Source organism: Hibiscus syriacus, unplaced genomic scaffold, assembly GCF_006381635.1.
Source record: "Hibiscus syriacus cultivar Baekdansim isolate YM2019G1 unplaced genomic scaffold, ASM638163v2 tig00112289_pilon, whole genome shotgun sequence".
Taxonomy (NCBI): Eukaryota; Viridiplantae; Streptophyta; class Magnoliopsida; order Malvales; family Malvaceae; genus Hibiscus; species Hibiscus syriacus.
In genome coordinates, this window is record NW_024063295.1 from 962,750 (window position 1) to 1,034,838 (window position 72,089).

Sequence of the window (72,089 nt, forward strand, 5' to 3'; positions counted from 1 at the left end):
ATTTTCTTTAATTTCCTTATAATCAGAAGACGTGACACCCATGCATCAATATGTTGTTTTACAAAAAAAATACATATATTAATGAATTTACTAAATTTTAAAAAAAATCAATATCAATATAAGAAGAATATAAGACTTACCCCCCATTCAAAATAGCATTCTCTTCAACCCCTAATGAAACACCCCACCAAGACCGCTCAATAAACAAATGCATATCGTCGATTAGGCATATGTCAGCATAGCACCCCTGGCTCCGCTCATGTAGATAAAAATCAATTGCGGTCTTAGCCCAAAGGGTATTATCCATAATTGTGTCCGGTAGTATTCTCCTCTCCTGTTGAGGAATGGTACTGGCCTGTAACTCATACAAAAGCCAACTCTCATCCATCATGTCGGGCACGTGAGGGGGTTTATCAATATGTCGACATAGTATGCCATGAGAATTGGGCTCTTGAACGGTGGGAGAGACCTCTTGAACGATGACAGGGGCCTCTTGAACAGTGGGATGGGCCTCTTGAATGATGAGAGAGGCCTCTTGAACGATAGGAGGGGCCTCTTGAACGATGACATGTGAATCGAGATTTTCTTACGTAGTCTTGGCACTATTGGGGAGAACGGAGACGTAATGGCATGTGTACGACGTCTGATGGATGAACCCAGTCGTGCAAGAAAAACCCGACGTAAAGCATCTACCTTATCGGCCCGCTAAAAATAAATTAATACATAAATAAATAAATAAATAAATAAATAATGCCAAAAAAGGTTATTTGCACTTTTAGTATAGTATTAAACAAACTTACCTCATTGCGTAGAGTATGAATCTCATTCTGCAACGATGAAACTATCTCACGTAGAGCGGCTACCTCATCACGTAAAGTAGATACCTCTCCACATAAATCACCATTGTCATCGCGTAAAACATTTACCACACCACGTAAATACCGTACCTCATCACGCCATGCACCATTGTCGTGATGTAAAGTACCGACCTCATCACGCAAAGCACTGACCTCATCACGTAACTCCCCTAACTCATCCCGTGGAGGTGGAGAACAGGGAGATAAATGTCGTGGCATCTTTTTTGGTCGCCTATCATGAGGTGATGGTGGAGAAGAGGCTTGATGATGTGATGGAATAGGTGATGGCTCTCGTTGTGGAGGTATATAATCGGCTCAATCAGGTGATGGCTCTGGGTGAGGTGATGGCTCTCGAAGTGGGGGGTGCTCATCATCCGTCCTATAAAAAACGTTTACTAGCTTGCCACCAATCAGTGGCAAACTCAGCCTCTGTGGGTTCAGCCTCTGTAATGGATAGTTGGCCTCCTAACAATATAAAAGCTCAAACAAAGTTAAACGTTTACTAGTAATAACTTGTTTATATATAGTAGTATTTGTGTTAACTTACATCATTCATCGTCGTATATGGTAGTAAATCTTCCCAATCCAACAGCCGGATCCTCCTCCAGGTAATAGCCCTAGGAATATCATTTGAATTTTTTTCTTGCATATGTCTGCATGCTTGGAAAAGCCTCAAATATCCAAATCTACAAACAATATACTACACAAACATTAGTAATTGTTAAATAATTAATTATAATTTTGGAAACATTATATAGAAATTCTTACCTTAAAATCCCAAATAAAGCCTACCAAGTGTATTTGGAACCATCCACCACGCAAACTACGACAGTCCTCAAAGGCAGACGACAACTAATTTTGGAAACATTATATAGAAATTCTTACCTTAAAATCCCAAATAAAGCCTACCAAAGTGTATTTGGAACCATCACCACGCAAACTACGACAGTCCTCAAAGGCAGACGACAACTTTTTCCATGTAGTTTTCCATAGATATGAACCCCACGGAAACACGTTCCATGCATTTAGGTCCTCTACCAATAATATTAGGTCCTCAGAAATAGGTTGTCTGACCTCTTTTCCTAAAAAGCTGACATTCAAAAGTAATAAAAGGCATACTCGGACAATATCAAGGTCATCCATCCGAGTAAAAGCATCTTTAAGAAGTAATCTTTTCAAGTCGTCGACTTGTAAACTGGGCTTCGCCTTTGCCAGCACAGGAAAAACCCGAGATAACCATGATGGGCGGGCGATATGACTAGTGTACCAACCTACTTCATCATGTCCGAAATGTAGACCAGTGATTAAGCAAAACTCCTTCCACCCAAAACAAATATACGCCGGTGGAAAATGAAACCATATCTCTTCATCACCACGTTGTATCCTCTCAGGTAGATCGTTAGTCATGGTCTGAAGAAACAAATGGGTCAACATAGCATCTCCACCTGGATGTTGTACTTTCAGCCATAGCCCGAAGCAATATCCTCAAACAATTTTCTTTGTACAGGTGTAAGTGTCGACGCTATTGTAATGGCTAGGCTTAATTTATTCCTTAGAGTCAATGAAGCCGAAAACATTTCTAACAAAAAACATTAAACATACCAAGTTAGATATACCAAAAACTACAAATTATACACTATAAACATACATGTTATTAAATAGTGAAAACAAAGCCAAATATGTTTCAAACTAGCACGATACTCACCCAAGTCATTATTCTATCATAGTTTTTTGGTTGAAGTAATGCAAATCATTCAAGTTTAAATTTGCAGAAGAAGAGTAGTTTCTGAAACTTAAATTCGCAACACGAAAATGAAAATCGCAACGCGAAAATGAAAATCGCAACGCGAAACTAAAATCGCGTTGCGATTTTCGTGTTGCGAATTTCATTTTCGTGTTGCGAATTTAAGTTTCAAATACTATTCTTCTGCAAATTGAAACTTGAATGAATTGCATTACTTGACAAAGACAAATACTAACTTCACATGATTAAAGACTAAACATTTAGCAGTATTGGCAGCAACCGAATGAATTTACTAAGCAATCTAAGTGAAATGGTTAATCTATATATTGAAATTACTAGTAAATTTATCATTAATTTAAATATGAAAAATTTAATAATAATACAAAAATTTCAAAATAAAAATAATTAAAAAAGCTAACATTTAGTGGTTGATTTTCCATTTGTGGTCGTGAATGGTTGTCAGGGTGGCTCTGAGAGATGGAGATAGACGGATTTCGTCGGAGATGGGGACGGATTTCGTCGGAGATGGGGACAGATGTTGCCGTAGAGAGTGAGAGATGGAGATGAGACTGAGTTGTGATTTTGGGTTTTAGGTTATGAGTTGCGATTATACTGTTTAGATTTGTATTGCGAAATTAATATTGTGTTTCGATTTCGAAAATAAAATTCGCGTTGCGAAAATAAACGCGCTTTGTGAATTTGACTTCTGTGTTGCGAATTTGGAAATAGTTTCGCGAAATTGGAGTTCGCGTTGCAAATTTGTTGGTCATTTTCGTAAATCCAAAAAAAATTGATTAAAATCGTATATTAAAAGGTATTTTCGGTCATTGAAGTTATTTTCTCTTTTATTTATGTTAAATTACCGCTTTTGGAATTGTCAGGGGGCTACCAGTCCCACGTATCACAATTATTTTAAGCAGTTGATACCTGATCATTATTCCAGCATTGTGGCCCATGTGGAGGCTACAGTTAGTGGATCTAAGGCTGACGTGGTGGTTGCTAAGTTTGGCTTTTTTAATTCTTTCCAAGCTGAGGTGAAAGATTTCTATGGCACTATTTGGCTTCTTTGATGTGTCAGTTTGAGTATTATTGAATATGATTTAATTTAAAAAGTTTAAAGTTGAATTTAATTTAAAAGTTTACAAGCTTAAAATTTTTAAGTTTGATTCTAATTCGGAATAAAAAATTGAAGCTCAATTTGAAAGTTTGGAAGTTTAAAAATTTCAACCTCAATTCAAAATAAGAAATTAAAGTTCTACCCCAGTTCGAAAAGACTTGAATTCAAAATATTCTCAAACTTAGTTCGATTGAAGCTCAAACTCAAACTAAGTTCAAACTTAAAATCAAACTCAAACTCAAATTCAAATTCAATTCAAATTCAAACATGAACTTTAGGTACATGAATGCCTTATATTACATTTAAAAAAGAGAAAATACCTCAGTGACCGAAAATGCCTTATAATATACGATTTTAACCAACTTTTTTTGGATTTGTGAAAATGACCAACAAATTCGCAACGCGAACTCCAATTTCACAACCCAGTTTCCAAATTCGTAACGCGAATATGTATATTGCAACACAGAAGTCAAATTCGTTTCACATAAGTTAAATTCGCAACACTTTAGTAAAATTCGCAACACAAAAGTCAAATTCGCAACGCGAATTTGTAAATCGCAACACAGAAGTCAAATTCGCAACACAGAAGTCAAATTCGCAATGCGATAGTCAAATTCGCAACACTGAATTTCAAATTCGCAAAGCGCATTTATTTTCGCAACGTGAATTTTATTTTATTTTTGAATTCGAAACACAATATTAATTTCGCAACACAAATGTAAACATATTATCGCAAATCATAACCTAAAACCCTAAATCACAACTCAGTCCCATCTCTATCTCTCACTCTCTACGACGACATCCGTCCCCATCTCTGACGAAATTCATCTATCTCTATCTCTTAGAGCAACCCTCACAACCTTTCACGGTCAGAAATAGAAAATCAACCACCGAGGGTTAGTTTTTTTAATATGTTATTTTTATTTTGAAAATTTTGTATTATTATTAGATTTTTCTTATATTGATGATAAATTTACTGGTAATTTCAATATATATAGATTAACCATTTCACTGAGATTGATTAGTAAATTCATTCGGTTGCTGTCAATACTGTTAAACTGTTTAGTCTTTAACCCTGTGAAGTTAGTATTTGTCTTTGTTTTGTCTTTTTGTTGAAGAAATGCAATTCATTCAAGTTTCAATTTGCAGAAGAATAGTTTTTGAAACTTAAATTCGCAACACGAAAAATGAAAATCGCAACCCCAAAATCGCAACACAAAAATCGCAACGCGTTTTAGTTTCACGTTGCGATTTTCTCGTTGCGATTTTCATTTTCGCGTTGCGAATTTAACTTTCAGAAACTACTCTTATTCTGTAAATTGAAACTTGAATAAATTGCATGACTTCAACCAAAAAATAAAGACAAATACTAACTTCACAGTGTTGCTAATTTAAGTTTCAAGAATAAACTACTACTCTTTATGTTGTCCTTGAACATGCACTAAACCTATATTGTCCTTTTAAATGTAATATAAGTGCTTACTTCTGGAATTTTATCTGATGCATTTTGTGAATTATGATGGAATAATGACTTGGGTGAAACCGTGCTAGTTTGAAACATATTTGGCTTTGTTTTTCCTGTTTAATATCATGTCTGTTTATAGTGTATAATTTGTAGTTTTTGGTATATCTAACTTGGTATGTTTATTGTTTTTGTAGATTTGTTTTTGCTCAATTGACCTTAAGGAATAAATTAAGCCTAGCCACTAAAATTGCGTCGACGCTTACACCTCTACAAAGAAAATTGTTTGAGGATACTTACTTCGGGCCATGGCTGAAAGTACAACATCTGAGTGGAGATGCTATGTTGACACATTTGTTTCTTCAGACCATGACTAACGATATACCCAAGAGGATACAACGTGGTGATGAAGAGATATGGTTTCTGTAACATCCTCCATGTTTGGTTAGTGATTAAATTGTAAATTTTTAGCATTTGGTGATTTAAAGTAGAATGATGGAAAAGTTCAATGGCTTATTTGAGTTATTTTGTGTAGGATTGAATTATAAAGAAGGAGGATTAGAAGGAAAAATGGTCTTTTTTACAGCAATATAATTATTTGGGGTTAGTATTATATTAACTACGTAGAAGTATAGGAAATCAAACCAGCTTCCAGAGTCCTCTTCTTCTTTCTTCTCCTTCATACGTGAGACCCAAGTTAAGGTAAGATCTCTTGTTAGTGAATTTCTTGATGAAGTTATGGTTGATTCATGACCATTAGGCAATAGTTAAGCTTAAAGGAAGTTCAAATTATTTTAAAACCTCAAGATGAGAAGTATATGAAGAATTAAAGAAATGAAGTAGAAAAGTGAAATCTTAGATTAGAGTTCATAATGAGAATTGGAAGTGAGATTTGACTTGTCATCAAGTTAATTAAGGGATAGGAAGTGTTAGAATAGGAATTTGAAATGTTGCAAAACTAGTATAAGTTTTGCAATTATATAGGAAGGACTAGATTTGGAGTTTAAAGAAGTGATTATAGAGTAGAAATGAGTTTAAGTATGTGTATTAAAGTTAAGAATATTAAAGGGAGTAAAAGAGGAAGGTTTGAGCTGAAATAAGGTGATTTTCGAGCTCAAAATGGGATTTCTGGGCTAGGGGAATCGCTACCCATTCAAGGGGAATCGATCCCCCCTCAAACGAATATGAATTTCCAGAATGCTAGAGGGGAATCGATACCCCCAAGGGGGAACTGATTCCCCCATAAAAAAAAAAGAAAAGAAAAAAGAGAGACTAACTATCAATCCCTTAAATTGTTAGGCTATTAGAGGTTAATTTCAAGACTTAGGCATCTGATAATCATCTTGAAAATTTTGCTTATGTAGATAATGAGCCTAATCGAGTTCCTGAACCATCGAAAAGTAGGATCAATCGAGGGAAAGACAAAGAAATCTAGGTGAGTGCATATGCATAGCATGAATATGTATTTTATTCAGTTCTAGACTTATGATAAGTCTAGATTCAATATTTTGATACATGATCGTAGTTCATATTATGATATATGACATGAATCCATACCATATGCATTATGTGACATGAATATGCAAGAAAAAGTTATATGAGTTATATGATAAAGGTATGAAAATAATATGTCTACGTGATACAAATTAGATAAATTGTGAAAGCCCATGTTATATAAATGAGAACTATAGGTATAGTTGGCATGCCAAGGGTAGAGGGTTTGTGTGGTCTTTCGGGACATATATGTATTCTTTGGAACATGTGTGAGGTCTGGTGAGACACATACTTGATCCTTGGCATATGTATATGATTCTTAAGGAATGATATGTGGTCCTTCGGGACATATATGTATTCTTTGGAATATGTGTGAGGTCTGGTGAGACACATACTTGATCCTTGGCATATGTATATGATTCTTAAGGAATGATATGTGGTCCTTATGGACATTATTATATGGCTACGGTGCAATTCTACGCGGAACTCCGGTGTAATTCTACGTGACACTTAGGTGCAATTATATGAGCTGTGGTGACAGCATAGTGCATAACCTCACAATACTCACATACCTTAGGTTCTCTGTATGGTACCATGGGCTAATAAACTTACTAAGGTGAACTTATGAATGTGAATTTGATAAGTATATGTGTAAGAAACATGGTTCTGGTTATTGCATTGTTTACATACATCTTATCATTGCAACCCATCTCATTTTGGCAATTATTTTATATTTATTGATATTATTATTATATTGCCTCACTAAGTCGATAACTTAGCGTGTGAGTGTTTCACACGTAGGATCCGATAAAGTAGACGATCGAGGTTAAGCAACTGGACAACATTACTCCTGTAACTATCAGATCAGAAGCAACTTAATCAGTAGGTCATTTTGTTATGAAAATGGATGTTGGCATGTAACTAAAGAGTTAAGTTGTGTATGCTCTGAATATTTTGATAAACTTATATCACCATATGTATATTATTGTATTTCTCGTAATATAAGTTCAAGTATTTTGATATTATTTATAATGAGTTGTGTTTTAAAAGTCAATGTAATATCTCTGACTCGTATCCAGGTTGGATACGGATTGGGGGTGTTAGGATCCGATAAAGTAGACGATCGAGGTTAAGCAGCTGGACAACATTACTCCTGCAACTATCAGATCAGAAGCAACTTAATCAGTAGGTCATTTTGTTATGAAAATGGATGTTGGCATGTAACTAAAGAGTTAAGTTGTGTATGCTCTGAATATTTTGATAAACTTATATCACCATATGTATATTATTGTATTTTTCGTAATATAAGTTCAAGTATTTTGCTATTATTTGTAATGAGTTGTGTTTTAAAAGTCAATGTAATATCTCTGACTCGTATTGGGCTGGATACGGGTTGGGGGTGTTACATTTAATGGTATCAGAGCTATGGTTTAGCCGATTCTAGGCATAAACCAGAGTCTATAGAGTCTTTAAATGAAATACATGCCAACAAATAGTGAGAACTTCTGATATGGTATAGTATGAGTATGCTATTTTGCTAATAGAACAATGTGTTTATTCTTATTAGATGTCCGGACATAATAGCTCCCGAAGTGAAGCGGGAGAAGATAGGCCTGCTGAAAGCAGTAATTCACCTGCCCTGGCCAGGCAAGGTGAAGATCAGACATCTCAAGGAGTGCCTGTGCAAGATCAAGATATGTTCTTCAGAACGTTAGACGCTATTCTAACGCGTCTTTAACCTCCTGCTCCACCAACTCAAAGTATGAATGTAGCAAAAGAGTTGAGAAGTTTAAGAGCTCCCGAATTTAAGGGAGAAACCAAAGAAGGTCCAGTTGCGGCAGATCTTTGGTTAAATGATTTAAAAATCATGTTGGATGGTCTCCACTGTTCTGAAGTGGAGAAGTTAGATGGAGCTGTCTCGTTGTTGAGGGGTCAGGCGAGAATATGGTGGACGAACGTCACCATGAGGATCCCAGTGACCAATTGACTTGGTCTTTATTCTTAGATGAATTTAAAAACAAGTACATTGGAGATCAATTTATTCGACAGATGAAGCAGGAGTTTTTGAATTTGAAACAGATGAACCGCTCTGTATATATGAGTATGAATGTGAGTTCAACAAGTTGAGTAGGTTTGCATCTGAGCTTGTGCCTACTGAAAAAGAGGCTTGTGAATGGTTTGTGGAGGGTTTACGCCCTATATTGAAAGAGATGCTGATAGTATTGAATTTGTCCTCGTTCCAAGAGGTGATCAATCGTGCCAAGGCTCTTGAAAGAGCTCAGAATGAGAGATTCGGGGATTTTAGAGTTCAGAAATCAATGAGAACGAGTGCTTCTTCTAGCTCAGCACCATCAAAAAGGGGAAGAGACACAGGATTTCGATCACAAGCTAGATCAGAATCAGTTGCATCGTTTGTTAGGGGAGCAAGTCAGGCAAGACCTAGACAGACACAGTCATTGGGATATGGTGTTAGGAGATCTACTCCGAGTCAAGCGAGACAGTGTCAACACTGTGGCAAAAATCATTCTGGGGCTTGTCGGATGGCTGCTGGGACTTGTTTTCGATGCTGAGATGCCGGACATTTTATCCGGGATTGTCCATTGATGGTTGGTGAGCCTGCACCATCTGAAAGAGTTGGTTCTTCCTCACAAAGAGGACGAGGCAGAGGAAGGAACCCGTCTGAATTCTCTGCTCAACCTGAAGTTCGATCAACCGCACGGGTGAACAATCTAAAGACAAGTGAAGATCGTGATGACCCTGATATTATAGCAGGTACTTTTCAGCTGTACGATAAATTAGTATTGGTACTGATTGATCCGGGTTCTAATTATTCTTATATTACAAGTAAGTTAGTAAAGAAATTGAGGATTCCCTTAGAACCTACGAGTAATCAGATTATAGTAACAACTCTTTTAGGCCATAGTGCTCGGGTGAATAAAGTCTGTAAGGGGTGTCCCATAAAGGTTCAGGGAATTGAATTCCCTGCTAATCTGATGGAATTACCTTTTGATGAGTTTGAAGTGATTCTGGGAATGGATTGGTTGTTCTGTTACTATGGAGATGTTAATTGCAGATTGAAAAAGGTAACCCTAAAAAGTTCAGGAAGAACAGAGATAAGTGTGAGCAGTGAAAAGTTTAATCCCTTAGCAAATGTAATGTCAGCTAAGAAGCTATTGCTACAAGGATGTCAAGGATTTCTTGCAAATGTGATAGATTTAAGAGCTATAGAGAAAGGGCTAGAGGAGATTCCAATAGTTCAAGAATTCCCTGAAGTTTTCCCGGCTGAGTTGCCAGAATTACCTCCAGATAGAGAGGTAGAATTTCAAATTGAAGTAATGGCAGGAACCGCTCCAATTGCAATGGCACCTTATCGGATGGCTCCGAAAGAATTACAAGAGTTAAAGAATCAATTGCAAGAGTTGTTAGGAAAGGGATTTATTCGACCAAGTGTGTCACCTTGGGGAGCTCCAGTGTTATTTGTTAAGAAGAAGGATGAATCAATGCGTCTCTGTATTGATTATCAATAGCTTAATAAGGTGACCATCAAGAACAAGTATCCCCTTTCGCGCATTGATGACTTGTTTGATCAACTAAAAGGAGCTTCGGTATTTTCGAAGATCGATCTACATTCGGGTTATCATCAATTGAAGATTCAGGAGAAAGATATTCTGAAGACGGCTTTCAGAACGAGATATGGTCATTATGAATTCATTGTAATGCCATTCGGAGTAACGAATGCACCAGCTGCTTTCATGGATCTCATGAACAGGATTTTTCAGCCCTATTTGGACCAGTTTTTTGTTGTCTTTATTGATGACATACTGGTTTACTCGAAATCCATTGAAGAGCACTGCGCACATCTAAGGCTAGTTTTGCAAATTCTCAGGGATAAAAATCTCTATGCGAAATTGTCCAAATGTGAATTCTGGCTAAACGATGTAATTTTCTTGGGGCATGTGATCTCGGCAGTTGGGATTAGAGTGGACCCTCAGAAGGTTAAAGCTATAATGGACTGGGAAGTTCCAAAGAATGTATCTGAAGTTCGGAGTTTCCTTGGACTTGCCGGTTATTATCGAAGATTCGTTAAGAATTTTTCGATGATAGTGCTGCCTTTAACAAAGATGATGAGAAAGAATGTACCATTTGTTTGGACTTCTGAATGTCAAGAAAGTTTTGAAGCTTTAAAGAGAATTCTGACGGAAACTCCGATATTGGTTCAACCGGAATCTGGCAAGAATTTTGTAGTATACAGTGACGCATCCCATAACGGGTTGGGGTGTGTATTAATGCAAGAAGGGAAGCTGGTAGCGTATGCATCGAGACAGTTGAAACCACATGAAAAAAATTACTCCATTCATGATTTAGAAATGGCTGTTGTAGTATTCGCTCTCAAGATTTGGCGTCATTATCTTTATGGGGAGCGTTGTTACTTATATACGGATCATAAGAGCCTGAAGTACCTGATGACTCTAAAAAAGTTGAATTTGAGGCAACGTAGATGGGTAGAGTTCTTAAAAGATTATGATGTGATAATTGACTATCATCCCGGAAAGGCTAACGTGGTAGCAGATGCTTTGAGTAGAAAGACGTTTGCAGCTTTACGAGCTATGGATGCAAGATTGTCTTTAACGGGAGATGGTGGTCTTTGTGCAGAGTTAACACTTAAAACAGCATGGTTGGAACGAATAGGAGAATTGCAAAGTAAAGATGAAACGTGTTTGAAAAGAATTAAGCAAGTAAAGAGCAAAGAGATTAAAGACTTTGAGGTTAAGTCAGATGGAAATCTATATTGTAAAGGAAGAATTGTAATACCGGACAATGACGACTTGAAGAAGAAAATATTAACAGAGGCTCATTGCAGTCCGTTAACGATGCACCCGGGTGGAACCAAGATGTATATGGATTTGAAGGATCGATTTTGGTGGTCAGGGATGAAACGAAGCATCACCGAATTTGTTTCGAGGTTACCCTTGACTCCGAACAAAAGAGAATCAATCTGGGTAATTGTTGATCGATTAACTAAGTCAGCACATTTTCTTCCAGTTAGAACGGATTTCTCTATGGAAAAGTATGCAAAGCTGTATATTAGAGAAGTTATTAGATTGCATGGAGTGCTTGTTTCTATAGTCTCTGATCGAGACCTTCGATTCACTTCTAGATTCTGGAAATCTTTGCATGGAGCGTTGGGGACTCGTTTAAACTTTAGTACGGCTTTTCATCCTCAGACTGACGGGCAATCAGAGAGAACTATTCAGATATTGGAAGATATGTTGAGAGCATATGTAATGGAATTCAAAGGATCATGGGAAAAGTATTTACCGCTGGCAGAGTTCGCTTACAACAATAGTTATCAGTCTAGTATAAAGATGGCCCCATATGAGGCATTATATGGGAGGAAATGTCGTACTCCACTAAATTGGTATGAACTCAAAGATCGAAGTGTTCTTGGTCCGGATTTAATTCAAGATGTAGAAAAGAAAGTTCGAGAAATTCAACATAACCTTAAAGTGGCCTCTGATCGGCAAAATTCCTATTCTGATCTTAAAAGAAAAGAGATTGAGTTCGAGGTTGGAGATAAAGTTTTCCTTAAAGTATCTCTCTGGAAAAAAGTATTACGTTTTGGTGGAAAGGAAAGTTAAGTCCTAGATTCATTGGGCCATATGAAGTTATTAAGAGAATAGGACCCATGGCATATCAATTATCCTTACCATCGGAAATGGAGAAGATCCATAACGTCTTCCATGTGTCCATGTTACGAAGATATAGGTCCGATCCCTCGCACATCGTTGCACCAGAACAAGTAGAAGTCCAATCGGATCTGACATATTAAGAAGAACCAGTGAGAATATTGGCTTATGAAGTCAAACAATTAAGGAGTAAGACAGTTCCGTTAGTCAAGGTTCTTTGGAGAAATCAAAAAGTAGAGGAAGCAACATGGGAGCGTGAGGAGGATATGAGGAATCAGTATCCCCATCTCTTTTCTTATTGAAAATTCAAGGACGAATTTTCTTAAGGGAGGGAGATTTGTAACATCCTCCATGCCGGGTTAGTGATTAAATTGTAAGGTTTCAGCATTTGGTGATTTAAAGTAGAATGATGGAAAAGTTCAATGACTTATTTGAGTTATTTTGTGTATGATTGAATTATAAAAAAGGAGGATTAGAAGGACAAAATGGTTTTTTTTATAGCAATATAATTATTTGGAGTTAGTATTATATTAACCACGTGGAAGTATAGGAAATCAAACCAGCTTCCAGAGTCCTCTTCTTCTTTCTTCTCCTTCATACGTGAGACCCAAGTTAAGGTAAGATCTCTTGTTAGTGAATTTCTTGATGAAGTTATGGTTGATTCATGACCATTAGGCAATAGTTAAGCTTAAAGGAAGTTCAAATTATTTTAAAACCTCAAGATGAGAAGTATATGAAGAATTAAAGAAATGAAGTAGAAAAGTGAAATCTTAGATTAGAGTTCATAATGAGAATTGGAAGTGAGATTTGACTTGTCATCAAGTTAATTAAGGGATAGGAAGTGTTAGAATAGGAATTTGAACATGTTGCAAAACTAGTATAATTTTTGCAATTATATAGGAAGGACTATATTTGGAGTTTAAAGAAGTGATTATGGAGTAGAAATGAGTTTCAGTATGTGTATTAAAGTTAGGAACATTAAAGGGAGTAAAAGAGGAAGGTTTGAGCTGAAATAAGGTGATTTTCGAGCTCAAAATGGGATTTCTGGGCTAGGGGAATCGGTAACCATTCAAGGGGAATCGATCCCCCCTCAAACGAATATGAATTTCCAGAATGCTAGAGGGGAATCGATACCCCAAGGGGAACCGATTCCCCCATAAAAAAAAGAGAAAAGAAATAAGAGAGACTAACTATCAATCCCTTAAATTGTTAGGCTATTAGAGATTAATTTCAAGACTTAGGCATCTGATAATCATCTTGAAAATTTTGCTTATGTAGATATTGAGCCTAATCGAGTTCCTGAACCATCGACAAGTAGGATCAATCGAGGGAAAGACAAAGAAATCTAGGTGAGTGCATATGCATAGCATGAATATGTATTTTATTCAGTTATAGACTTGTGATAAGTCTAGATTCAATATTTTGATACATGATCGTAGTTCATATTATGATATATGACATGAATCCATACCATATGCATTATGGGACATGAATATGCAAGAAAAAGTTATATGAGTTATATGATAAAGGTATGAAAATAATATGTCTACGTGATACAAATTAGATAAATTGTGAAAGCCCATGTTATGTAAATGAGAACTATAGGTATAGTTGGCATGCCAAGGGTAGAGGGTCTATGTGGTCCTTTGGGACATATATGTATTCTTTGGAACATGTGTGAGGTCTGGTGAGACACATACTTGATCCTTGGCATATGTATATGATTCTTAAGGAATGATATATGGTCCTTCGAGACATATATGTATTCTTTGGAACATGTGTGAGGTCTGGTGAGACACATACTTGATCCTTGGCATATGTATATGATTCTTAAGGAATGATATGTGGTCCTTATGGACATTATTATATGGCACTACGGTGCAATTCTACGCGGCACTCCGGTGCAATTCTACGTGGCACTTAGGTTCAATTATATGAGCTATGGTGACACATAGTTCACAACCTCACAATACTCACATACCTTAGGTTCTCTGTATGGTACCATGGGCTAATGAACTTACTAAGGTGAACTTATGAATGTGAATTTGATAAGTATATGTGTAAGAAACATGGTTCTGGTTATTGCATTGTTTACATACATCTTATCATTGCAACCCATCTCATTTTGGCAATTATTTTATATTTTATTGATATTATTATTATATTGCCTCACTAAGTCGATGACTTAGCGTGTGAGTTTTTCACACGTAGGATCCGATAAAGTAGACGATCGAGGTTAAGCAGCTGGACAACATTACTCCTGTAACTATCAGATCAGAAGCAACTTAATCAGTAGGTCATTTTGTTATGAAAATGGATGTTGGCATGTAACTAAAGAGTTAAGTTGTGTATGCTCTGAATATTTTGATTAACTTATATCACCATATGTATATTATTGTATTTTTCGTAATATAAATTCAAGTATTTTGCTATTATTTGTAATGAGTTGTGTTTTAAAAGTCAATGTAATATCTCTGACTCGTATCCGGGTTGGATACGGGTTGGGTGTGTTACAGTTTCATTTTCCTCCGACGTATACTTGTTTTGGGCGGGAGGAGTTTTGCTTAATCACTGGTCTACTCTTCGGACACGATGAAGTAACCCGGTACACTAGTCATATCTCCTGCCTATCATGGTTATCTCGGGTTTTTCCTAAGCTGGCAAATCGAAGCCGAGTTTACACGTCGATGACTTGAAGAGATTATTTGTTAAAGATGGTTTTACTCGGATGGATGACCTTGATGTTGTCCGAGTATGCAATTTATTACTTTTGCATGCCGGCTTTTTAGGCAAAGAGGGCAGACAACCTATTTCTGAGGACCTAATATTATTGGTAGAGGACCTAAATGCATGGAACCTGTTTCCGTGGGGTTCATATCTATGGAAAGCTACCTGGAAGAAGTTGTCTTCTGCCTTTGAGAACCGAAAAAGTTTGTGGGGCGATGGTTCTAAATACACTTTGGCAGGCTTTATTTGGGCCTTTAAGGTTAGAATTTCTATATAATATTTCTATCTAAATTTATAATTAATTATTTAAAAATTACTGATGTTTGTGTATTATATTGTTTGTAGATTTGGATATTTGAGGCTTTTCCCAGCATGCAGACATATGCAATAAAAAAATTCAAATGATATTCCTAGGGCTATTACCTGGAAGAGGATCCGCATGTTAGATTGGGAAGAGTTACTACCATATACGACGATGAATGATGTAAGTTAACACACAAATACTACCATATAGTTAAACAAGTTATTACTAATATACGTTTAACTTTGTTTGAGCTTTTATATTGTTAGGAGGCCAACTATCCATTACAGAGGCTGAGCTTGCCACTAATTGGTGGCAAGCTAGTAAGCATTTTTTGATGGGACGGATGATGAGCACCCCCCATTTCGAGAGCCATCACCTGATCGGGCCGATTCTACAGCTCGACACTCGGAGCCATCACCTGATCGAGCCTCTTCTCCACCTCCACCATCACCTATTCCATCACATCATCGAGCCTCTTCTCCACCATCACCTCCTGATAGGCGACCGACAAAGAGGCCACGGCATTTATCTCCCTGTTCTCCACCTCCACGGGATGAGTTAGGGGAGTTACGTGATGAGGTCGGTGCTTTACGTCACGAGGTCGGTACTTTACGTGAAGACAATGGTGCATGGCATGATGAGGTACGGTCTTTATGTGGTGAGGTGGATATTTTACGCGTTGACAATGGTGCGGTACGTGATGAGGTATCTACTTTACGTGATGAGGTAGCCGCTCTACTTGAGATTATTTCATCGTTGTAAAATGAGGTTCATAATCTACGCAATGAGGTAAATTTGTTTAATACTATACTAAAAATGCAAATAACATTTTTTCGGCATTATTTATTTATTTATTTACTGATTTATGTATTAATTTATTTTCAGTGGCCCGATAAGGTAGATGCTTTACGTTGGGTTTTTCTTACACGATGGGGTTCATGCATCAGACGTTGTGCACGTGCCATTATGTCTCCTTTCACCCCACTAGTGCCAAGACTCCGTAAGAAGAAGCCCGATTCACCTGTCATCGTTCAAGAGGCGCATCCTATCGTTCAATAGGCCTCTCCCACCATTCAAGAGGCCCCTGTCATCGTTCAATGGGTCTCTCCCACTATTCAAGAGCCCGATTCACAACACGTCATTTGTCGACATATTGATAAACCCCTCCTGTTCCCAATATGATGGATGCATGTTGGCTTTCGTATGAGTTACCAGCCAGTACCATTCCTCAACAGGAGAGGGAAACACTACCAGACACATTGGGCTAAGACCGCAGTTGATTTTTATCTACATGAGCGGAGCCAGAGGTGTTATTCTGACATATACAAACTCGACGATGTTATGCATTTGTTTCTTGATCGGTCTTGGTAGGGTATTTTATTAGGGGTTGAAGATAATGGACTATTTCGAAGGGGGGTAAGTCTTATATTCTTCTTATATTACATTTTGATTAATTTTTTTTAAATTTATTAATAAATTCACTAATATATGTATCTTTTTTATAAAACAACATATTGATGCATGGGTGTCACGTCTTCTAGTAATAAGGAAATTTAAGAAAATAAAAAAATACTCGATGGACTATTATGCCGACGTCTTTTCACGTAGCTCACTTAAAGGATCTGAGATATTCTTCATATACGTTGGGTAATGGAAAAGCTAAACTTTATTCTGCGTGGTGGGAGGTCGATAAGGTTAGTATTTCTTTTTTGAATATTTTAAAGGTGTTTATAATTTTTATTTGATGTGCGCAATTATTTATGATTGCATGTGTTTATCCTTGTTTTAGAACGTCGTCATTGGCTTCTCGTCGAGCTTCAGCTCCCATCCCTGAAGACAATGGTATATGATAGTATGTTGAATTACATACCATTGTCTGATTTAAGAGATATTATTACAAAGGGATGGAGCGCTCATTTGGCTAAATACTTGGCTGCGATTGATTATTGGACTAATTCTAGAAACAACAAGCCAAAGAAGTTCAAAGTTACAATGATCAGAGACGATACTGCGCCACAACAAACGTAGGGAGCCAGAGGGGATTTGGTCCTCTCGTATGCATGTGCTTGGAACGTTTGACGACAGGAAGTAAACAGTTTCTACCTCCCACAGATAGAGATAGAGGTGAAGTAGGCTTGTGGTTTTAGCATTTTATGGCTAAAGCAATATATGCGAGACGCTGCCTACCTGCATCCGCGTGCTGAAAGTGTGCATAAACAATTGGTAAGTTTGAGCAAGTGTTGTTAACAAATATACTCTTTAATTAGTTTGAAAATATTTGGTTAAGTACCTAGAATTCAGTAATTTGATGTTTGTTAGTTTTAGATGTGTAGAAAGTGTTATTTGAGCAAATGTTTGGTTTCTGCAGGTTAATCCTGAAGTGAGCTGCGTGAAATTGATTTTTTGTGCATAAACAACAGTCTGGGTACACTTTTTTTGCTTGTTTAATTGAATTTTACATTGAAAGTGATTTGTTTAATGAGGAAATAAGAATTATTTTTTGCTTGTTTAATTGATTTGTAAAAGTTGATTTGTTTAATTTGATGTGTAAATAAGAATTATTTTTTTTCTTGTTTAATTGATTTGTAAAAGTTGATTTGTTGTTTTAAATACAATTTGCATTATGTTGAAGGCAAAAAAGACTTGTTGAAGGTACAAATTCGCAACGCGAAAGTCAAATTCTCGTTGCGATTTTATTGTTGCGATAGTCAAATTCACAACGCGAAAGTCAAATTCACAATGCGAAATAAGCGTTGCGATAGTCAAATTCGCGTTGCGATTTTCGGTTTGCGATTTTGCGTTGCGAAATTGACTTTCGCATTGCGAATTCAAGGAAAACACCTTCAAAAAGATAACAGACAACAATCTGATAAGTGATAACAATTGAACAGATCATAGCAATATTCAAACTCAAGTTACTAATGAATGTCTAACTGAAAATGTATGCATTCACACATAAAATACACATAATACAACGTTTGCATTTAAAAATCACCTAAGTTAATAAGTCTCAAAAGGTGAAGCCAGTTGTGATTGGGATTTTGATTTTGATTGCGATTTTGATTTCCTTTTGCTTGACACCATATGAGCTTTGTATTTTGATGAGGATCCATATTTTGGTAGAGGAAAAGATGATTGTGATGGCACTGGTGATCCACAGGTCAACTTTGTATAACCAATTTCCTTGCACCGACTACATGTCGATATCCTCTTCTCTTCACCCTTAGATGGTATACGATCATGATTTTTTGGTCAGCCAGGTAGCCTGCTGTCCATGACTGGTGGCAAAACTATTTGTAAGTCATCTGGTATGTCCCACTCAGAAAGATGTTGAATAGGGTAGACAATCTCGGCATAAGCCTGTCGATATACTTCTGTAGTGTAGCAATCCATAGTATATGCGCTTGAATCATCTTGGTTTAGATGAAGAGCAACTTTTATAACATGGCCACACGGATAACCAGATGTTTTCCATTTCTTACAACTACACGTCTTTGCATTTAGATCGACAAGCCCATTTAAGTTATTATCCAATACTTCAAACAAAGTGTTTGAACATGGTTCAACTCTCCATGACGTTGACTTCACAACACGTTTCGTTATCTTTTTTTCAGTTCATGGTGTAACATGACGTTCCAATGTTCCTGTAAATTTAAATAAATAATATTTAGAAAAATATATGATAAGTTACGAATTTAAAGAAATAATATCTGCATGGTTTCTTTTCTTGTAGTACCACTGTTGAATAGAGGCTCGAAAAAACTCCATTAACATAGTAATGGGTAATTTCCGGGAATGACGACTTAGAGCGTTGATTGATTCTACACTATTAGATGTCATGAAACCATATCTTTCTCTAAGTTGATGTACTCTTGATCATCTTTCAAACCCGACATCTTCTAGTGTTTGAGCACATTAAGGCAAAACTCGTCTTAAACAATTTATATGCTTATTAAAATCCACTTCTCGATAAGCTTTTACAGCCTTCTAGTATGTCCATTTGTGATTTTTTATACCAGCAGACCTTGATTTTAGATTTTTGTACAAATGAACACCACAAAGTCCATGAAAAGAATATGGGAAACACCTTCTAATAACGTTGTCAATTGAGTTTACCATATCGGATATGATTGTCAGATTACTAATAGGACCTATGTAATCCCTAAGATGCCCATAAACCATGTCCATAAATCAGAGGTTTCAAATTTGCCAACCCCGTAAGCTATTGGCAGTATCCCATTATTAGCATCCATGGCTACTGCTAATAAGTTTACTCCAAGGTATCGACCTTTCAAATGTGTTTCGTCAACTATAATAACTGGGCACATGCAAGTAATAAACGAACGAATCTACAAAATCATATACACAAGAAATATAATCATATAAATGTGAAATGCATGCAACTAACAAAAATGAGTCAACAAAATTATAATGATTTACTAACCGCAGCACCAATGGCGATAAACAGCAACTCAAAGCGTCCATCTCTATCTGTTTTGATATGAGTTACCGACCCAGGATTTTTCAGCTTTAAATTGTGACAATAAGCCGACAGTTGGGCAAATGATGCTTCTGGCGACCCCCTCAACAATTCCAAGGCATAACATTTGGCTCTCCAAGCTTGAGAATATGAGATACTAATCTTGAATCGAGCATTCATGTTAGTCATAATTTCATGTCCCCAATATACCATTCCATTCAAAAACATTAACTCAGCCAGAAAACCACCCAACACCTTTTTGTTTGCCTGTCTATGGTGAGGAAAAACTTGGGTCCTTGAACATGTATGTTTATCAATAAAAGTCCTAACTTGAAAAATTTTGCAATCTTTTATTCTCTTCGCAATCATACGCCACGTACAGTTTTTGTCAATCATACACTTTGTTTCGAAATGATCTTTGCTTGATTTGTTAACTTTTAGTTGATAGCCATCTTCCACACATTTCGTATACAAATCTATCTTCAAGTCTTCCTTTGTATCAAACCAATCATCTTTCTTGATACGAATAACTTTTGTGTAACAATCAACTGATATCTTTACCAACTCTTCTTTCGGTATCTGAAGTAATTCTGGCATATTCCAGTTATACTCTCGTAGCATTTTCTTATTTTTCTTTTCTTCGGGGACTTTTTTTTCTTTTTTTTCAGGTTATATAATTATAGAATGGAGGTTCAATATGTTCATTAATAGTCGTAACTTCCTCTCATTATCATCAACATCTTCCTCGGCAGCGGCTGTTCATCATCAAAATTCGGGTATTGACCAATATCAAAATCATTACATGCAGGGTCTGTTTCTTATTCTGAAACATCATCAAAATCCGAGTATTGATCAAGATCAAAGTTCGAGTATTGACCAAGATCAAATTTCGAATACTGACTAGTACTCACAATTTTTTCTGTTAGCTCATAATCGTCTAGCTGGTCAATACGAAAATCAGAATTTGGTGCTGAAAGTTGATTGGGATTTGGATTAGGAAAAGGTTGTGGGTTTTGAGATTATGTTTGATATTGTGTTTGGTATTGGAAATGTTGTGAAACAAAAGTTTCTTGGTGATAAAATTATGGTGGAACCATTAAATTTTGAGGTTGATAACAACATTGTACATTGTAAGCACCATAAACTGGGTTGAAGAACTTAGTTGATTACTACCGCTACTGACCCAACTTCACTACTTCTAGGTTCAACAACATACAATGTAACATCATTTCTTGCAAAACTAATGTAAGCAATGAATCGTTCAACATCTTCTTTGTCGGTTAACAAATAAACTTTACATTTTCTCTGATAAGATAGCCTAAATCCACTTAGAGGCTCTAAATTCAATTTCTTTTAAACACGTAACATTAGAGTTTCATAAGTTAACTTTTTTAATGACAGTTTTAGTTGAAGATTCATGGGTAAAGGCACATATTGTAAAACACCATGAACATTCTCCCATGACCCTCCAAAACACAAATCTATCCAAACTTGATCAACATTATATGATTTCATTCTACAAATTGTAAATTAATTTACTAAACAAATGAGCTATAAACTACATATCATCACTAACTTAGAGAAAAACATACCTTTATTAAGTTGATAGTTGATAATTTGGGAGAGAAATCATTGAAAAATTATATAGAAATAAAATTATGTAAAAAAAATTAGAGATGAGGAAGGATGTTGTTGGATATAGGAACATATGTCGCCGGAGAGAGTGATAGATGGAGATGGAATGAGTTGTGATTTAGAGATTTAGGTTATGAGTTGCTGCTGCTGCGTAGTTATATACCCAAAACATTTGTGTTGCGAAACTAAAACCTGTTGCGAAATTAAATTCGTGTTGCAAATTAAAAAATCGAGTTGCGAATTGAAATTCAGTTGCGAATTTGAAATTCAGTTACGAATTTGAAATTCAGCGTTGCGAATTCGACTATCGCGTGCGAATTTGACTTATGTGTTGCGAATTTAACTTCTGTGTTGCGATTGGTCACTGAGGTTATTTTCTCTTTAAAAAATAATATATAAATATTAATATTACGATAAAGTACATAAATAGTTATTGAACTTTTAGGGCATTTGTATTTTGGCCACCTAACTTTTAAAACTTGCAATACAATCATCAAACTTTTAGTTCTTTTTCTGTAAGGTTCCTGACGTTACCTTCAATTAGTTTTATCTGACTTGACATTTACCTTCCGTTAACCCCATTCTTCCTCCTCCTTCTCCTCCTCCTCTCCTTCTAACAATATCACAAACATAATCCTACGATATCTTTGTTGTCATTTTTTCATGGAGGGAGAAGTATTTGTGAGGGAAAGAAAGCGTATGGCGCTAAATTTGACCGAGATTTTAGTCATAATTTTCACATGCTTTTTCTTTGTTAATCTCTTTTTGCTTTGACCCTGCATATTTTTACAAGGTGCTTGAAACACACTACTAAATGATCTCAATGGGTTTCTTTGCTCATCTTCATTTATTGTTACCTTGTTTCAATTTTGGTTGATTTTTACTATCATTTTTTGTTTGAGTTTTATTTGGTTGTATTGTTGTTGTTTTGGTTTGGGCTGAAATGAGGTTGAACTTGAATTAGCTAAGTGTTTATCTTCTTTTTGAGATTTTTTGGTATGATATTTATGTTTTTTGTTATTATATTATTGGTAGGAAAAAATAGGTTATAGTGATGAAGGTGATATTAATGTTATTATATTAATGAATCATCTTGAAATACCTCAGTTGAATCTCAGTTGGGTGACCAAAATGCAAGTATCCTAAAAGTTTGGAGACTATTTGTATACTTTACCCTTAATATTATTAATAATTTAATTATAAAAAAGAAAACTCACTCCTGCGTAAAACTGGATCCATTTTCTTTGCATGACCCACGAATACGAAAAGATGTCATTGAGGAGATTTAACACTTTGAATACAGGAATGACTATTTTAGATGCGTTGATCGAACAACACCAATCTAAGAATGCCACTACATCTACATCATCACCTGAGACGACGTCGATCTCCGCCGCATCATCTAATGTCAACAGTGGAGGTGTCGCCTCCGATGGATTCGAAATGGCGAGCGAACGTGGCATCAGCGACAACGAAGAAGACGCTCTCGCCCAAGATCAACAAACTTCCGAATAGAAAGATCTCGCTTCTTATCAGGATACGTTGAAAGACGAGCTGAAAGACGTTCTCTCTTCTTCCCGCCTTTTTTATCCCTCTCTCTGAATCAGCTACTAAGGTTAAATAAAATATACATTTTATAAAAGAAAATTGTTTCCAGAAAGCTTTTGCACAAGCAAATAATGCGAAATAGAAGGAAATAAGTTGTTTGTGAACACGCAATGCGACGACACTGTAGATACTTTTTTTATTCGGGTATTTTTTATTTTAAAGAAAATAACTTTAGTGACAAAAAATGCCTTATAATATACGATTTTAACCAATTTTTTTTGGATTTCCCAAAATGACCAACAAAATCGCAATGCGAAATAAAAATCGCAACGCGATCTCCAGAATCGCAAATCAGTTCCCAGAATCGCAACGCGATTATGAAGAATCGCAATGCGATAGTACAAATTCGCATTGCGATTTTTCATAATCGCAACGCGAATATGAAAATTGCAACGCGAACATATAAATCGCAACGCAATTCTGACTATCGCAACGAGTATCCGTAAAATCGCAACGCGTATCCGTAAATCGTAACGACAATACGTAAAATCGCAACGCGTATCTGTAAATCGCAACGAGAATACGTAAATCGCAACGCTTATCTGTAAATCGCAACGAGAATACGTAAATCGCAATGCGTATCCGTAAATCGCAATGCGAATACGTAAATCGCAACGCGAAAACGTAAATCGCAATGCGAATCTGTAAATCGCAACGAGATTCTGACTATCGCAATACTGAATTTCAAATTCGCAACTCGTTTCTGAATTCGCAACAGGTTTTAATTTTGCAACACAAATGTTTTGGGTATATAACTACGCAGCAGCAGCAACTGATAACCTAAATCCCTAAATCGCAACTCATTCCATCTCCATCTATCACTCTCTCCGGCGACATCCGTTCCTATATCCAACGACATCCTTCCCCATCCGGCAACAGGTTTTAGTTTCGCATCTCGTTTGTTTAGTAAATTAATTTACAATAATGAAATCATCTAATGTTGATCATGTTTGGATAGATTTGTGTTTTGGAGGGTCATGAGAGAATGTTCATGGTGTTTTACAATATATGCCTTTACCCATGAATCTTCAACTAAAACTGTCATTAAAAAAGTTAACTTATGAAACTCTAATGTTACGTGTTGCAAATAAATTGAATTTAGAGCCCCTAAGTGGATTTAGGCTATCTTATCAGAGAAATGATAAAGTTTATTTGTTAACCGACAATGAAGATATTGAACGATTCATTGCTTACATTAGTGTTTCAAGTGATGATGTTACATTGTATGTTATTGAACCTAGAAGTAGTGAAGTTAAGTCAGTAGCGGGTAGTAATCAACTAAGTTTTTCAACCCCTAGTTTATGGTGCTCAAATTTAATGGTTCCACCACAATTTCATCACCAAGCAAATATTGTTTCACCACATTTCCAATACCAAACACAATCTCAAAACCCACAACCTTTCCCTAATCCAAATCCCAATCAACTTTCAACACCAAATTTCGGTTTTCGTATTGACCAGTTAGACGATGATGAGCCAACAGAAAAAATTGTGAGTACTAGTCAGTATTCGAAATTTGATCTTGGTCAATACCAGAACTTTGATCTTGGTCAATACTCGGATTTTGATGATTTTTTAGAAGAAGAAACAGACCCTGCGTGTAATGATTTTGATATTGGTCAATACCCAATTTGATGATGAAACAGCCATTGCCGAGGAAGATGTTGTTGATGATAATGAGGAGGAGTTACGACTGTAAATGACAAGTTGAACATCCATTCTGTATTCATATAACACTGAAGAAGAAAAAGAAGAAGAAGAAATCCCCAAAGAAAGTCCCCGAAGAAAATGCCACGAGAGTATAACTGGAATATGCCAGAATTACTTCAGATACCGGAAGAAGAGTTGGTAAAGATAGTTGATTGTTACACAAAAATTATTCGTATCAAGAAAGATGATTGTTTTGATACAAAGGAAGACTTGAAGATAGCTTTGTATACGAAATGTGTGGAAGATGGCTATCAACTAAAAGTTAACAAATCAAGCAAAGATCGTTTCGAAACAAGGTGTATGATTGACAAAAACTGTATGTGGCGTATGATTGCAAAAGGATAAAAGATTGCGAAATGTTTCAAGTTAGGACTTTTATTGATAAACATACATGTTCAAGAACCCAAGTTTTTCCTCACCATAGACAGCAAACAAAAAGGTGTTGGGTGGTTTTCTGGCTGAGTTAATGTTTTTGAATGGTAGGGTATATCAGGGACTTGAAATTATGACTGACATGAATGCTCGGTTCAAGATTAGTATCTCATATTATCAAGCTTGGAGAGCCAAATGTTATGCCTTGGAATTGTTTAGGGGTCGCCAGAAGCATCGTTTCCAAGTTTTTCCTCACCATAGACAACAAACAAAAAGGTGTTGGGTGGTTTTCTGGCTGAGTTAATGTTTTTGAATGGTAGGGTATATCGGGGACTTGAAATTATGACTGACATGAATGCTCGGTTCAAGATTAGTATCTCATATTCTCAAGCTTGGAGAGCCAAATGTTATGCCTTGGAATTGTTAAGGGGGTCGCCAGAAGCATCGTTTGCCCAACTGCCGGCTTATTGTCACAATTTAAAGCTAAAAAATCTTGGGTCGGTAACTCATATCAAAACAGATAGAGATGGACACTTTGAGTTGCTATTTATCGCCATTGGTGCTGCAGTTAATAAATCAATATAATTTTGTTAGTTACATGCATTTCACGTTTAAATGATTATATTTATTGTGTATATGATTTTGTAGATTCATTCGTTTATTAATTGCATGCGCCCAGTTATTGTAGTTGACGGAGGACATTTAAAAGGTCGATACCTTGGAGTAAACTTATTAGCAGTAGCCATGGATGCTAACAATGGGATACTGCCAATAGCTTACAGGGTTGGCAAATCTGAAACCTCTGATTCATGGACATGGTTTATGGGGCATCTTAGGGATTGCATAGGTCCTATTAGCAATCTGACAATCATATCCGATAGGGTAAACTCAATTGACAACGCTGTTAGAAGGTGTTTCCCATATGCTTTTCATGGACTTTGTGGTCTTTATTTGTATAGAAATCTAAAATCAAGGTCTGCTGGTATAAAAAATCACAAATGGACATACTGGAAGGCTGTAAAAGCTTATCGGGAAGTGGATTTTAATAAGCATATAAACTGTTTAAGACGTGTTTTGCCTCAGTGTGCTCAAACACTAGAAGATGTCGGGTTTGAAAGATGGTCAAGAGTACATCAACTTGGAGCAAGATATGATTTCATGACGTCTAATAGTGCAGAATCAATCAACGCTCTAAGTCGTCATTCCCGAAAATTACCCATTACTATATTAATGGAGTTTTTTCGAGCCTCTATTCAACAGTGGTACTACAAGAAAAGAAACCATGCAGGTATTATTTCTTTAAATTCGTAACTTATCATATATTTTACTAAGTATTATTTATTTAAATTTACAGGAACATTGGAACATCGTGTTACACCATGGACAGAAAAAAAGATAACGAAACGTGTTGTGAAGTCAACGTCATGGAGAGTTGAACCATGTTCAAACACTTTGTTTGAAGTACTGGATAATAACTTAAATGGGCTTGTCGATCTAAATGCAAAGACGTGTAGTTGTATGAAATGGCAAATATCTGGTTATCCATGTGGCCATGTTAAAAAAGTTTCTCTTCATCTAAACCAAGATGATTCAAGCGTATACGCTATGGATTGCTACACTACAGAAGTATATCGACAGACTTATGGCGAGATTGTCTACCCTATTCCACATCATTCTGAGTGGGACATACCAGATGACTTACAAACAGTTTTGCCACCAGCCATGGACAGAAGGCTACCTGGCCGACCAAAAAGTCACGATCGTATACCGTCTAAGGGTGAAGAGAAGAAGAGATCGACATATAGTCGGTGCAAGGAAAGTGGTCATACAAGGTTGACATGTGGATCACCAGGTAGCTTTCCATATATACGAACCCCACGGAAACAGATTCTATGCATTTAAGTCCTCTACCAATAATATTAGCTCCTGAGGAATAGGTTGTCTGGCCTCTCTTCCTAAAAAGCTGGCATACACAAGTACTAGAAGGCATACTCGGACAAAATCGACGTCGTTCATCCGAGTAAAACCATCTTTCTTATTAAACAATTTCTTCAGGTCTTCCACGTGTAAGTTCGGCTTCTCTATTGACTCATCAGGAAAAACCCAGGATAACCATGATGGGCGGGTGATATGACGAGTGTACCGGCCTACATCATCGTGTCCGAATCGTAGACCAGTGATTATGCAGAACTCCTTCCGCCCAAAACAAGTATACACCGGTGGAAAATGAAACCATATCTCTTCCTCACCACGTTGTATACTGTCGGGTAGATCGCTAGTCATGGTCTGAAGCTACAAATGGGTCAAATTAGCATCTCCACCCGGATGCTGTACTCTCAGCCATGGCCTGAAGCAGGTTTCCTCAAACAATTTTCTTTGTGCAGGTGAAAGCTTCGAAGTAATTGTAGTGGCTAGGCTAACTTTATTCCTTAATGTCAATAAAGCCGAAAAAAAATTTCTACAAAAACAATAAACATACCAAGTTAGATATACCAAAAACTACACTGTGAAGATATACCAAAAACAATAAACATAAAGAGTAGTAGTTTATTCTTGAAACTAAAATTTGAAACACTGTTTTGTCTTTTGGTTGAAATGAAAATCGCAACGAGAGAATGAAAATCGTAATGCGGAAATGACTATCACAACGAGAGAATCGCAGCGCGAAATGAAAATCGCAACGCGAAATTAAAATCGCAACGAGAGAATCGCAACACGAAATGAAAATCGCAATGCAATTTTGGTTTCGCGTTGCGATTCTCTCGTTGCGATTTTCATTTCTCTCGTTGCGATAGTCATTTTCGTGTTGCGATTTTCATTTTCAATATTGGCAGTATTAGCAGTATTGGCAACAATCGAATGAATTTAATAAGAAATCTAAGTGAAATGGTTAATCTATTATTGAAATTACCAGTAAACTTCTCATCAATTTCAATATGAAAAACCTAAAATAATGCAAAAATTTCAAAATAAAAATAATTAAAAAAACTAACCCTCGGAGGTTGATTTTCCATTTCTGAATGATTGTGAGGGATTTCTGACCGTGAATGGTTGTGAGGGATTTCGCCGGAGATGGGGACGGATTTTGCCGTAGAGAGTGAGAGATGGAGATGGGACTGAGTTGCGATTTTTTTTAGGTTTTAGGTTATGAGTTGCGATTACGGGATATACTGTGGACGGTTCAATGTTCCGATAATTAATATTCGTGTTTGGAATTTGAAAATAAAATACACGTAGCGATTATAATTGTGCTTTAAAAATTGCGTTGCGATTTACGGATACGCGTTGCGAGTTTACGTATTCTCGTTGCGATTTACGGATACGCATTGCGATTTATGTATTCTCGTTGCTATTTACAGATACGCGTTGCGATTTACGTATTCTCGTTGCCATTTACGGATACGCGTTGCGATTTTACGGATACTCGTTGCGATAGTCAGAATCGCGTTGCGATTTATATGTTCGCGTTGTGATTTTCATATTCGCGTTGCGATTATGGAAAATCGCAATACGAATTTGTACTATCGCATTGCAATTCTTCATAATCGCGTTGCGATTCTGGGAACTGATTTGCGATTCTGGAGATTGCGTTGCAAATTTTATTTCGCATTTCGATTTTGTTGGTCATTTTGGCAAATCCAAAAAAAATTGATTAAAATCATATATTATAAGGCATTTTTTTCACTGAGGTTATTTTCTCTTTATTTTATTTTAATTTTAATTAATTACTATTATTATTTTCTTAATTACATATTACATATTATTTTGTAGGTCACTGTAAGCCCACACAATTATACCCGAAGCCCAATACAGTTTAACAGGCCCCAACCCAAATACAAAACAAGGCCCAGTCGACCAACCCAAGAAAACAAAACCCAAACCAGCTGGAGTCCAGACCCGAGGCCTGGATCTGACCCGATCCAGGCCTATCACTCAAACGCTAGGTTTTTTCTTCTTCAGCTCTAACAGCCCACTAAGACTCGGATCCAGACCCGTGTCTAGTGATCTGACCCGACCCCATGATGCAACCTTAAATCTGATAGGGTTTCTTTTCATTAGCTCAGCCGCCGCTCAAGCCAAGTTGCACACTCCGTCGCCCCCATCAATGATCTGCCCAAACGGTGATTGAAAATTCATCGAACAATAACATGTAACAAATCAGCCAGAGAGCAAATTTCATCAAATCCAAGAGCTATCAGAAAATTTAAAGAGCATAAGTATAAGGATTTCATTCCCTACAAAGATAGAGGACATCCAATCAACACAGAAACTAACATAAAAATTAAAGGAAGAGAAGAGAGAGGGCATTCGGTGAGAGTTAAGAAAAAAATATATAGAAAACCCAGAAAAAAGAGAGAGAGAAAAAGAAAAATAAGAACTAAAAAAAGGAAAAAAAAGATAAACGAATCTACCTTGTAGATCCGACCATAGAGACTTCATTGGAGCCCAACACGTCTCTCATAAAAGGTAAAGACTGTCTCTTTTTTGGGGTTTGATTGGGTTCGAAGTTCGTTGGTTTTCTTTGGGAGTTTAGGTTAGCAAAGGGGAAAACTTTGATGGTAAAAGGAGTCTTAGGGTTAATAGGGAGGTTTCTATATTTTTGTAACTCCCTGTGGCCACCGACGGTGGCCCGGAGTTGAGGCTTCTGTTATTGGCTAAGGGAGAAGGTAGAGAGGAGGAGGAGGAAGGGAAATGGGTCGATGAGAAAAAGAGGGTTGAGAGCCTTTTTGGTTCTCTATTTTTAGAGAAAGGGAGGGAAATGAGAAATGAAGGATTTCATTGAGTTAAGGCTGCTCAGGTGGCCTTATATATCGAGTCTTAAACGACACCGTTTAGGGAGGGGTTTGTTTATAATTTCAGTATGGGTAAATTACGTTCGCGGGGCTCCGTGTTTTGTAAATTTTGAGTAAGGGCACTGGTTGTATTTTATTCATTTTGTATTTTATGCCCCGCATTTGTGAAGTTTGCATCTTGGTCACTGGATTATTTATTATTACTATTTTGTAAATGGCATAATGCAAATAAATACCCCTAACTTTTGGCACTATATGCATTTGTGCCCAAATCGTTTTTTTTTGGAGCAGTTCTACCCACAACGTTTGATTATAAGGCATAAGTCACTTAGTTGTTATTGAATGGCTAATAACAACATTTAAAGTATATTGTTGCCATCAAAACCACCATTAACACAATCACTTTTTTTATAAAAAAATTATAGTTTGATTTAAATTTTTATAATTATTTGAGTAAATTTAAATTATCCATAGGTCTTTTTAAATTTAAATTTATAAATCGATCTGGGGTCTTAATTAATTTTAAATTTATAAACTTTAAAAACAATCATATGTAAATCGATATGGGAATAAACCATAGGTATTTTTTAAAGTTTATAAATCTAAAATTAATTATAATTTTAAATTTTAGTTTTTTAATTTTACTTTGATTCATCAACAACAGATCTCCAATCTCCATTTATGTCTTTAGCAGTGATAGTGCTTATGGAAGATGTGAAAACAACCCTTTTCACAGTGTTGGATTTCAAGTAAGATTTGAGGAGGTTTTCAGTGCCTTTGATGCAGGGTAAATGATATTTGATCTAACATAGGATTCTTGGAAAAATTAAATTCTCTGTTAGATTGATGAACTGTCGAAACGTGACTGAAAATGCTTTGAAGATAAAAAAAATGCAGAATTTACCAATATTCTCCTTCGAATTGGCGTCGAATTCCATTGAAGCCGCCACATGAAATACACCATTGAAGATAAAATTTTAATTAATTTTAAATTTATAAACTTTAAAAAACATAGGTTTATCCCCAGATCAATTTTCCTATGATTTTTTTAAAGTTTATAAATTTAAAATTAATTAAGACCCAGATCGATTTATAAATTTAAATTTAAATTTAAAAGACCTATGAATAATTTAAATTTACTCAAATATTTATAACAATTTAAATCTAACTATAATGTTTTTTAAAAAAATTGCTTGTGTTAATGTTGGTTTTGATTGCAACAATATATTTTAAATGTTGTTATTAGCCATTTAATAACTACCAAGTGACTTGGCTTGATGGTTAGGTATCAAGGCTTTCATCCTTTAGACCCAGGTTCAAATCTCATGGATTGCAAAATTTGTGGAGGTTTAATCCCTCTTTTCTTAATTTAATAAAAAATTCATGTGCCATGTGGCAATATCTGATTGGTTGATATTAATTTAATAAAAAATAATTATTTATTATTATTAATTAATTTAAAAAAAATGATGACGTGGCATCACACGTGTACATGCCACGTCAGTATTTAGTCTACGTGGATCTGCCATGTCATCATCATCTATGATATGAACATGCCACGTCAGCAAAAATAATGACATGGAAATACCACGTCATCATCGATGACCACATGTGCATGTCATGTCAGATGGACCCGTTGACGTCACTTGACTGACAGATTCCATCCAACGAGGGGACTTATGCCTCATAATCAAACGTTGTGGGTATAAATGCTCCAAAAAAAAAAACGATTTTTGCACAAATGCATATAATGCCAAACGTTAGGGGTATTTGTTTGCATTATGCCTTTGTAAATTTATAAATTCTACTCAGCATTTATAAAACTTTTGTTTTAGTCACTGTTATGTTCTTTGGGTTAAATCTTAAATTACATGTATGTTTTACTTTCATTGTATTTTAGTCCTTATTTTAGTTATGGATTTATTTCATTTCCAGTACTTATATTATTTAACTTTTGTGATCCGGTTCTGGTTTATTTGTAATTACTGTTTAGTCCTTTAAGTTTATGTTAATAACAGTTTGGTCCTTTAAGTTATTGTTTTTGCTATTTTAGTCTTTTAACTTTGTCTTTGCTATTTTAGTCCTTTAAATTTTTGTTAGTGCCATTTTGGTCCCTAAAATCCCTATGTACTTATTTTTATTATTTGTATTTTAATTTGTAATATTCACTTGTTTTTATTTTAGTCCCCATGTATGAATATTTTACATTATGTATGTATTATTATTAAGTAAATATTATCCATGATTATTATATGTAAATGTATGTTGTTATTTTGTTATTTAATATTTATTTCCTTCATGTTTTTATCTATTGTATGGTATTCAACTACTTTCAAGAACATCGATTTTGTAGAATGAGCGTGGAAAGCTTCACTTGGTCAAAGTGATACGATCGAACATCGATTTTGTAGAATGAGCGTGGAAAGCTTCACTTGGTCAAAGTGATACGATCCGATACGACATTTTAACAAAATGTGAACTTAAAATAAATCAATTTTATTTTGCTAATCAATTCATTTCGTATGTCACTTTGAACAATGTAATGTATGTTTCTAAATCGCAATTTATATTATTTTACGCAACATGTCAATTTTCAACTTATATTCGATTCGTGTTTTATTAAAGGGGGAATATTCTTTACGGATAAGAAATAGCTAAAATAGCTTTTCCGACGGAGGATTGCTAATCTCGAGATTTCTTTTCAAGTTAAAGAGTTTTCTCTGATAAATAATTCGAAGCAAATTAATTATATTTCAAAAAATGGATCATATTTTAATTTTATATTCAATTAATATTTTCCACCAATTACAATAACATGTAAGCGACATAGTACCAATTTTGGGCGTTGTGGGGTACTAATCCTTCCCCTTGTCTAACTGACTCCTAGACCCTTTTAAACCGTATCTTTGGTAAACGCAGACCGATTTTTGTCTAAAATGATTTTTCTTAAAATTGTTTTAAAAAGACGTTTTTAGGTATTCGACCTACCTCGCCCAAAGGTCAATGGCAACTCATTTTCAATTTAATCCAAATTAATTCCAAATTCACCAAAATTTCCAAATAAAAGTCATAATCATTTTTTAAAATAATAATTAATTGTTTTCTAAAAAAATGTTATGACAGCTTGGCGACTCTACTGGGGACGTTTTTTAGAGAGTAAGGTTGTAAGTCGCTTACACATTGTCATAGTGGTGGAAATTATGAGTTCGAGTCTATAGTTAGCTTATAATCCATTTATTGAAAGTTTTTTCTAATTTGTGTGTTTATCGTACTAACTTTTCAATTTATGTTTTCAGCTTTGTCAAGCTTTTTTCCTTTTTTCGTTTTCCTTTTGAGTCAAAGGTTTGTACACTCTCCTCACACACATCACGTGCATTTGCATGACATAAGCTCTAGACACGAGCTTTGTTCCGATTAAGTCAGGGTGAATGCTTTACTCTCGTAAGAATTTATTCTTCGTATGAGTTTTAACACATGAGATACATACCTTATACCTTCGTAGGGATTTATTCCTTGTATGGGTATAAGGCAGTGAATACCCTCGAATTGAAATCGTTCCATTCGAAACCTATAATGGGTGAGGATCGAGGGTTTGGTAGTCTAAGGGAGCACCGATATCAAGGACAATTCTAGTCCCCTTTTCCTATTAGAGCCTAAACCATGCATATAGTGAACAGTAGAACGATCACCCTAGATATAGTCATATCGAACCTCTGTCCGTCAGTAGGTACCCAAACTAAGTGTACACAAAGGAAAAGTGTTTCTAAACCCTTACCTTTTGCTTTAAGTTCATAGAATATATTTCATTTTGAATAAAATCATGAGAACTAGATACCATGCGGTTAAGATTACTTTCTTGATTAATCATTCGGGTAGATAGCATATCCGGGTAGGAATGTTATTTAGTTAAAGCATGTTCGGGTAGATATCATGATGGGGTAGGTGTTATATTCATCTTTGAATAACATTTTTATATGTATTGATTGTCTTACATGTACTAACTAATTTCTTTGATGTTGTTTGTATACACTAACTTATTTCGTTTATTTTGTTTGTGTCATTTTTTTCATTATTCTTTACATTTCATTGCATTGCATTATCATGACATAATGCGAAAATGTTGATTTACAAGGGGATATTCGAAAGAAAATTTTTACAATAAGAGGTAAAAGTTTTCAATCAAGAAGTCCCATATACAGACATGCACCAAGGGCTACAAGAAGTTCATAGAATCCAAGAATGAAACTTATTCGAAGATCGGGCAGCATTCGATACTTAAATGACGATCATTTGATCCAGGAAGTAATCCAAAAATAGATTCACATCTACGATTATTCCATTGCTAGTCAACAAAGAGCGACACATTGACTTCAGCACCGCTGGGGCAATAACATAATTAGGTTACAGAATACTTGAGGGGCATCTTCAAGGACGAAGATCCGAGATGAAACAGTGATCCACTTCAAACTCAACACCTAAACGAAGGCATGTCTGTAAAGTGGAAGATCTTGTAATGTGAAAGCTTTTGTCTCTAGTGAAAATTGTTCTAAAATATTCATTGTTGGGATCAACATTTTTGCATCTACATTTGCATCATTGTATTTTGCATAGTATTCATTTAAGCATTTGTACATGTGTTAATCATACCTTATGGAGAAATTTGAGGAAATGGTTCTAATTGTGCAACTGCATTCTCACAGTTTTGAGAATGGAAGCCAAATTTGAGAATTTGAAGAAACAACTAGAAGAAAGTTTGCAAAAGATGCAAGCAGAGTGGGAGATTAAAATGGAGCACGTACAAAAGGCTACCATGGATCGTATCTTGCAAAACCAAGATGACCTGGTTAATTAAATGGTGGTAAAGATGGATGGGCTCAACCAGGAAAGAAGCAAAGAGAAAATTTCCTTGACCTCTGAAACCTCTGAATGTGTGATAGCCCATCCTAGTCCCCAAATACTTATTTCACCCCACAAGCTTCCAAGCCACCAAGTAGGCTTCTCAGCCACTAAAACTCATACAACTATGATAAATGCTCGAGGAAATTCTACTAATCACAACATGCCAAATCCTGATAATATGAAAAGAACCAACAATGAGATCCCAGAGAATTTGAAAAAGTGGTGCAGGGAGACCTTCAAAGAAATGAGAGGACATAGCTCTCACAATGAAATAGATGCGACAGAACTAGTCTTAGTTCCTAACTTGGTGCTTCCGCCCAAATTTAAGATGTCCGATTTTGAAAAATACAATGAAGCCAGTTATCCTAGCACCCATATCACGATGTTTATTTAAAGGATGATTGGGTACACCAACAATGATCAGATGTTGATCCATTGCTTCCAAGACAATTTGACTGGACCCGCTTCTATGTGGTATAACCAATTGAGTTATACTCAAATCCTTGGAAAGATTTGGTTAGTGCCTTTCTGGGCTAATACAAGCACATAATGATATGTCCCCTGATCGAACAACACTGCAAAATATGGAGATAGCAAGTGATGAGAGCTTCCGATATCACGCAAAACGATGAAGGGATGTCGTGTCTCAAGTACATCCACCGATGATCGAAAGAGAGTTCATCACTCTATTCATCGATACATTGAAGTCTTCATATATCGACTACATGATAGGAGCTGCCACTAAGAGTTTCTCTGATATCGTCATGTGTGGAAAAATGATTGAAAGAGATGTCAAGAATGGTCAGATAAGAAGCACTAACAGTACTGACATTAAGAAACGAACTGAGATCAACATCGTGGGATCTTATCTAGCTAGTCTAGGGACCACCTCATAATGTCTTTCGTGAAAAGACTCACATCAATCCAATCCCAATGATGTATGAGGAATTTCTCCCAACACTAGTTGAGAACAATCTTGTGACTCCAGTTCAATCCAAACCAAGAGAGGCCCCATATCCCGAAGGCCATGATATAAACACCGTATGCAACTATCATATTAGGAGCTCAGGGAACACCGCTGAGAATTGTGGGGCATTGAAGAGCAAGGTCCAAGATCTGATTGATTTAGGGGCATTGACATTCAAGGTGTGATGGGGCATTATAATCAGGAATCGGCTGGGGGCATCTATTAGGAGTTTTTGTTGCATTCTCATGTATGTCATCTTGTTTCAACTTTTTTTTCTTCTTATGTTTAAATGTTTATAAATCACTTAACGTTCGAACATTTTCAATAAAATGCTTCATTCTTAGGAAATGAACAATGAGCAAATTTTAATCTTGAATTCTTTGAATATCATATTAATTAAAAGCTTTTTAATAATTAAGGTTATAAATTTATGACAAATGACAAGATTGAACCCCTGCAAAACAAGGACCCCTTGATCCTAATCTAAAAAATACATCAGAGTGAATACCCTTCCATTGAAGGAACCAAGCTACCTCTCTCCTCGCATGTTCAATCAATAATCTTGGCATTCAGGTTTGCGTTAGGAGTGGACAAATGGGGCAATTAGCATATGAGATTGCAAAACTAATTGGTTCTACTTCTGTTGATGACATTCAATGATGATCATGATCTTCTCAGATGGAATAGTCATGTAGATGAATCTAGTTTAGGTCAGTTTCTTGGAAATTAAACTCTAACGATGAGATTTTTTGACCTTCAACAAACACTGGGACTATAACAGGTTTTCCTCAGCGAGCTTAAGAACTGGAATCCGTACACCCATATATATATATATATATATATATATATATATATGTATACAATAAAGCTGAGTTATTCCGCTAAAGAAATTGGTTATAGAGGAAACTCGAAAGCCCTAGCTTTATTAATAGATTACATTCAAACCATGTAATTGATCGGGTACTTGGTAATTCAGTGTTTCCTCCACTGTGGTTATCAAGTCGAAGACTTTGTGATGACATGAATCCTTCAGCTAGCCTAATAAAGGAAATTATAATATATATGTACAATAAAGCTGAATTCAGCTAGCCAAACACTGGCAAATTAAATCAAATTTACTAAATAAGGAGTTTCAGTGAATATATACTAAGGGAGTTGAGGAGCACATGTTATAGTCAAAATCATATGAGCACTCGGAAATCTCATTTTTAGACCGATATTTATGCACTACCTTGACTAGAGGAGTCTACGAAGCTTGAACAAATGGAAGATTTCAGAGAACTGAAACAAAAGTGTTCTAAAAAGTCTAGCAATTGACTATGCTAGTTGTATCATTTTGTTCGTCTCCGATCAAAATGCCAAATTAAGACAAAGAGGTATGTCCTAATTTTCACGAGGACCAATCGATGAAACAAACCTTAGAATTTAGGTAGCCAACCTCAAAACCAACTTTTCAATCTTAATATTTGTCAAAGATTTGCAGCTATCAAAGATTAAAAGAGCAGTTGATTTTATATATTCAATGAATTCATATTTTTGTGATTTGCTCCAATTGTTAGGCCGAATAAGGGTCATTAATTTAGTTCATTGTTTTTAAAAGAAGAAAAACATTTTCAAACAAGATAATCTCTCTGGAGGCATATCTTGGAATTCAACAAATATCTCTCTCAAGCTCAAGATCTAAGTTGGGGCAAGAGAAGACAAATATTTGGGGCAAAATTTGATGGGACAAGGAAAACAAATTATCTCAGGTCGAGTTTTGCAAGAGTACATCCTGGTGGAAATAAAGACAAACTGAATCAAACAAAGAATGAAGGTTGCTCACGCAACCGTTCCCTTCACAGATCCACATATACATACATCAACACATACATGACACAAGAAATTTGCATCTTTGCATTCATCATCATGTGCAATAAAGATTTTTATTTTCTCTCTATTGAGGATAAATTCAATAAAACATCAAATAAATTTCACCTTGGCATCCATCATAACATCCAAGATAGTCGGTTAGAAATGTATCGTTTTGATCTTTAAGGAAATCAATGTTAAAAAATGACCAGATATCTCTAACTTGAAGAAATAATGATTTAACTTCCTGAAGTAAACTATCAAATCTTATGAAGACCTCTCCTCAGCATGCAGGAACAATCAAATTATCGGTCTCCTTGGATGTTGTTTCTCTTGAAAAAAAAATTGTCTCTCTTGAGACAATTTTTTCTAAGAACAAATTTGCTCTCACTTGAGACAGTTTTTCTTTAAAATACAAACTTTGAAGTTGTTTCTTTGAAAACAAAATTTTATCTCTTTTGAGACAGTTTCTTTTGAAGAAAAAATATTTGAGTCTGTTTCTTTGGAAACAAAATATTGTCTCTATTGAGACATTTTCTTTTGAAGAAAAATCTTTGAGTCTTTTTCTTTGGAAATAAAGTTTTGTCTCTTTTGAGATAGTTTCTTTTGAAGAAAAATCTTTGAGTCTGTTTCTGTTGAAACAAAAGTCTTTGAGATTGTTTCTCATGAAACAAACATCTTTAAGATCGATTCCCTTGAAAAAAAATTTTGTCTCTTGAGATAGCTTCTCTTAAAGCATCATCTTTAAGTAGGTTTCTCTTAAAACCATTATCCCTAAAGATGGTCAGCCATCCTCATCATGTAGGAAACGTGTCACCCCTGATAACCAGCCATCCTCATCACGTAGGAACCATGTTATCATTCCTAAAGATGACATGCCGTCCTCATCGCGTAGGAATCGTGTCATCCACCGACCAGATCTCCTCATCACGTAGGAGCCGTGTCACCCCTAGATAACCAGCCGTCCTCATCGCGTATGAACCGTGTTATCGCCCTTCCTAAAGATGGCCAGAACTCTTCATCGTGTATGAGCCGTGTCATTCTCAACCAGATCTCCTCTTCACGTAGGCGTCGTGTCACCCTTAGATGACCAGACCTCTTCATCACGTATGAGCAGTGTCATCCCCCCCCAACAAACACATCCAATTTCTACGCAAAAAAAAGAGAACCAGACAAAAACGTGTTGTCTTGTCGTTTTTGCCCTATTCTTATTAACACAAGAATGTGCAAAGAGGGGAAACTGTAGACACCCGCTTTTGTCCGGATCTTTTTTATTTTATTTAAATTTTAATTAATTATTATTATTTTCTTAGTTACATATTACATATTATTTTGTAGGCCACTATAAGCCCAAGCAATTATACCCGAAGCCCAAAACAGTTCAGCAGGCCCCAACCAAATACAAGACAAGGCCTAGTATGTAACACCCCAATTTAAGGGCTAAATTTTAGAATTATAAAGTGGTGGATTTAATTGGTATTTTGGGAAGAAAATTGAGGATTAAATTGAAAATTTTCAAAGTTGACAGACTATTTTATAAAGTACAGGAAATTCAGTGGCTAAACTCATAATTTAACCATTTTTATTTTTTAGACAATTATAAGTCTCTTCCCCGTGTATTTCTGTAGAAAAATTCTCATTTTTCCTCTCCCCGGTCAACGACTTTGATCTCCGATCTACTCGCCATCCGGCCTCCGTTCGACGAACCGAAACCACCATCGTGTTCATTGTCGACCGGTGAACAAATCCCCTCAAGCCTCTGGTCGTGAATCGATGTCATTCGTTGTTAATTTCAATCGGAAGTATCATCGGTTTTAACTCAATTTTCGTTGGTTTTCCGTCGATTCACGTCGATCCGGCCACCCGTTTTCGACACCTCCCACACCATCGTGCTCCTTGCATCGTTCTGATTCCACTGGTGATATTCGTGTCTCCGTCGTCGTTGGCACGTAGAGGGGTGAGAAAGTTAAAGTTTTTGATGTTTTGTAATTGAGCTCTCCGTCGTTCAAATTTGTGAACCGAGCTTGGTAAGTGTCTCAAAATGCCTTAAAATAATTTTTAATAATTTTTTTGGGAATTTTTTGAGGCCCCTACGACGCCGTACGCGCCGCCCCTACGCGTGGGGAAGGTCTGGTGCGTGTATAGGCAGAAAAAAATCGGTTTGACCGGTATGACTCGACCCGACCCGACTGACCGACTCGAACCGTTGGCCAGCGTTGACCGCTATTAACTTCCGACCACAGTTGACCAGAACTTTGACCGGCGTTGACCGAGTATTGAACGACTTTTGACTTTTTCCAGATATACATATCCTGACATTTTTTCGACTTCCTGAATATGTTTTTGGGGTCTGTTTTTCCAAATTTGAACCCGTTAAGTTTTCACTGATTTATCATCCGATTCGATCTGTTTTTCAGAATTAAGCCTCGTTTTTTATGAAAATTATATTGTTATGTATTTGAGGAATTATTGGAAGTTGAATTAAGGATCTAGGACGTTCGAATGGAAATTAATGTTCGATCAGTATTGCATAGAAATCGAGGTAATACTTTACTACCTTTTCATGCTTTGTGGAACATGTTTGATGTTGACAAATGCATGATTGAACATGTTTGGTCACTTTTGGGTTTTTAATTAATTCATACACACGATATGGATGCGATAAAAATTCAATAAATGAATACGCCTCGGATGACTGATATAAGAAATTGAGGGATTTTTAAAATTAAATTACGAGTTCTATGATCAGTGATAAAGGAATTAGCCTGGATATGTAACTTATAATTTATTTCATCAAAGGTTAAATATTACATGTACTTGGATGAGAAATTATGAGAATACTCTGGTAGGGTAAAATTACAAAAATACCCTTATATTGTAAGATGACAAGAATTGTCATTGGAAGTTGGTTAATAACTCTGAAAAGACATATTGATCCAATGAAATTACTTATGTGCATAAGAAATGCTAGTTTTGCTTAGAAAATTTGGATAATCAGTTTTTAACCCCAATAGGGGTTGGGTAAGATTCTAGGAGTCTATTAAGGAATCATTTCAAGATCAGAGAATGTTCGGGAAGGAAATTAACCATAGGATCTCAATATTATAATTATTTTCGTTAAGAGTTAATACCGAAATTATTTGGTTAAGAAATTATGAAATTGACCTTGAGAGGTAAAAATACTCCGAGTTGACCTTGAATGAGAAAACACCCTGAGATTTCGTACTTAACCCGATAAATTACAGATTTAATTTTTAAGAACTTATCTTTGTACGAAAAATTCCTGATAATTTGTTTGTATCTTCTGAGAATGCAATTGACCTGAAAATCTTCGATTTAAGAATAAATTATTGTGGGTGCTCTTTTGTCAGAATTGTTCAAAAGATCTGGAAAATATGACACGTTTAAATTAAATAATAAGATCTTATGGAAGGAAGGGATTGAAATACATTGGATCTGTAAAATGACCAGAATACCCTGAAATAGAAATGACCCAATATATCACCAAGCTCAGGAATAATTGGATATCCTCGAGCTCTGAAATGAACAGAATAAAATTGAACAACAAAATGACCAAAATACCCATATGGCCTAGACTAAGTAAATGTTTTGGATTAATTAAGGAATCCAAGTAAATATGGGTGTTGTACTACCCTTAAATGTTATGGAACACAACTTAAGTGAGTTGATCAACCTTAATGATATGTCAGTACCTGAATTGCATAGATATTAATTGAATGCGTGTTCGTATACTCAAGTTTGGCTCGATGATAATTTTGGAAGTATTCGGCTCAACTCAACTCTAGATCGCATTCAGTACTAAGAATTAGATGTTTGTTCGACAAATCAACCGTGAAGACCGAATTGAACTGAATGAAAATACAATATGTATTCAAAATTCAGAAAACATCTGAATTACTCTGGAAAACTCTAAAGTAACCGGGATAAACTTGACTGTTAAATAAAATAAATAACCTTAATGACTAAGGATTATATAAATGATTTGGATGAGTCTGGAAACGTTAATGAACATATAAGATGTAATGTTCTTATAGGTCTTGAACTACAAATCAACACGTCAGCATTTCATGATATCGTGGAAGCGTAGAAACGAAATTAAGAGCACTAAAATATCTGTTAGTTTCCTTAAGATCTATTCAGCGATGATTCTGAAGATGATCTATGGATAAGAATTTTTGGTATTAAAAAGTAAATACCCCGGAAGGACGATGAATTTACCAATCGACAAGCATTAATTCTGTGAGATATTCATATGGAGTTGCTTGATAATTAAATCAATCGACATAGACTGTAAAAGTCCTGAACCTTTATTTCTTCCTTATCAGCTCAAGTCACATTCTGAATAACTGATGATTCCTTCAGTTATTAAACTATTCCAATAGTGATTCTAAATTCTAAAATTCTATCATTATACTAAAGATCTATATTTCTCTTCATGCAAAGATTTTCCAATACCTCTAAATAATATCCGTAAACTCTGTTGTGTTCCCCAATCACATGAATATTTTATCTTATTTCTGATTTGAATTATTTTATGATACATGACATGGATTCTGATCTGATACTGACCTGGATTCTGATTTAATACATGACCTAGATTCTGATATGATACTTGACCTGAATTATGTTTTGATTTTTGATATATCCGTTTACAGATGAAACATATTTTATATGGGGTATTATTGGAGGAAGAATACTTGCAGGCTCCCTGGCTTTGTGCTCAGGGCCTTATTGGACGTGACGGGGTTGTATGGTTCTAGGGAACCTACACATTTTGTTCGTGATGGATGGGGGAATTACTATGGTTTTTCTTTAATTATAAAAATATGTTTTAAAAGGATTTGTATCTTTTCACTGGTTTTGAGGGAACACACTAGATAACCTATTCTGATCTCCTGAACTCAGTCATTCAAAATATTTATCTGAACTGAAAGCTCATTGTCCGTTACCATCTAAAATATCGGTAGGATCTCCACTCAGCATAAAAAATCTATAGATGTTCGAAACCAATAAGGAAATATATGTTTATTTGTATATGCACATTCTTCAGCATCATCTGGTAGTGCTGTATTATTGAGCTTTTTGAAGCTCACTCTATTACTCACCATTGCATGTTAAAGGAATTGAACCAATGCAGCTATCGACTTTAGTAAGGGAGTTCTTCCAGCGTTGTTTACAGAGTATGGTACATGTGATTAGGGGGCATGTAATTGTATTTTGTTTTATATACGAGTCTAAAAATCTGTTTTATTTTTGCATACAATAAATCATTTTATAAGTTACATGTTTTAATAAAAGTTTTAAATTTTTCGCTATTTTACAGTGGGTAACTCCGGTGGCCCTAATGTGACTTCTCGGATTGGATCGGGTTATCCGCATCGGTCTGAGGGGGTTACATAGTCAGCCAACCCAACAAAGAAAAACCCAAACCAGCTAGAGTCCAGACCTGAGGCCCGAATCCGACCCGGTCTAGGCCCATCACCCAAACGCTAGGTTTTTTCTACTTTACCTCCAACATCCCACTAAGACCCAGATCTAGATCCGTGTTCAGTGATCCGACTTGACCTATGATGCAACCCTAAATCAGCATGCCCCAACCCAAATATAGGACAAGGCCTAGTAGACCCATGACCCGACTCATCAGCTCAGTCGCTGCTCAAGCCAAGCTGCACACATTGTCGCTGGTGTCAATAATCTGCCCAAACTATGATTGAAAATTCATCAAATAGTATTATGTAACAAATCAATCAAAGATCAAATCTCATCAAATCCAAGAGTTATCAGAAAATTTAAAGATCATAAGCATAGGGATATCATTCCCTAAAAAGACAAAGGACATCCAATCAACACAGAAGCTAACATAAATATCAAAGGAAAAGAAGAGAGAGGGAATTCAGTGAGAGTTAAGAAAAAAACAAAGAGAAAACCCATAGAAAAGAGGGAGAGAAAAAAAAAGAACTAAAAAAAGAAAGAAAGGTAACGAATCTTAGCTTGTAGATTCGACCATAGAGACTTCATCGGAGCCCAACACGTCCCTTACCGAAGGTAAAGTCCGTCTCTTTTTTGGGGTTTGATAGGGTTCAAAGTTTGTTGGTTTTCTCTGGGAGTTTAGGTTAGCAAATGAGGTAACTTTGAGGGTAAAGGGAGTCTTAGGGTTAATAGGGAGGTTATTATATGTGTAACTCCCCATGGCCACCAATCTATAGTGGTCAGGAGTTGGGGCTTCTGTTCTTGGCTAAAAAAGAAGGTAGAGAGGTGGAAGAGGAAGAGAAATAGGCCGGTGAGAGAGAGTGTGTGTAATACCACACTTATTGAATTAATGAATTTATTGAAAAGATTTAGAAATGGAGGATTTAAGTGATTAAATGATAAAAGGTGGGTAAATGATTGGAATAATATTTTAGACTATATTACAACTATATATGAATAGAAAGGACATTTTAGTCCTTTAAAGGGAAATAAACTTAATAATTATTTTATTTAAGTATTTAAGCAAGTAAAAGGGGAAGAATGAGAGAAAAGCTTTATTTCTTTCTTCTTCTTACTTCACGAGCTTTCCTCCATAGCTCCAAAGGTAAGTTTCGATTAATCAGTTTTTCCTTTTGATTGTGGGTTGTTTTTTACAACTTTAAGTGATATAGAAGCTTAAGGAAGGATTAATTGAGATTAAAACCATGAAAAGAATGAAATATTAGATATTTGAAAAAATGGGTTTTGCAAGATATGTTATACTGGACAACTTTAAGTGATATAGAAGCTTAAGGAAGGATTAATTGAGATTAAAACCATGAAAAGAATGAAATATTAGATATTTGAAAAAATGGGTTTTGCAATGATATGTTACTATACTGGTGTTTATTGAGGTTTAATGGTAGATTTGACTTACCAAAGAGGTAAATGAGATATCAGAAGTATTAGATGGGATAAAGAACATATTAGAAAAAGTGGTTTGATTATTAGAATTGAATGTTCTTGAATGATTTTAGATGTTCTAAGAGGTTAATTGAGGGAATGTTAGTATGGATAGTTAAGGAAGAGTTTAATAGTATTGTATGGGGTAAATGTAACGAGAATTGACAACATTTGGATGAAAATCAGGTTAAAAATCAGAAATTCTGGGCAAGGGTACCGGTACTACTAAGAACAATACTGATATTATAGGTTAAAATAAGATAAATTAGATGAGTAGTATCGATATTGATTCAATCAATATCGATACCGATAAGGTAGTATCGATACCATGATCATGGGTATCGATACCAAGAAACATCGAATCTAATTTTGGTATCGATACCGGTAGGGGTATCAGTACCATAGTAGGGTAGTATCATACCATGGTAAGGGTATCGATACTAGGCAGCATCGAACCTATTTTTGGTATCGATACCCGAAGGGGGTATCGGTACCATAATATAGAAGTATCGATACTAGGGTAGTAGTATCGATACTATAGAGCCAGAAATGTTAAAATAGGCTGAAATTCGTATAGAAAGTTAATGATACATTCTTTTGAGTATTGTTAAGTATAATGGTTAGGAAATATTCTAGCATTAGGTATGGTATATGTTTTTATGGATGCTTGAGTTGATCAGAACCAAGCTCCTGTAATAAGCAAAACTAAGGTCAAAGGCAAAGTACCATAGTAATCAGCCTTACCTTTAGGATACCTAGCAAGGATAGTCAGGTGAGTGCATTTATGTTGTACATTAAGAATTATAAAGATATGTTGTTAAAATATATATTGCATTGATATATCAGTACTATGTGTATTACAGGCACTTCGTGTGCATATTCACGGAATTTATCATGTGTTGATGAATCACCGTACAGGCACTTCGTTGTGTATATTCACGGAATTCATCATGAGTTGATGAATCACCGTACAAGCACCTTGTGTGTAAATCCACGGAATTCATCATGAGTTGATGAATTCCTGTATATGCATTAATTATGCATTCTAATGAATGAACATGAATAAAAAGGGGGTAAAGGACCATAATAGCACCAATGGTGAAAAGTTATAAAGTTTATAATAAATTGTAAAGAGTTACTTGATATTAGAATTGTTACCCTATATTATGTTTATAAGTTGATTATGATTATGTATGTCTCACTAAGTAATACTTAACGTGTGTTCATTTCACGCGTAGGTTGAATACTAGCTAAGTAAGGATATTGTTGGACATCCAATCAGAGTCGCCTAATCAGTAACAATATGACATACCTATCTACTTTTTATATATTTTAGTTGGAATGTAATAGGTTTAGTAAAAACGCTCTGTAAGATCTTTGGATTGAACTACTATAAAACGGTAAAATGTGGAACATCTCTTTTTATGTATATATGTAAGTTAATGTATGATTTACTTATAAATAAATTCTAATGGTTTTATAAAATGAAACAAAATTGAACGAATTTTCAAATGGGAAACTGTTTTAAAAGTGATGTGACATTTGTAGTTCGTATACGTAAAGGTATACAGGAGATGGGTGTTATATTTATTGGTATCAGAGCTATAGGTTTAGCTGATTCTCGGTCGAATCAAGTGTAATTTTAATGTAAAAAGAGTCTACATGCCACTAAGATGTCAAGGTTACTGATAGGGTATAGAATGAATATGAAAGATGTTTCTCCTTACTAACGTAATTAATATTTTATGAATGTTATGATAGATGTCGGATTCTACGAATTCGAGAAGAACGGATGGTCAAGAGGGTAGAGACGAATCGAGTAGTGAAAGCTATGAAGGGAATAGCGAACATCCGATTTCGTCGGACAATGCCAGTGCACTGGCACCCCAGGGTGTGCCTATGCCAGAGTTTGGAGCTTTTATCCAAGCTCTCAATGGTATTTTGATAAGGTTCTAACCTTCTCCACCTCCTTCTGCTCTTCAAGTACCAAGAATGCTAATCCCGAAGGAGTTGAGATGTTTGGGAGCTCCTGAGTTCAGAAGAGCCGAAGGTGAAGGTCCTATGGAAGTAGACTTATGGTTGAATGATGTGATGATGATGTTCGAAAGCCTTCAGTGTTCTAATCATGAGAAATTGGGAGGAGCTATATCGTTACTCAGAGGATCGGCTCGGGTATGGTGGATAAAAACGACAATGTATGCGTCACCCGAGCAAGTGAATTGGCAGTTCTTTCAAGAGGAGTTTAAAAATAAGTATATCGGGGAGCAGTTCATGAGATCAATGTTGTTGAAGTTTCTCAACTTAATACAAGGAGACCGAGCGGTGCATGAATATGAAGCTGAATACAATAAGCTTAGCCGTTACGCTACTGAGGTGGTCCCTAATGACAAAGCTTGATGGGATTGGTTTATTGAGGGACTGAGGCCAAAGTTAAAAGAGAAGATGTTGACCTTGAGTTTGCCTAGTTTACAGGAAGTTATAAATAGATCTAAGGCGATTGCAAGAGCTCAAGAGGAGACATTGGAAGCATACGAGAGTGTACAGTCAGGAAAAATAATTGGGATGTCTTCATCTACGTCTCATGCTAAGAGAGGTAAAGGCTCAGGTTCCTGATATACTGATAGAGCGAATGCTGCTATAGCTGCACAGAAATCTAAGCAGTTTCGTTCTTCTGCTGCGAACTCGGGTAGAGCTTTTAGAGAAAAAATAATCAATGTCCAATATGTGGTAGATTTCATCGGGGAATATAGAGTGCTTTCTGGTGCTTGTTTCGTTTGTGGAGAAGTGAATCATTATGCTCAGAATTGTCCACTAGGATAAACCAGCACAAACCGAAAGATCGGTAGTTGCTCTAAGTAGAAGTAGAGGAAGAGGAAGATCAAGGGGTCAATGTAGGTCTAGTCAGAGATAAGAGACTCAGGGAGTGGCTCGAGTTTATAATATAAAGACCATTGAAGATAGGGATGATCCGAAAATTATAACAGGTACATTTCACCTTTTTGATGAGCCTGCTTTTTGTTCTAGTTGACTCTGGTTCTTCATATTCATTTATTAGAACCAAGCTGATTAGAAATAGAGGAATTCCTTTAGAACTAATTGCTAGTGAAATGATAGTGATAAACCCTTTGGGTCAAAGTGCAAGGGTGACTAGGGTGTGTAGAAAATGTCTAATTAAAATTCAAGGGGTAATATTCTTGGGAAACTTGATGGAGTTGCCCTTTGATGAGTTTGAAATCATTTTGGGCATGGATTGGTTGTCTCCACATCACGGATGGGTAGATTGTCATTGGAAACGATTATTCCTAAAGGATGTGGAAGGTTCTGAAATTGTGGTGATAAGTGAGAAGGCAAAATCCTTGTCCAATGTGATATCAGCTTTGACCTCCATGAGAATGATGACAAAAGTATTCGTATATTTTCTAGCTAATTTGTTAGAAACTCGAAAGCTGGAAGCGAGATTGCAGGATATCCCCATAGTTAGGGAGTTTCCAGAGGTTTTTCTTGAAGAGTTACCAAGTTTACTTCCGAATCGTGAAGTATAATTTAGAATTGAGGTTTACCCGGGTACCGAACCTGTTTCAATGGCTCCGTATAGAATGGCTCCAACAGAGTTAAGGAAACTAAAAGCACAGTTGTAGGAGTTGCTTGATAAAGGATTCATCCGACCCAATGTTTCTCTTTGGGGAGCACCTGTGTTATTCGTGAAAAAGAAGGAATGGTCTATGCGGTTATGTATTGATTATCGTTACGGTAAAGAACAAGTATCCTCTTTCGAGAATTGATGACCTGTTTGATAAGTTAAAAGGTGCATCAGTGTTCTCTAAGATATATCTGAGGTCGGGGTACCATCAGTTAAGGATTAAAAAGGAGGATATTTCCATGACAGATTTTCGGACTCGGTACGAACACTATGAATTTATGGTAATGCCGTTTGGATTAAAAAATGTTCCTATAGCATTTATGGATTTGAAGAACAGAGTATTCCAACCGTACTTGGATCAGTTCGTGGTAGTGTGTATAGATGATATTTTGGTATATTCCAAGTCAAAGGAAGATCATGATGCTCATCTTCTGGTGGTGCTTCAGATACTTCGTGAAAGGAAGTTGTACGCGAAGCTGTCCAAATGCGAATTTTGGTTAGCAGAGATTGATTTCCTCGGTCATATAGTCTCTGCAGAAGGTATAAGAGTAGATCCCAAAAAGATTCAAGCTATAGTGGATTGCCAACCCCCAAAGAATGTTTTTAAGTTCAGAGTTTCTTGGGGCTTGCTGGTTACTATAGGCTTTTTGTGAAAAAAAATTGATGTTAGCTCTGCCGCTAACTAAGTTGTTGCGAAAAAATATGCCTTTAGTTTGGACGGAAAAGATGTCAGGAAAGTTTTGATATGCTTAAGAGAATAGTAACGGAGGCTCCTGTTCTTGTGCAACCTGAGTCAGGAAATGATTAAATCATTTTCAATGATGAATCCCATAACGATTGGAATGCGTACTAATGCAAGAGGGGAAAGTCGTGGCCTATGCATCAAGACAGTTGAAGAATCATGAGAGAAATTACCCAACTCATGATTTGGAATTGGCAGCCGTAGTATTTGCTTTGAAAATCTGGCACCATTATTTGTATGGTAAGCATTGCCATGTTTACACGGACCATAAAAGTCTAAAATATTTTTGACATAGAAATAGTTGAATTTAAAGCAGATAAAATGGATTGAGCTCCTAAAGGATTATGATTTGATCATTGATTATCATCTAGGAAAGGCTAATGTGGTAGCATATGTGCTCAATCGAAAGACTTTTGCATCTTTAAGGGCTTTAGATGCATGTATGTATTTAAAAGAAGATGGTGCTTTGATTGTCGAATTAAAGTTAAGGCCGATATTTTTTGACCGAGTTAAAGAGTTGTAAGATAGAGATAAGAAATGCTGAATGAGATTGGCGCAAGTGAAAAAAGGAGAAGCCAAAGATTTTGAAATTAGGGATAATGGATGTTTATATTACCGTAGAAGACTATGCATTCCTGATAACAATGAATTGAGGAAAGCTATTCTGGGTGAGACACATTATAGCCCTTTGACGATGAACCCAGGTGGAAATAAGATGTATCAAGATTTGAAAAGTCATAACTGGTGGCTTAACATGAAAAGAGCTGTCATAGTGTTTGTTGCAAAATGTATGACATGTCAACAAGTGAAAGCTTAACATCAAGTGTCATCGAGTTATTACAACCAATATCCATTCCTGAGTGAAAGTGGGAGTGAGTCACGATGGATTTTGTTTTAGGGCTACCGTTGTCACCGAGTAAAAAGGACTCGATCTGGGTAATTGTAGATAGATTGACCAAGAAGGCTCATTTCATTCCAGTTCGAGTAGACTACTCAATGAATAAGTATGTCAAGCTATATATAAAAGAGATAGATTGCATGGAGTACCGATATCGATAGTGTCCGATCGAGACCCCAGGTTTACTTCAAGATTTTGGAAATCTTTGCATGAGGCATTGGGTACTCGATTGAGTTTTAGTACAACTTTTCATCCCAAACAGAATCAAAAGATTGAAGAGGCTACTTGGGAAAAAGAGGATGATATGATAAAGCAATTTCCACATCTTTTAGGTTCGGGTACTTCTTTAAATTCGAGGACGAATTTTATTAAGGGGGAGAATTGTAATACCCCACTTATTGAATTAAGGACTCTCTTGAAAAGATTTAGAAATGGAGGATTTAAATGATTAAATGATAAAAGGTGGGTAAATGATTGGTATAGTATTTTAGACTAGATTGTAACTATAGATGAATAGAAAGGTCATTTTAGTCCTTTAAATGGGAATAAATTTAATAATTATTTTATTTAAGTATTTAAGTAAGTAAAAGGGGAAGAATGAGAGAAAAGCTTTATTTCTTTCTTCTTCTTTCACGTGGTCAAGCTTTTCTCCATAGCTCCAAAGGTAAGTTTCGATTAATCGGTTTTTCCTTTTGATTGTGGGTTGTTTTTACAACCTTAAGTGATATAGAAGCTTAAGGAATGATTAATTGAGATTAAAACCATGAAAATAAAGAAATATTAGAGATTTGAGAAAATGAGTTTTGAAATGATATGTTAGCATATTGGTGTTTATTGAGGTTTATTGGTAGATTTGACTTGCCAAAGAGGTAAATGAGAGATTAGAAGTATTAGATGGGATAAAGAACATATTATAAAAAGTGGTTTGATTCTTAGAATTGAATGTTCTTGAATGATTTTAGATGTTCTAAGAGGTTAAATGAAGGAATGTTAGTATGGATAGTTAAGGAAGAGTTTAATATTATTGTATGGGGTAAATGTAACGAGAATTGACCACATTTGGATAAAAATCGGGTTGAAAAATGGAAATTATGGGCAAGGATATCGGTACACCGATACTATAGGTTAAACTAAAATAAATTAGATGAGTAGTACCGATACTGATTCAATCAGTATCGATACTGAGGTAGTATCGATACCATGATCAAGGGTATCGATACTAAAAAACATCGAATCTAATTTGGTATCAACATCGAACATATTTTTGGTATCGATACCCGAAGGAGGTATCAGTACCATAATATAGAAGTATCGGTACTAAGGTAGTAATATTGATACTATGGAGCCATAAATGTTAAAATAGGCTAATATTGGTGTAGAAAGCTAATGATACGTTCTTTTGAGTATTGTTAAGTATAATGGTTAGGAAATATTTTAACATTGGGTATGCTAAATGTTTTTATGGATGCTTGAGTAGATCGGAACCAAGCTTCCGAAACAAGCAAACTAAGGGCAAAGGCAAAGTACCAGAGTAATCAGCCTTACCTTTTGGATACCTAGCAAGGATAGTTAGGTGAGTGCATTTATGTTGTACATTAAGAATTTTAAAGATATGTTGTTAAAATATATATTACATTGATATATCAGTACTATGTGTACTACAGACACTTCGTGTGCATATTCACGTAATTCATCATGAGTTGATGAATCACCGTACAGGCACTTCGTGTGCATATTCACGGAATTCATCATGAGTTGATGAATCACCGTACATGCACCTTGTGTGTAAATCCACAGAATTCATCATGAGTTGATGAATTCCTGTATAGGCATTAATTCTGCATTCTAATGAATGAACATGAATAGAAAGGGGTAAAGGTAGCACCAATGGTGCAAAGTTATAAAGTTTACAATAAATTGTAAAGAGATACACAATATTAGAATTGTTATCCTATATTATGTTTATAAGTTGATTATGATTATGTATGCCTCGCTAAGTAATACTTAATGTGTGTTCATTTCACGTATAGGTTGAATACCAGCTGAGTAAGGAGATCATCGTACATCCAGTTAGAGTCACCTAATCAGTAACAGTATGACATACCTAACTAACTTTTGATATATTTTGGTTGGCATGTAATAGTTTTAGTAAAAATGCTCTGTAAAACCTTTGAATTGATCTACTGTAAAATGGTAAAATGTGGAACATCTCTTTTTATGTATGTATGTAAATTAATGTATGTTTTACTTATAAATAAATTCTAATGGTTTTATAAAATGAAACAAAATTGAACAGATTTTCAAATGGGAAATTGTTTTAAAAGTGATGTGACATATGTAGCTCGTATAAATAAAGGTATATGGGAGATGGGTGTTACAGAGAGGGTTGAGAGCCTTTTTGGTTCTCTGTTTTTAAAGAGAGGGAAATGAGAAATGAAGGATTTCACCGAGTTAAGGTTGCTCGGGTGGCCTTATATACCGAGTCTTAAACGACACCATTTAGGGAGGGGTTTGTTTGTAATTTCAGTATGGGTAAATTACGTTCGGGGGGCTCCGTGTTTTGTAAATTTTGAGTATGGGCACTGGTTGTATTTTATTCATTTTGTATTTTATGCCCCACATTTGTTAAGTTTGCATCTTGGTCACTGGGCTATTTATTATTACTATTTTGTAAATTTATACATTGTACTCAACATTTATAAAACTTTTGTTTTAGTCACTGCTATGTGCTTTGGGTTAAATGTTAAATTATGCATGTATGTTTTACTTTCATTGTTTTTTAGTTATGGATTTATTTCATTTCCAGTACCTGTATTATTTAACTTTTGTGATCCGGTTCTGGTTTATTTGTAATTATTGTTTAATCCTTCAAGTTTATGTTAATAACAGTTTGGTTCTTTAAGTTTTTGTTTTTGATATTTTAGTCTTTTAAGTTTCTATCTTTGCTGTTTTAGTCCTTTAAATTTTTGTTAGTGCCATTTTAGTCCCTAAAATCCCTATGTGCTTATTTTTATTGTTTGTATTTTAATTTGTAATATTCACTTGTTTTTATTTTAGTCCCCATGTATGAATATTTTACATTATGTATGTATTATTATTAAGTAAATATTATCCATGATTATTATATGTAAATGTATGTTGTTATTTTGTTATTTAATATTTATTTCCTTCATGTTTTTATCTATTGTATGGTATTCAACTACTTTCAAGAACATTGATTTTATAGAATGAGCTTGGAAAACTTCACTTGGTTGAAGTGATGTGATTCGATACGACATTTTAATAAAATATGAACTTGAAATAAATCAATTTTATTTTACTAATTTATTCATTTCATATGTCAGTTTAAACAATGTAATGTATGTTTCTAAATCACAATTTATTTTATTTTACGCAACATGTCAATTTTCAATTTTATTTGATTCACATTTTATTGAAGGGTGAATATTCTTTACGGATAAGAAATAGCCGAAATAGCTTTCCCGACGGAGGATTGCTAATCTCAACATTTCTTTTCAAGTTAAAAAGGTTTCTCTGATAAATAATTCGAAGCAAATTAATTATATTTCAATAAATGGATTATATTTTAATTTTATATTTGATTCATACTTTCCACCAATTACGACAACGTGTAAGCGACACAATACCAATTTTGGGCGTTGTGGGGGTGCTAATCCTTCCCCATAAGTAACCGACTCTCGAACCCTTTTAAATCGAATCTTTGGTAAATACAGCTTGATTTTTGTCTAAAAAACGATTTTTCTTAAATTGCTTTAAAAAGACGTTTTTAGGTATTCGATCTACCTAACCCAAAGGTTGATGTCGACTCATTTTCAATTTAATCCAAATCAATTTCAAATTCACTAATTTTTCCAAATAAAAGTCATAATCCTTTTTTAAAATAATAATTAATTATTTTCTAAAAAAATGGTTATGACATAAACATTATTACAGTGCGACATTGCTTTGCAAGTTACGGCTGACATGCCTACTGCCGTTGAAATTCGTTCAATTTGTCATTCGAATCGAGTTGTTTGCTATTTGAAGCTGGTGAATTTTCTTTAAAATTCTTTTAATTACTTTTTAAGTGAATAACAGTTAATTGAAGTTGTTCTTTAAACCTTTTATCAATGTTAAAAACTGTACAATTTCAGGGGAGATGTAGGGAAACTATCAAGGAATGTAATAAAGCGTTGGAACTCAATCCTTCTTATATAAAAGCTCTTGTTAGATGAGGAGAAGCTCAAGAAAAGCTTGAACACTTTGAAGAGGCTATTTCTGGTGAGTTCCATTTGATTTTATTGTTATTTTCTTGTATGTATAATCCAAGAAGGTTAGTGTCAGCATTACGTATATTATGAAATTATTGTTGATTTACAGATATGAAGAAGAAACTGGAATTGGATCCTTCAAGCCACCAGGCTAGGAAGACAATTTTTCGACTGGAACCACTGGCTGCCAAAAAAGAGAAAAGATGAAAGAGGAGATGATTGGTAAGCTTGAAATCTGTATTTTGTTTGCCTTTGATCTCCCTGTATTTTTTTTATTTTTGGTTTTGAGCTAAAATATGAAATCTCTTAAATTGCATTTTTGAACAAGGTAAATCAATTTCCTTGATATTTACCTTATGAGATATGTTATACCTTCGCAAACTACTATGCATTCTTGAACAAGTTAAATCAATTTTCTCGATATCTACTTTATGAGATATACCTTCGGAAACCACTAGCTCTCTGTCAGCAGAGAGTCTTAGACATATTCCTCATCAGAGCTGTTAAAAGATCTCTGACCGCTAAACAAGACCTCTAATAGACTCACCTGATTAATAGAACGAAATCCAAGATATGCTTACCACACATCTACCTAGCCTACCAACATACGAGTAGTCATTATTAGCCTTATACTTGACAGTGTCAGCTAAGAACCGCTATCCCTAGTCAAGACTGATGAAGGGGCTGGCACCCTCTACAGTTAATACACGTCCTTCTTCTTCATGATCAACACTCTCACAGAGAAACACTGTCAAGAGAAACACAGGCCAGCGGCCATTCCTTTGCCAACTGCGACTCTTTGTCCAAACCAGAAGAGGTGAACCATTAATAGCCGGCAAGACCAATTTGTTCCTATCAACAAAATCATAATCTTCATTTTGCCTACACTCGTTTATTGGGTGCTTTACTGCTCTAGATTGCTATATCCCAGAAACATAATGTAAGGAGAAGAGGGAGGTAAACTAGTATTATAATAGATCGCTCTTATCATTACATTGTTCAAGGTTGTGTAAATTTGTATCTAAAGGTTTGCAGAAATATTTACTACCAAATTCATAGGTATTAACTATGTGGTAACAATTTCATTTTTCCTAATTCCATGAACATAAAACAATTTACATTATTCACCTTTTACTACTGAATGCAAATGGTAATGAGGATCTGATTCATTAGGTATAGGTTTCATCTCTAATTGAATACTTGGATGCGACTTGTCCGTGTCAAATGATCGACTATAGCTATGTGCAATCTTTATATGATTAATACCAGTCACTGAAATACTATTTAGATCTTGCATTTCATTGTAGGCTTTGCAACCTTATGCAAAAGGCAAGTAGTTTGGCATTTGGTTCTAGTCACTGATAAGTTTTCTGAGCATTGTTTCTTGTTGAAGTGAACTTGATATGATAAAACTTATGTTTGCTATTAGTACGATTGATGTGCATAGAAATGGAGAGAATATCGGGCTTAAATTAATTCGATGTTGCTGTATTTTCATATTATTAAATGCCTGTTGAACTTGAAATTTAGTTCCTCAGTGGTATAGTTGTAGCTAACCTGGCGGAGAAATCATTTTGCATGCTTTACTTGTGCATCACTAACCATATACAAATATGCATTCTCTGAGCAGGAAAGCTCAAGGAATTAGGCAACTCTGTTCTGGGTCGATTCGGGATGAGTGTCGACAACTTCAAAGCTGTCGAATATCCAAACACTTGCTTGTATCCGATATCTTTATAGCGTCGATAACGGTATCTACTCACTAGCTATATTTTCTCTATTGGCAAATGCAGTGAGAAAACAGATCATGGCAACTTTTAAAATGATCGCAAATCTTGGGAAGTTGTTTCCAATAGAGAACTGTTCTGCAAATAAAAGAGGGCTTTTTAATATTGTCTTGACAACACATATTCTATAGACACAACTGCTCGAATCTAGATCCTCTATAGAGAATAACACTCGTTTTTACTACCAAGTTATTTGTATACATGATTTTTTGCTCTATTAATGGCGTCCTTATCCATATCAATATCCTGGTCCTCAGTGAAGGGAGGGTCTGTTGTAGGAGTAATCGGGTCATCATGAGCAATAGACAGATCTACATGTGGAACAGGAGGATCTTGCGAAGACATAGGATCGCCTATCATAACATAAGGTCGAGTCACTCGCCCTCGATAACGGCATGGCCTGACCTACGGCCTCTAGAAACACTCATCGGATAAATATACAAGGCTCTATAGAAAGATTTTTTTAACCTAATTCAAATTAGCATCAGAAATCTTAAATATATTTAAACTCATAAAATTAGGTGACACAATTTGTTTTTGAAAATATCAAAAATATCTTTGAAAATCCATATTTTATGTCTCATCCACAGTCCGAGTGTTTAAAACCGAAAGCTCTGATACCATCAAGTGTAACCCCTTAGAGCCGGCCTGAACGTTATGTCCAAATCTAAGTGGTTACGTATCATATTCAGAAAATTCCTTTAATATTTAAAAACAACGTTCAAATCCATATATAGTATAATATGAAATTGTCATAAGAAAAATTCATGTGATAAACGTTCATATATCAATATATATATATATATGTCAAAAAAACCGTATAAAACATATACATAGCAAAATATCGGTAGTACAAATATATCAAGACGGAAGCAAAAATAAGTGTCACCAAAATATAACAAAAATGTATATAGAGATATACAGTGGTACAAAAATATGAATAGTCGGTTCTCCTGATGCCAAGTCTGCTAGTCTAAGGGTCTGCTACTATCTGAAAGGTTTTAATTTACAATTTATAAAAACATACAGATAAAATATTTTAGTAAAATCGATTTATCAAACATGTTTTAAAAATATGAAAACTATCCCCATCCGATCACCAGAATGTGTAGGTTTCCCAGAACCATATATCCACCTATACACCCGGTAAGGGCCTTATACATATAGTATAAGGAGCCTGCGGTAAGGACTTACACTGAGCACAAAGCCGAGGAGCATGCGGTAAGATCTTACAAGTGATAGACTAGGCCTGATATATTTATTCCAATAATACCCCAAATGACACTAATAAACATGTATGTATTCGAGTGAAAATAGTAGTTTAATTCAGTAAAACATGAAAATATTTCAGACTTAGAAATCAGATACAAAATACAGTAAATCAGATATCAAATAAATAGTATTATGAAAATCAGGTATTGTATCGTAAAAATATTTAGTATCCTCATAAATCTAAAACAGCTCAGATAGATAGTTTAAAACAGTAATGTAACACCATCTGGAATCACACATGTACCGGTCTAAGTAATCTAATAGGAAAGCCTAATACTGAGTCTGCCGATCACGATTAGTGGTAGTGCTAGATCCTACGAATAGGAAAATCTATATCAAAATCTTAATATGAATAATAATAACCTTTATTTAAATAATTTACAGACACCTACGAGTAACTCTCAAGGAACACGGATCGTGCGGATCTGAAAGACGTGAAACACCGGATCTAACTGACCCTCAGTACGGTGAAGCATGAGTACCTTCACAAAATATCTTCTTGTGTCAATTCCATAACCAAATCTCAAATAAATAAGCAAAAATGCTAAAAAATACTAAGCATTTTCGGGTTAAATGTCAAAATTTGGTAAAACGGATCAGTCCATTTCCATGCATTCCACTAGGCGATGGACTTTCCCCACGCGTAGGGGCACGTGCAGGGCCTCTCGGGTAGGAAAAATTCCAAAAAAATTTCTATGTACTTTTAAGGGGTTTTGAGACACTTACCAAGCTCGGTTCACAACGGTGAACGAATGAGAGCTCGATTTTGAAACGTCAAAAATTTTATCTTACTCACCTCGTCACATGCCGACAACAACGAAGACATTGTGGACACCAGTGGACTCGGGACAACGCAAGGAACACGATGGTGGGGGAAGTGTCGAAAACGGACCAACAATCGACGATCAAAGGTTTTTTCTATAAGAGGAAATATTTGAAAGGAGAGAAAATTTTAGTTTCCAAATGAAAACTTTCAAGATTTGGGGTTATATAAACCATAAAAAAGAAAATGGCAAAATCATGCCATAGGTCCCTTAGTTTTTGATAATTTCCGAATTTTGATATAAATTTAATCAAAATTTCACATTGGTCCCACATTTAATTAAAAATTTAATTTAGTCCTTGGAAAAAATTTTAAGAAAATTTTAAGCCCTAATTTGGGGTGTGACAAAGAAACAAGGAAAGAAATAAAATTACAACCTAAGCCTTAAATTGAGAATCAGAATTAATTAATGGCCTTTCCTAAAATAGGTTCAGCCCTCATCCCATGTTCATTGGTTGGTTAATTAAATAATTCATGGAGCATGGCGAATTGGCAGTGTTATTTAAAGGATATTTAAAGTGAACAAATTTTAGCTTTTAATCTAGCTATCTCCCTTCTCTCAGACTTGTGCACCAATGGTACCTGATCTAACTGTTAGGTTGTATCGACTCCCATTACAGGAGAGACACTTACCTGGAAATCATTTAATGCTACCATCAGGCCATAATGTTCATACGAGTTTCTCCTTTAACATTGATGCTCATTTCTAGGATTGATTATTTAAGTGTTTCTATTTACGATTAAATGTATTTGGTATTTGATAAATGAATATCTATTAGTCATTTTCCTGGTTTTTAGGTTTTGAACAACACTTGCCAATAGAAAGATGCTAATATAGATTTGCCGACAAATTCTTTATTATGTGGTAGAATCTATTTTTTCTCACTTAAGTGGGAAAAAAAGGATATTGACATAACAATTTGGACCCACTTGTTGCTTTTCAGATACTAGCATTTGGAGCATACAAATCTTTTGGGTTCATTAGAGGTTTTCTGTCATCAGGCTCAGAGGTGTTCGACTCCTCCATATATATATATATATATATATTAATTTTATAAAATAGATATACTATGGACGTTCTTTTCATAAGATTGTGTATGAATTAGGGAGAGGTTGAGGACGAAAAGACTCGCAAGAAAAGGGAAAAGATGGAGAAAAAGGCTTCAAGGCCCAAGTTTGTCAAGACAAGGAATAGGTGAGTTCAACACTGAAATGAAACAAAGGTCTTAGCTGAGAGTAGTTGAAAATTTCCCATGTTGCTTTCAAAGTTCAAAAGTTAGACCGTTGTTTGTATTAAGTTTGAGGAAAGCATGTTGTATTTGTTAAAGTGAACATGAAGTAGTGTTCATAATGAGATGTTTTATCTAACTTCCATACCCCTAATTCATTTGTCTAATTTTTCTTCCAATTAGCTGGGAAATGGCAGGATAAGAAGACTGCTTTAGTTGATGCTTTGTAAACATAAGTTATTGATTGCGGCCTAGTGATATTAGGAAACTGGTAGTTAGCAAAAGTTTATTTGCATATGTTTTGGTATTGTTGAACATGCCATCTTGAGTCACAAGGTGAGAGAAAGCAATTCGGTTTGCCACTTAGAGTATTCAGGTCAGGTTCAAACATTTGCATCTGTATGGTGTATATGAATGGTCAAATTGACTAAGAAAATTCTGAACGGATATTACAAGCATAATGTTGATTCATGTCAATAGGGTCTTACATACTTATACATGGGCACGTGAATTGGGCTGTCCACAATGCAAATTAGACTTCCAAACATGAATACCTCAAATTATCCCATGATCACGGAAACACCCAGGGGTGTTGTTTAGCGCTTAACTATTCTATAACTATCATGGAACTAATTTAGGGTAAACTACCTTGTAGATCAGTAAACTATTGGGTCGGTTTTTTTTAATAATTGAATTATGTATTTTGTTAATTAAGTCACTAAATTATTAAAATGGTTTTAATAAGTCACTAACAGTCAACTGTTAACGTGCTAGTTAAGTAAATTTGTGTGAGTACACATTTGGTCCTCATTATTCACCCACTATATCAATTCAATCCTAATTTTAATTTAAAAAAATTAATAAATTTGATCCTTGAATAAGACAACAATAAAAAGTGGTAAAGAAAAAGTATTGAACTTAGTTTAAAGAAGATAAAAATCTTGCTTCAAACACAATTTAAACTAAATGTTAGTTTTAAAAACCATAAAACAAATGTTAAGCTGGGAGAGTGTTAATTCTACATTACATAGGTCCTCGGTTAGAACCCTCCCCATCCCATTCTTTTTCATATTTTCCTAAGCATAAACTACAAATTAACTTGAATATAATTTGTTATTAACAAAGTATCAAATTTAAATATAGTTCAATGGTTAATATGTGCCTAATCTACCTCCAATTCCCAGGTTTGATTTCCTCCCATCCCATCTTTTTCATATTTTTCTAACATCAAAATTGACCTAAATATAATTTAATAATTTAATGATCTAATTTACAAAATTCATAATTGAGTGATCAGAATAAAACTATTCCAATAATTTAGCGACTCACAAGCAGAATAATATCTGCCTTTCCCCTTCTTTTATTGTATCTTCTCTATATTAGAGTACCAAGAGAGTTGGCATTACTATCGTAAAAGCTAACAGATGCACTTCCTTGATTTTGATTTATGAAAAATAAATAGAAAATCGAAAGGAATCATTATATAATTGTAAACAAATAAATACAATAATTCAAAAGGTATAATAATATAGAGTTAATCTAGTGAGATGAGACACTAGATCCCTTACATAAGGTCATAAGTTTCAATTTTGACTTGCGGATGGAACAAATTGGGTTGGCGGGTCGCCTTCGCCTCTATAGTATTCGATTAGATTAATCAATTAATAAATTAGATACAAGCGATTATAAAAAATGGCATCCACCCTCTTAAACAGGGAATCGGTTATATATATAATGGACCTTTGGAAAGTAAACCAAAAATAAATGTTGGGCAGCTAAGAATTATAACCATTCATTCCCTGCTTAAAGGGAACTTTGAATAAAGGAAGAAAACCCAAACTTTTGGGAGAATATATTGAGTTGTGCAACTCAGGATAGAATCCCAGACATTGGCGTGCGTATTTTGATCCCTATTCACACTCTCCATCTACATTCCAAATGCCAAACCCTAATATTTCAACAAAACACACAAATACCAAACCCTAATACCTTATGTCAGCACAACAACATGGAAGAAAGTGGCCTAAACTCCAAATTGCAGAAATATTGATTTCTAAATCAACGAGTTAATGAAAACAAAGTTCAAGAACATTGATCTAATTAGGCCAACTTCTTAACATTTATAAACTATGATAATTAATTTATTAATTTCATGAAATAACGGGATGGAATTCAGAGTTATACTACTTAGATAGCGGAGTGTCTACTTTCTAAATAAGATTCCAACTATCAATTCACAATCAGAAGATTTAATGAGATGAGGTATTATATTTTCTAAATAAGATTGAGAGTTCGAATTCTGATGCTTACGAATGTGGCAAATCAGATTAAAATAATAATTCCTATAATAAATCTATATGAATTTTATAATTTAAAATAATATATCAATAAATCAAATACAAATGATAAAAAAAATTCCAACTTTCGTCTACACCACTGACTTAAATTGTGTGAACTCCATATCCTCAAAACAAAGCTTTTTTAAAACGCGTATAGAATTTAGTGATAATCAGAATCCAAACCATCCAATATTACCGATTCCATCAGTTGCATCCACCTCAAATTAAGGCTGCATTCCCCAGAGAATCATATATTCCGAAATTCAAATTATTATTTTATTCATTTTTCTAAATAATATAATTAGTTTACTTAGATTTCCATAATCCAAGTAATCAATACTGAAAGAAAGATAATATCAAAATTTTATAAAGTCCCCTCAATGAATAAATGAATTGTTTATTTTTTTTTCAAAAGATCTTTTCTTTAAACCGCTGTTTTTACAAAGATATGTATATTGTCAATGATGAAAATAATTCTAAATGTATATTACTTTGTAATCACCTTGAACTATTAAAAAATAATATAAATTTATAACATCTTCTATTTACTTTTTTACTTATTCAATAATTGTCAACTAATATTATATATTCATATAACATCAAGTTTCAAATATTTTATTTATAATATAATCAAAATAAATATAAACAAAATCAATCAAATGGTTTTAGTAGTAAAAGAGAATATTGTTATTCCTAGAGATTTAAATTCAAGCAATTGTGTCTACAACGTGTTTACATTATCAATTTATTAAAAAAAGAATTCTGATTATATACTACATTGCAATCACATCAAACTATTTAAAAATAAATAAAATAAACCTCGAATATTAGTTATATAAATTCGCTTTATCTTTTTAAAAATATTTATTTTAAGTTTAATTTAGTTAACGCATTTTTTTAGTTGATAGGAATTAGGATGTTCTATAAATCATATAATTAATTAAGATTCAAATAGAAATACACATATTTTTTTAAAAAAAAGGTGATTGTTTTTTTTTGAAATATTATATTTAAAAGTAATATTCCTTTTCAAATAAAAAAGTGATTTTTTTTCATAAAATGAAAAGTTAGACAATTGATTGTCAATTTAAATAAAAAAGTATTATGTATGTGTATGAGTTTGGTAAAGAAAATTCAAAGTTTTGAGAGAACATTTCATCAACATGGATACAAGTTTTGCTACATGAATAAAAAGCTAACTTAAGATAGAATTTGACATTGGACTGCATATTTTGAGCTCTATCCATTGTTTGTTTAGATACCAACTACCAAACTCTAATTTTCACACCCCAATTTAGGGGCAAAAATTTAATAATATTAAGAATCGAATTAAGGTAGTAACAAGGGAAAAAGTCGGGGACCAAATTGCAAATTTCTACAAGTTGTAGCTCAGTTTTGAAACTTGTAGAGAGTTTAGGGTCTTGAACCTAAATTTTACCATTTTTTACACCAGTGAAAAATAAACTTACCACCCTAATCGGTGAAACCCCAAAATTCCCAATTTTAGCCCTAAATCCCTAGCCCCAAAACACAACTCTATCGGCCTTCATTGCTTAAATTCGTCATCGTCTGACTGTCGTTCGATGCACTGCCACCCCCGTTCGAATTGCCGTACTGCCTCGACCAAAGCCCCAATATCATCGCGTCGTGAAACGCCTTATATCACAGTGAATCGATAATTTTTTACGCGACGAAAATCCCAAAATTTCACCGTTGTTTTCATCAAATTTCGGTCGACCTAGTCAGCGTTGCCATTCATCATTGTTTCCATCAGCTTTGACGGCGACATACGAACAAAACCTGACCGGTTTTGATCCTCGTTGACGCGTCGTCGCTGATCCGACCGTGGGTAAGTTTTGGGTTTATAGTTTGGTTAATTTTCTTTCGATTTTGGTTAATTTTTGTATTGGTTTGGGTTGTTGATGGTGTGTAGATGCTCTGGGATGAAACGACTGACCAACCGGACCTCTGTCGCTGCCGCATGTGCCGCAACGCGTCGGCAGTGCATGTGGGCTTATTCCCCTGCCCTAGAAGCTTCTGGACCGACCCGAATTGGTCAACTCGACTCGCCTGCCCGACTCGCTTGACCCGACTCAAACCGGTTTGACCTGACCCGAACCGTTGACCGGTCAGATCGTTGACTTTGACCGGTTAGACCGTTAACTTTGATTGATCTGCCCGTTGACTTTGACTTTGATCCAAAAAGTCAAATTTTCGAAAAAGCCATATCTTATGTTTTTAGATGTACTGAGCCCGAATCTGAAGTCCGTTTTGCCAAAATCGCACCCGCTAATCCGTTTTTCAATGTTTTATCTTCGGATTTAAGTTGGTTTCTCATTTACGTTCAATTTCTGACGTAAATTCGTTTGCTATGTATTCGAGGATTTAATGGGCATTGAATAAAAGTTCAAGGATGATTGAATGAAGATTTAATGTTCGATCGATAGAGCATGAAAATCGAGGTAATACTTAATTTACTACCTTTTGTATGCTTTTCAAAACTCACTGGTAAATGATAAATGCATGAATGGAAATGATTGATCCATTAGGTGTATTTAACTATCTTTGGACTCATATGGAAATTAGATTAAAGACGAAACATTGTATAAGACTCTAACGGTTCGAAAAAAGAATTGGTAGACTGATCGGAAATAAATTTCAGTTCAATGATTTAATCAGTAAATCAATCAATCTTAAAATGTGTAAGTTCTGATTAATCTTGTTAAAGATTAAATGATGGAAATATTTGGATAAGAAATTACTAAAAATAATACTATGGGGTAAAATTATGAAAATGTCCTTATACTGTAAAAGGACCAATACATCCCTTAGTGGTGAAAATGACCCCATTGATCAAATGAACAATGTACTCTAAATTCTAAAGGGACTAGAATACTTTCAAGCCTAAGTTATCCGAAGTAATGCCACTGACAAAATTGAATGAAATGACGATAATACCCTTAAAGTGTAAAAAAGAATATGGATGATTATGATAATGGAGACGACCTGAAAACTTATATCATGATCCATTTGAATCTTGGCATCACCGATTAAACTCCTGATTTATTTGAAATGCCCCTGAAGTGTAATATGATTCGAAGCACATCCAAGCCTTGGAATAACTAATACCCTAAGCTCTAAAATTAACAAATCAACCTCGTATACCAATATGACTATATTATATGACCAAGTTAAACAGAATAGAAGTATTGCATGCATTTAAAGTTTGGAAACGACCGAATTACTCTGGAAACTCCGAAGTAACCGGGATAGACTTAATTAATAAATGGCCTAAGTACCCTCAAAGACCTTGCATTAAGGGAATGACTTAGATAAGTCTGGAAACGCTGGTGAACCTATATGTTGTACTATCCATAAGATTGTTGAACCAAGAATCAAGCACGTCGATATTACCTAATATCGTTGCAATGTTGAAATGAAATAAAGATTCATTTAGCGATGATTCTGAAGATAATCAATTCGACAAGGGTTGTCTGCATTGAAAAATAAATACCCTGGAAGTTTAACGATTTGACTGGTTGACAGGCATCAGTGATGGGAGTTGTTCAACTCGAGTTAACTCAATATCCTAATAAATTGACATGAATCTTAAATACCATGAATCATCGTTACACCCTTATTGGATTAAATTACTAAGAAATCTCCAAGGACCTAAAGCCCAAAATGCTCCTGATTTCCTGGATAACGGAATTACTTATGTCATACCTGAAAATATGAGTAACTCTGATGCAAAAGATTCTAAATACATGTAAGATTACATAGTGCCTCCGAAAAACATCTGATAACTATATTATACTGATAAATCACGTTTTGAATAACTGATGATTCTGTCAGTTATTGAACCCTTTCGATAGTGATTCTAATTTACAACATTTTATCGGTATATTGAAGATCCCTGTTTTCCTTCCCGATAAGATTATCAAGTACCTCTGAATAATATTTGGAACATCTTGTGTTCCCTGATCATCATAGATGTTTTCTCTGATTTTAAAAGTATGACTCTGTTATCTAGAATATAGTCTGATCTCTGATTTCTGTTCTGATCTATTATCTCTGTTCATACTGACTGAAATTATTTTTATACGGGGTAATCTGGGACTCTGGTATGACTAAAGACACTGTCAGGTTTAGTTGTTATTGATAATTCCTTGTATAAGTTCAGCATCAACTGATAATTCCTTATGGACCTAAGGAGACTCTTAGGTGGGCATCTGGGCCTAATGGGCCTTGTGGTAAGACCTTATGGACCCTAAGGCACCCCCTTAGGGATGACACCACCGATATGTGCTTTTGTAAGACCTTATGGACATGAGGGCACTCCCCTCAGGTGGGCACCTATGTTTCGGCTAAGGTAAGACCTTATGGACCCAAGGTGCTCCCTTAGGTTGGCACCTACGCCCTTTGGGCCTAGGGTAAGTCCTTATGGATGTAGTTATGGGGAACTGCATATTGGCATTTGGTTGGAGGGTTTTACTATGGTTTTTGAAAAATACGTTTAAACTTCTACTTTAAAAAAGATATGTACATTTTCACTGGTTTTGTGGAAACACACTAGACGCTCTATTCCGATCTCCTGAACCTAGTCCTCCGAACGTTTACTCTGAACTGAAAGCTTCCTGTCTTTTATTACTTGAGATATCAGTGGGACCTTAGATCAACATAAGAATCTGTAGATGTTTGAATCATTAATGAAAATTATGCTTACCTATTATCTGCATATCCTTCGGCATCTTTTGGTAGTATTGTATTACTGAACTTTCCAAAGCTCACTCTGTTACTCACTATTTCAGGTCAAAAGGATATAAACCAGTGCAAAGATTGATATCAGTAAAGGAGTTCCACCAGCATTGCTTGCAGAGTACGGTGCATGTGTTTAGGGGGCATGTATGTTGTATTTTATTTTATATATATGAGTATGAAATATGTTTTATTTCTGAATACTGGTAAATTTTACTTTTGTATTTATAAATTGTTTTTATTATTTTACATGTTTTATAAAAAAAATTAATTTTTCTGAGATTTTTACGATGGGTCACTCCGGTGGCCCTAATGTGACACCCGAATCGGATCGGGCCACTTGTATCGGTCTGAGGGGGTTACACAAATACCTTACCTCAATAAAGTAGCAATGAATAAAATATTGGCTTACGAAATATGAGATTACTTTTAAAAATATAAAATTATTAAAATATAATATTTATAAAAATATTACATCATCTTATTTAGCTTTTTTAACAGAAATTTGAAATTATAATTTTAGTGCGAGGAATATAAAATTTCATGAAAGTGATGTTTATCAAGTTTTCTTTGTATATTGTCTAAAAATTTATAAAATCATTATCGTTATACTATCTAAACTTTACAATAACTTTAAGTTTAAAATATTATTAATATAATTAATATATAAAATAATTAAAAAATAAATTTATATTAAGTAAACTATATATATATATATATTCAAAATTGAAATTATCCAGTTAATTAATCAAATTATTGGTATTTAAAAATGATCAAGAGTCTACGAAAACTTTTCGTTGTCAAAACTAAAATTTATTTATTAATCCTTAAATATTAATAAAATTATTTTAGGATATTTTTATTCGTAAAATAAAAAAATAAAAAAAGAGGGGGATCTAAATGAACAAAATATTATTTTAGGGGATATATGGTTCAAAATGTTAAAATTTGTTTATTAGAAATGAAATAGATGAGAATAGTTGTTGAATCTATTTTATTATAACAAATTTAAGGGCAAAATGTTTTTGGATTTGATTAAATTTATTCAAAGTTTTCAAAAATAATAAAGTCCATAAAACTTGAATTTAAACACAAAACAAATTTTCTTCTCAAATAGTATTGATACCTTTCTTACAGTATCGATATTGCATGAACAATATTGATATTGTTCTTACAGTACAGATGCCAAATGTAAGAGAAGTATTAATACTCCCATGGTACTATTGATATTACCTGTTGATTTTCAAAGTGTTCAAATTTCAGCAAGCAAAATTAGTACCGATACTCAAGGAGTATCAATATTACTTTACATAGTAGTATCAATATCATGAAACCCTAGTATCAATATTGGTCAAGCCCAAAATTTTTTAATGGTAGTTTATTTAAATATTACAAAGAAAGTACCGATACTCCTAGCCCGAGTACCGATACTCCTTGTTCTATGTTGTTTTGTTTTACAAACAATTATACTCCAACGGCTCCAAAACATCCCTAACGACTACAAACTCATTCTATAAAAACAAGTTAAAGATGCCTAAAGAATGTTATAACACCTATCCAAGTATTCAAGATCATGAGAAAAGCTCTTTCGCTCTTCGTTCTTTCTTTTTTTCTTGTACATAACGTTTTTGTGAGCTTAATTTTGTAAACACCTATCTTTGTGAGTTATTCTTGTTTACTTCTTTTATCCTTTTGTAAAAGGGCAGTGGTTCTAGTTTAGCCATTGAAAACTAGAGAATTTGTAAAAGTTATCTTGAGCTTATAAAAAATAAATGAGTGAATTTGTTATAAAATTCTTAATGTGAAGCTAAGGTAGTGGATCTAGACTTAGTTTAGAAGTTGAACCATTATAAATCATTGTGCAAATATTTCCTATCATTTCTCTTCAATTTCCAAATTTTCAAAAAGTCAGTTCTTCACCTCTTGACAACATTTTCAATTGTTCATAGAGCCTAAAAATTCTCAACTATTGGTATCAAAGCTTGACACATTTGAAGGTCTTACATCCCTTAAAACGATAATTAGATAAGTTCTATCAATTTCTGATGCAACCGATAAAAAGACTTTCACATCCGACTTACTGCCTAGTGGACTCCCACTTCGTCATAAGACCTTATTACTTCAATGGAGCAAATTACTCCTATTGGAAGAATTAGATGATGTTATTCATCCGAGCCACCAACCTTGGGTTGGGATGCTATCGTCGATGGTTCTCCCACTCTTCCAAGAAATCAGTCGGAATGGACAAGCAAAGATAGGAAATTAACTCAACTTAATGCCAAAGTCATCACATCCTCTTTTGTTCTCTTGGCCTAAATGAATATAGTAGAGTATCTTCATGCTCTAATGGTAATGATATTTTTTTTATAAACTGGAGGTGACTCACAAAGGAATAAGCCAAGTGAAGAAGTCACAGATTGAAATTCTCACTTTTAACTATAAGAACCTCAAGATGAAACCCGATGAAGACATAAAAATGATGTTCGATCATTTTAGTTCAATCATCAATGAGCTTAAAGGGATATTTATCTCAATGAATAAGTAGTGAGAAAGATGCTATTTTTCTTTTTGTCGCAATAGTCCTTCAGTTGGTCCCTAGTTCACACTTCGACTTGAAATGTGTGATGGAGTCGCCACCTATCTTTCATGAAAGGTAGATCGGATACATTGAACTTACCATTTTACCGGATATACATCTTACCAGAGAATTTCTGAATTCGGGAGTATATTACAAACGAGGAAGGATGAGCACACTCGAATTGCCCTTTCGGTTCCAACACGATCATCGGTTGTCGTAATTGTGAAAATTAATATTTAGATAAAAAAATTAGATAATCAATCCAAATTAATTACATTTGAAATTTTACCAAAGCAAAATCAAATAAATTAAGGATTTTAAAAAATAAATCTACTTTGCAAACATAAAAAAGGATCACGAGTACCAATATAAAAGAAAAACATTAAAATATATATGGAATTAATGAACATATGTAATTTAAAAGGCACACAACATAATTATATTAAAGAAATATAAATACAAATATTTAAAATTAAATGAATAAAAAATTAATTAAAATAAAAGGAAAGTTTTCATTACGTTGAAATAAAAAAATCCAAAAATTAAAATAGATCAATCAATAAAGCAAAAAGTCAAACTAAATTAAGAATGAAAATGGAATAAATTTACAAAAGTAAAAGACAAGCATTAAGCTAAATTTAAATTTAAGAAGCAAATAACACAATTAAAGTAAAAATAGAAAAAATCAAATAAATTAAAAAGCAACCGTCGAAATCTAAAAAAAGAAAAATGATTTTAAAATGAATTAACACAATATTAAAAGGCTACATTAAAACTATATAAAACAAAATTATGATAAAGGGATTAGAATGAATTTTTCAAGAAAAGCTTTAGGGACATCGACTGTAATTATCTCTTACCCGTGTAAAAACACAAGAATCTCATAAGAATCCAAATCGGGTCATCGGGTCATTTAATTGAATATAAAATAAAATAAATTAAAACTAGAACATAATAAAATAAAATTTCATTCAAGATCCACCACCGATTTTCATCGAGAAGCCTTAAGGAATGATATATCTTATGAAGATTTATTGAAAGTCTTTTCCTTATTTCTTAGTTTTCTCATCAATGGGATTTAAAAAAAAGTGAAAAAAGTGGCCAAGTGACCAAATCAACAAGATCACAAGCAAAAAAGAATACATTTACAAAATTCCTCTTTTATTGCTCTTAATCTTCGGATTACAATGTTTTGAGTGGCTGTCTTTACTCTTTTTTTCTCCTTTTTTCTTCCTCCCATTTTCTTTATTTTTATGTGTTTTTGTGTGTGATCTAAAGTGATGAAAAATGCCTCTATTTATACGTGAGCCTCCTTACACCCAATGGTCTAGATTATTTACATTGACGACCTAGATTAAAAGCATATCTACCCAATCCCCCTATTTAAGGAAATTAAATCAATCATATCAGTACATTCCATAAATAAGAGATTACCTGAGATATGTACATAAATAAAAATATTCTAATTATAATTAAACTCATTATTTTTATACCATTTAAATTAAATTGATTAGACAAAAATATGTGTCTAAAGATGCCCCTCTTTGTCCATTATCATGTAACGAAAATAGGACAAAGATAAAAAGACATAAATTTTTGTCTGGTATTCAAAATGGATGGACTCTAAAAGCAAGCTTGCTTTCTTGATGTTGATGCATTTGACTTTTCTTCAAGAACCAAATTAGACTTTATGTGACTCCCCTCTGCGAGTTAAGATAGGGTTAAATATTATTCAATCAGAATATACGTCATCATGAAGTTAAAATCTAAATTAGAATCAATTGTAAAATAGCTCCTCGTTGTTGAGTTAAGTTATGTTGTGAATCCTCCTCCAATGTGAGTTAAGTCAGTCTTCTTTGATTCGGGTTTGATAGTCTTCATCATGAAGTTGAAATCTAACTCAGAATCTAGGCTGGGAAGTAGCTCATAGTTGTTGAGTTAAGCTAAACCACATTCCATATTGGGTCTCCTTCTAGTCCAATATCCCTCGTTGTAAGGTTGAAATTTGACTTGAAAACCTCGGTTGAAAAATAGCTCCTCGATATTGAGTTAAGCTATGTTGCGGATGACTCCTCCTTCGTGAGTTAAATTGATATTCGGTGATTCGAGCTTGATATCCTTCATTGTGAAGTTGAAATCTAAATCGAAATATGGGCTGGGAAGTAGCTTTTCGTCGTTGAGTTAGGCTAACTCGCCATCGATTTTGGATTTTCTTTAAATATCTTTCGTCGTGAAGTTGAAATTTGACTTGAAAACCTTTGGTTAAAAAAATAGCTCATTGTTGAGTTTAGCTATGTTGTGGATGACTCCTTCATCGCGAGTTAAGTTGATCCTAGGTGTACTTCGAGTGCAATATCATTCGTCGTGAATTTGAAAATTAGCTCCTCGTTGCGAGTTGAGCAAAGTTGTGGATAACTCCTCCATTGCACGTTAAGTCGAATTTTAGATGAATCCACTTTGCGGGTTAAGTCATGTCAAGAAAATGTCTTGAGTGAGACGGGTTTTTTTCAAGAGAAAACATATCAAGTGAGAATAAATTTTTTTCAAGAGAAGTTGTCTCGAGTGAAACAAAAATTTTCAATGGAAAATATTTTAAGTGAGATGAAATTTTGTTTCAACTGAAACTGTCTCGAGTGAGATGAAAACTTTCAAGGGAAAATATCTCAAGTGAGATAAAATTTGTTTCAAGAGAAATTGTCTCGAGTAAAACAAAAATTTTCAAGGGAAAATACCTCAAGTGAGATAAAATTTTGTTTCGAGATAAACTATCATGAGTGAGACAAAAATTATTTTTGAGGAAATTGATAACCCTTAGGTTATATTTCGTGTCTTTTTACTTAGGTTATTGGTTTTTTAAAAGGCCATTTAGTTGCATATAGTTTCATTTAAACCATGTAGTTGCATATGGTGGTGTTTTCTTGCTATAATAATTTATTCATGAAATTGGTGTTGCTTAAAGGGAAATGTGGTGTTTTAATGGTGAATTATGTAGGTGAATGAAGCTAGAGGAGAGATGGAAAAATGCTACAACATTCTTGAAGGCATTCTTGAGCACACAAAAGGACAAAAATATGAAGATATTTTATTGTTGCTATCACGTGAATTCCCTCTA

The 72,089-nt window shown here is 34.7% G+C and overlaps 1 pseudogene; it reads left to right on the forward strand.

The window, feature by feature from the left end:
* Window positions 1-22,812: 22,812 nt before the first annotated feature.
* On the forward strand, window positions 22,813-55,931 carry LOC120177431 (annotated as a pseudogene).
* Window positions 55,932-72,089: the final 16,158 nt, after the last annotated feature.